The following is a 67,010-nucleotide window of genomic DNA, read 5'->3' on the forward strand; positions in this document are numbered from 1 at the left end:
ACACACACACACACACACACACACACACACACACACACACATACCCTGTGCCGTGGTCCAGCATGCAGGAACAGTCCAGGACTGCCCTGCAACCTTGCTGTGGGAGGACAGAGGGACAAGACAAGCTAAAATGAACCCTGGAGGTCTCTGATGGTCCACAGGGCACAGGGATGGAGGGTGGGAGTAGGCAAATGCTCCTGCACACCCAGGGCCATCAGGGAGGTTGAGTTGGGCTAATGTCTACTCAGAGCGATGGGAAAGGGACAGAGACCTGGAGCTGCGGCCACAGCAGGACGGGTGGGGGAGGGAAGCACCAGTCAGGGCCACCACCCCCTCCTCCACTTCCCCCCCTCCCCTCCCCTCCCCTCCCCTTCAATTGCCCAGACCTAGCACCCTGCCTACACAGGAAGACGCTGAGGTCTGGCTGTCCCTGTTAGGCCCTGGAGAGCTCAGAGGAGAAGGCCTCAGTGCTGCCTGGTGAGACTTCAGTTCCTAGCATTTTGCGTGTGTGTGTGCAGGTGTGTTTGAATGTGTGTGACGGGGTGTGAAAGGGTTGTGTGAGTGCGTCTTTGGAGACGGGGGCGTGTTGTCTTTGTCAAGGCTGTGGAATTTGCTGCAAAGAGAGAATGTAGCAGGAAGGGAACTGTTCAGGTTATATTTTTGATATAAAATTGCAAGTTTCTTTGCTTTATTTTGTTCTTGGCTCTATGTAGCTCATTGAATACCAGACGTTCAGAACTGGGGAAGGCAAATTTCAGGTTGCTTTTAGCTCAGGTCAAAGGAGCAAAGGAAGCTCTTCTGGAAGAAAAAGAGGAAAAGGGGTTTGTGTGTTAAGGGATAAAAGGGGTGTTGGCAGGACCTGAGGGAAGAGGTTTGTGAATGGGGGAGGGGCAGAGACCCTAAGTCCTGGCCCCCTGGGCGGGAACCTGGAGCCTGTTCTAAGGCCCAGGCACTTGCTGCCGGCTCGGCCCAGCCCTCCGTGCGTCCAGAACCGTCGGCCTCAGAACAGTGCCTGTCCTTGCCTGTACCGCCTTTGCCTGCACCAGTCCCAGAAGGTGCAGTCAGGAAATGATCGTTTCATTATCCACTTAGAAAGTTATCAATTGACGGTGTTTTTCAAGCTTTGCATCGCCCCTGAAGAATCACTGCTGGGTTGGGAAGGGCTGGGCGGTGTAAGAGATGTCAAAAGTGAAGAAAGGAGAAGGGCACTTGTCCTTGAGCTGGAGTGTGGATCTCCTGACTCCGCCGAACTCCTGCCTGGGTTTTCTTTCTGCCTCTGGACGCCCCCTCCTCCCTGCCAATCCCACAGACACCTGGACTCACTAGGTCCAACACGGGACATATGATGTCCTCCCAGTGACTGCCTCTCCTGCCGGGTCCCCATCTCGGTCTCCCTGGAGGCTTCCTTCCCCACACAGTCACCAAGTCCAGAAGCTTCCACCTGGATGTGTTTGGAGAACTTGCCCAGGGTCCAGCCCAGGCGCCACCTGGGGCCTGGCTCCCCTGCAGTCTCAGCCGGCTCAGTCAGCATTGGGGGAGGGAGAGGGGTCTTTATGAAATACCGCCTGGACACCCTCACTGAAGCTTTCTCCATCACTGCCATGGGGAGACCCAGAGTAGGGCCTGAACCCCCAGAAAGGGGTTGCCCGGTGGACAGATGGGGTTCAACAGCGTTGGTGCTCGTCCTGGAATCCTTTAAAATTGCCCTCAATCCTGATGGAACTGAAGGACAAGTGATCAACTTAGTGTTATCGTGCCAGAAATGTGTAACCTTGCCAGTGATACTTTTGAAAAGGGAGGGTCCAGTGTCCCATTGTCTAGATAGATTTCAAAAACCATATCGTTCTCCTGTCGTGATTTTTACCATACCTACTTATCACAAGTGGTGCCCGCTTCCACGTAGGGGAGTGAAACAGGTTTCCTGTGAAGGTAAGCGTTTCTGAGTTGAAGAAATGAGGTAATTTAGAGAAAAAAAGTAAGAAGGGAGCAGCGGAGTACGTGACTCATACAAGAACCCGAAGGTGGCCTCCAAACGGCGGATGGGTCTGAAAACCCAACTTGGGGTGTGAGTTGAGTGTTTGCGCGTACATGCACAGGGGGTGTGTCCGTCTTTGTACAGCACCTGGGAACAAGTGTCTACATGCAAGGGTTTATGTCTCTGGGGTCTGTGACCCCAGCAGGGGAAGGGGCTGGACTGCGCTCCCTGTCAGGCCTCTGGAAGGTTCTGGAACCCAGCCCTAGCTGTGAGCCCATCAGCCCAGGCTGGACGTTCGGCAATCGGAGGCAACCGTCTGGGACTGGCTGCGCGGCGTGGTTGAGGGGCGGGGCGGGGGGCGGAGGAGCGGCTCGCGGCCAGCGCGGTGACTCAGCACGGTGGGGTGGGCCAGGGCGGGGCGCGCCCACCCATATAAGGCTCGGGGCCGCCACCGCGGGCGCGGAGTTCTGTCGCCGCTGCCGCTGCAGAGGTCCGAGCTGCCATCAGTGAGTCCCCGCCGCCTGCGACTCCCTGGGGGATTCCGAGGGAGCTCCCAGGGTTTTGGGGAGCAGTTGGGGCTCTCGGGGGGGCCTACAGCACCCAGAACAGGGGATGCAACCCCAGGGAGGACGAGCGGGCGCCCTCTCCCCCGTAATACGCCTCTCCCAGACGCTAACAGACTTCTCTCTGCATCCTGCAGTGCCGCCCTACACCATCGTCTACTTCCCTGTTCGAGGTAGGGACCTGTGACCGGGAGGGAGGGGAGGCAGAGGTTGGGGGCTGCAGCAGCCCACGCCCCTCACCCACCTGAGGGAGTCTCCAGCCTCCCTTTTCCCTCCATCACGTGGCTACTAGCTCCGCCTTCCCTGTGCCCCGGAGCTGCCCGTTGCTAGAGTACGCAACTTCCCGGGCCTGGCCCGCCCCTCCGCAGTGTGCTGGGTGATCATCGGAGGAGTCCTCACCTCCTTGGCTCTTTCCCAGGGCGCTGCGAGGCTGGGGTCTCTGCCCATCCCCACACCCCGTCCTCCCCTCCCCCAGGGCGCTGCGAGGCCATGCGCATGCTGCTGGCCGACCAGGACCAGAGCTGGAAGGAAGAGGTGGTGACCATGGAGACCTGGCCTTCACTCAAGGCCTCCTGTGTCAGTACTTCTGTCGTATCCCGGGTCAGGGGCTGGGCACTGGGGGGCAAAACTAGGGTGGGAGGCAGCCACGCTCAGCACCTCTGACAGAGCTGTGCATTCCCCCAGCTGTACGGGCAGCTCCCCAAGTTCCAGGATGGAGACCTGACCCTGTACCAGTCCAATGCCATCTTGCGTCACCTGGGCCGCTCCCTTGGTGAGTCATGAGGCTGCAGGTGGCCCAGTCCAGGGCAGGGGTGTGCGGGCATCAGTCAGCGCTCCTGAGCATTTGCTCGGTGTTGGCCCCTTGAGCCTCTACCACTTAAATCAAATGGTCCTGCAACCCTGTGGAGTGGAGGCAAGTGGAGGTTACCTAACTTGCCTAAGGTCAGGCCCGGGTCTGTCTAGCAATCCTTGACCTGTAGCAGGCCACCTCCCACTGAATTCTGAGCATGGACTCAGACGGTCCTTTTCCACATCCTCCTCCCTCCTCCCTGGCCGAGGCTCACAGGCAGCCACGTGGCCTGTCTGGTGGGTCAGGTTGTAGTGGCTAGTCAGGCTCCCCGTCATGCTGTCTGCTCTCCCGCCACCCCAGGGCTGTATGGGAAGGACCAGCGGGAGGCGGCCCTGGTGGACGTGGTGAATGACGGCGTGGAGGACCTTCGCTGCAAATACGTCACCCTCATCTACACAAACTACGTAAGCAGGGACACGGGGATGGTCACTGAAGACAAAGAAAGAAGGGGGCTGGCTTCCTTCTCACCCTGCACGACACCCCTCACGCAGCTCTGACTGGCCCTTCCCTTGGGCTGCATCTGGCTCTGCGGTGGGCGGGGTCAAGAGCCATTGTGGGCTGGACACAAGACAGCCCCTTGCCTGGGGGAGGGACCCAGTCAAGTAGCAGGCAATGGCAGAACAGCGTGAGGACAGGAGACATCCAGCCAGAGGCGGTCCCTGATCCGCAGCTGGGGGAGGTCCGGAGCACTTCCTGGAACCAGGTGCAGAGGACGAGGGTCTATAGTCCGCTTCTAGAAGGGGTGCTGGCACTGTCAGGTGCGCGAGGTATCAGGCACGGAGCACATTCAGGGACTAGGGACCAGTTTAGCAGAGGCAAGGCGTGTGTGCCTACGTGTGTGAGAGGGAGGGAGGGAGGGAGGGAGAGCGGCAGGAGATAGAGCTGGAGGGGCAGCGGGCCCAGGTCCTGGAGGCCTTGAACCAGCTAGCTTGGATGCTCTCTTTGGGGAGTCTAAGCAGGGTGGTGTCTGTGAGATCCGGAAAGATCCTACAAGGCTTTTGCAACAGTCTGGAGAGCGATCGTGGCAAGAGTGGCCTAGCGAAGGATCAGCAGCTGAAATGGACAGGATGTGGCAATAGCCTGGGGTGGGGAGTGAGGGGAGGAGGGGCGGGGGCCGGGTGAGTGGCGATTCGCTGAGACGGGGCAGACAGTAGGCGACGTCTCAGGGCAGGGGCAGAGGCAGGGCGTGCAGCATTGTGAGGGTCAGGAGGATGATGTGCGGTGGCATCTCTCTGGCAGGAGTCGGGCAAGGAGGACTATGTGAAGGCACTGCCCCAGCACCTGAAGCCCTTTGAGACCCTGCTGTCCCAGAGCCAGGGCGGCCAGGCCTTCATCGTGGGCAACCAGGTGAGCTGGCCCTGTCCCGCCCCTTTTGCACCACCCTCTTCTTACAGATGGCAAACCGGTGCAGAGCGAGCACGCGAGCCATTGGTTCAGCAAAGCTGGGCAGACCAGGGGACCGGCTCGGGCTCCCTGTCTCGCACCTCCCACACCCACTGAGCCCCTGCCCCGTTCTGCCCTGCAGATCTCCTTCGCCGACTACAACCTGCTGGACCTGCTTCGGATTCACCAGGTCCTGGCCCCTGGCTGCCTGGACTCCTTCCCCCTGCTCTCGGCCTACGTGGCCCGCCTCAGCGCCCGGCCCAAGCTGCAGGCCTTCCTGGCCTCCCCGGAGCACGTGAACCGCCCCATCAATGGCAACAGGAAACAGTGAGGGCTTGTGGCACTCTCAACAAGAGGCAGGGAGCTGCCTGCTTCCCTTTCCCTAGGACCAATAAAGTTTCCAAGAGAGAAGCAGTGCTGTGAGTATTGAGTTTTCTGGGGAGGGGGCTCCCTGATCCTCTCACGCTTGGGGGAGGGACAGGCAGCTGGACAGGATACTTGAATCCTAAAACACAGAGTGTCTTCCTGGAGCCCTCAACCAGCTCTGTGTTTACTGAATTCCAGAAACAAAGAGAAAAAAAAAGAAACAAAGAGAAATCAACCATGGTCCCTGCTCTGGAGATCCCCACAGTCTACAGAGAACAGGCTCACTTAAATAAACGTGCTTTCTGCTCTCAGCAGGCCACCTGCCAGAGGGCCTCCATCCAGGACTGCAGGAGCTGAGGGGCCCTTGGCCGAGGAGGGGAGTGGGGAGGAGCTGAACCGCTCAGAGCAGCCCCGGCTGGGTCGGTGGGAGGGTCAGTCACTTCTGCTCAGATGGGGCTCTCCTTTCTTCCTTGTGCGTCGTGGGCACGGGAACAACACTGGGCAATCCGGGTGGCTCGCCTCCTGCCTTCTCTCACCACCTTTGTTAGCTGGGCAAAGAGAATGACCCAGCCTAGGTGAGCTGGCTGTGGCGTGTCCACAGTGGGGAGGCATTGGGGTGCAAACAGGTTGTGGCTCTCGGGGCTCCCACGGATGGCTGGAGGGGAGGGCCTGTGGGAGGCCCCCTTGGTGCAGCCTGGAGGAGCAGACCCTTCTCTGGGGAGCCTTGCCCAGCATCAGAACCTCCTGCCCAAAGCGGGGAACCTCTCAGTAAGTCAGCCTCTCTCATTGCTGAGAGAACTCAAAGTAGGTGAGACTTCCAGGAAATGTTATTTGAGGGCCCAGAGGGAAGCAGCTCTGCAGTGACTGAGGTGTCCTGCCTGCATGCTGCAGGGCTGGTGGGTTGGCAGAGGGGTACCTGCACCCATCCCACATAGAGAGCCCCAGTTTAGGGGCCGTTCATGGTGTCAGAGCAATCATGGCTCCAGCATCAGGGCAGCCATGATTCAGTTCATGCCTGAACACCCTCGGAGCACCCCAGGAGCACAGAACAGAACTTCAGCAGTGCCATGGGGCAGGTGGCTGGGGAAATGGGTTAGAGGCTGGAACAGACATTGCCCGTGGGGGACATTGGCTTCAGGAAGTGTGGATCAAAACTAAGAGGCGGGGCTTCCCTGTTGGCGCAGTAGTTGAGAGTCCGCCTGCCGATGCAGGGGAAACAGGTTCATGCCCCGGTCCGGGAAGATCCCACATGACGCGGAGCGGCTGGGCCCGTGAGCCACGGCCACTGAGGCTGCGCGTCCGGAGCCTGTGCTCCGCAACGGGAGAGGCCACAACAGTGAGAGGCCCGCGTACCGCAAAAAAAACCCCAAAAACCCAAAACTAAGAGGCATGTATCCCTGAACCATCTATAGCTGCCCTTGCAAATAAGGATAATAATTGCTAAAGCTAATGGAGTACCTTCGATGCCAGGCATTATACTAAATGCTTTAGTATATTACCTTCCTTAGTCCTCACCACCCTTGAGTAGGTACTCTCATCCCTGTTTCTGAATGAGGTAACTGAGTCACAGAACGTTTAACTTGCCGAAGAGTGAATAGAGGCACCAGCAAGGTTATCATCATATTATTGCTTGTGATCACAGCAGGTTGAGAACAGAACAGGTGTCCATCAACAGGAGACTGCCTCCGTACACTAGGTGCACACACACAATGGATTTTGCACTGTGAAAAAGAGCAAGGAGGCCTGGATCCGGCCTTTTGGGAGCACAGGGCTGAGCCAACAGAGTGCAGCCCCCTTTGCAAGAGACTTTTTTCTGTTGCTCACCGATGATATTTGGGAAAATGACACTTTCCTGACCCCTCTGCAGTTGGGAGGGGCCATATAACATGTTCTGGTCATGCTGGACTGTGGGCAGAGTGGGTGAATCACTTCCAAGGACAACATGGAGCGGGACACGTGGTGTGGTTGAGTGGTGGCCTTGTGGTTTTACACTGCCGGCATTTTACGGCTGTTTGTTATTGCAGCATAACCTGACCCATCCTGTCTGATCTATCCTTTATTCTCAGCTCAGGCTAAGGGAATCCAGTCACCTCCCAATTTTGTCCTGCCTCTGAAGGTGATCAGGCAAGGGGAGGGGGCTATGACTCTGGGGTATTCTCCCCACGCCAACAGTAGGCCCCTCTGGCTCTCCCAGACCAGCCCCTGAGAGCTGTCAGTGATGGGGAACTGAGAAAATGTCTTCATCTGGGAGTGGAGGAAGACACCCAAGCTGGGGGAGGTGATCAGAGAGAGACTAAAGGGCCCAGCCCCCTCCTTGGCCTGGACATTTGGCTGCAGGGCCAAAGTGGGACAGATTCTCCTGGAGACAGCGCCTGGACCTGGAGACGATGGCTAGGTGACTTTGGCCACTGGGGAGAGTGAAGGATGGTTTCAGAGCCGGGCCGGGCCTGCTCCTTCTACCTGGGAGCACACCACTTGCACACCTAGTCCACTGCATCCCGAAGGCCCGCCCCCACGGACTGATAGAGACCTTCTGCGCTCCACCATCTCCTGACCTCAGCACCGCCCTCACCTCTCCTTTGGAAACTCCACTTCCCTCCTAGCTGGTTCTAGCTGCCCTCTGTGAAAATAAAGACCAGCAAATGACAGCAAGCTGTATACTCAGAGATGGCTCCAGCAAGGGAATCGGCCACTGCCAAAGGCTGGCTCAAAGGCAGGCAGAGGAGTGAGGAAGCTTTATGGGGGAAAAGGGAGACTTCAGCTGTGCCCTGAATGGAGGCTGTCGGCCCGGGGAGCTGTAGGCGGGCTGACTGGAAGTGGGGGCATCGTGTGTCACTGCTTAGGGGAGCAGATTTGGCTTCCTCTGGGTGGTCCTAAGTTAGAAAAGGGGATAAAAATTAAGGAAGCTGTCACTTATTAATCAAGTCCTGGACATTTGGGGTGATTATTTACAAGGGATATCGTTGGCTTCCCGGATTGTTCCTAGAGATAGCAGTCTGACTTCCTACAAGTCTGACCTATAATGGGCTGGCTTCCTATCCGGTTACTGTAGGTAAGAGATTGGTTTCCAGGCAGGTTGCTGCAGGTCGTGGGTCAGATCTTTATCCATACACGGTCTGGCCATTGTCCGTTATGTGTTCAGTCTCCTCTTGCAGAGAGGCGACCCCAGCTACAGCAACTGGAAGCCTTTTCCTCAGGCATTTACCTTGAGTGGAGAAATCCTGTAGGGGGAAAGCAGGAGCCCACACATTCTCCTTTGAGGAACGGTCCCTGGCTCATTTCTGGGCCCTGGAGGAGGCTGAACACTCGGGGGGCACCAGAGGATCAGTCTGAGTTGCCCGTGAGAACAGCGAGTCAGAGGTGGTGTGCCAAACAGCACTGCTTCCAGGACACGTGAGGGACTTGGGAAACTGCAGGAGTTCGTGGTTCACGTTGCCAATGTGCATGCACCTGCCACACCTGGCCTGGAGGGCCCTGGGGGCTAACCAGGAGTTGGGCTTCCCCAGGGCTCTGTGCAGCGGGGCTACTGCCTCCGGCCGAGGTGGGCAGCCCTGAAAGGCCCTGGAGAAGGAAGTTCTCCCCAGGGAAGAACTTTGAGTGGCACCTCTCACTGCCCACTTTGCCAGGAAAGAGAGAAGGCCAAGGTCAGCGTCCAAAGTCCTGGGCAGAGGCCGGTGCTCAGGAACTTGGAAGGGGCAAGATGCGGGGGGGGGGGGGGGGGGGGGGGGGGAGCGGGGGAGGTAGGAGCTGGCATTGAGGTTGTTGGCATAAAGGATTAAAGGAGGGCCTTAGGGTGGCCAGTGGGATGACCCTGCTGCAGAACAAGGAAGGCTCCAAACAATCAGGGGTGCTGACCTCTAGAAGGCTCGCTGCTTCCTCCTACCCCAGCCGACCCTGTGCCTACTCGGTGGGTTTCCAGGCACATATTGCTGCAGAACAAACCTGGTGGCATCACTCTCTATCAGGAATCCAGGCCGCCGGGGGTAGGCCTGACGCTGCACAGGCCTGGCCTGGCCTCCCGCCCTTGGCCACATGCAGTGGGCGGGGCTCGCAGCGTGCCCTCCCGCCCAGCTTCCGGAGCATGCGCAGAGAGGTCCGTACCCGGCTGGGAGAGCATCGGAGGCCTCCGCGAGCAGTGGAAACTGATCCAATGACAGGGTCTGTAGCCAGCAAACCTGCCACGAAGTTTACAGTCCCCTCAGTCACCCAGAACTTCCGTCAAACTTCCTGCTCGCTCCTAACACGACAAATATCAACGGACAACAAACGATTGCCAGATATTTGAGGGAAATCTCTAACGTAAAAGAGAGAAACAACAATAAACAGGAGGGGGCAAAGGAACTCAGAGAAGATAGACACTGTGCAGGCTGTGCATGAGAAAACTTCAAATAAACTTTAATCAGTATCTTCAGGGAGATAAGAAAAGTTATTACATCTGGAGGATAAAAGGAGGCTATTAAAAAGAGCGTTTCCCGGAAAGATTAAAAATGTGAGAGCAGCAAAAAAAAAAAAAAAAAAAAAAAAAAAAAAAATGTGAGAGCAGAAATGAAAAATCTCAGGGGCTTCCCTGGTGATGCAGTGGTTAAGAATCCGCCTGCCATTGCAGAGGACACGGGTTCGAGCCCTGGTCCGGGAAGATCCCACTTGCCGACGAGCAACTAAGCCCGTGTGCCACAACTACTGAGCCTGCACGCTAGAGCCCACGAGCTAGAGCCCACGAGCCACCACTACTGAAGCCCGCCCACCTAGAGCCTGGGCTCCGCAACAAAGAGTAGCCCCTGCTCGCCTCAACTAGAGAAAGCCCGCGCGCGCAGCAACGAAGACCCAACACAGCCAAAAATAAAGAAATAAAATAAATTTATCAGAAAAGAAAAAAGAAAAATCTCAGAAGGTGAAGTTGAAAAATACATATGAAAATAGAACAAAAAGATAAAAGCATGGAAAGATGAGAAAAACAGAGTATTATTCAAGGAAGTCTAGAGAGAGGGAGAGAAGAGGGTAGAAAAAAATCGTAGGGAGGGCTTCCCCGGTGGCGCAGTGGTTGAGAATCCGCCTGCCGATGCAGGGGACATGGTTCGTGCCCCGGTCCGGGAGAATCCCACATGCCGTGGAGCGGCTGGGACCGTTAGCCATGGCCGCTGAGCCCGTGCGTCCGGAGTCTGTGCTCCGCAATGGGAGAGGCCACAGCGGTGAGAGGCCCGCATACCGAAAAAAAAATCGTAGGGAGCAGATTGTCAAATGAATAATACATTTTCTCAGGACTGAAGAAGATGAGCTTTCACGTTGAAAGGCACGAGTGCCCAGCACATTGAATGAAGAAGGACCAAAGACTGATACAAAAGCAGATCGTGAAATTCCAGAGCCCCCAGAAGGCAAATGAAGACCCTGCAACCTTCCGGAGAGAGAAAAACACCATACACGAGGGATTAAAGAATTTGAAATCGCGTCAGATATCTTGTTGTGGTGATGAAACATGTCCACAAATACTTTGACGCTCCGGCATCCCTATGCCCTCCTGTGGAAGCTGGGCAGGACTTTGCTGTTGCCTCAGTGAAGAGAAAACAGTGGAAGCCACACGATGGGGCTTCCCAGGCTAAGTTTGAGAAGGTCACACAGCTTTGCAGTTTCTCTCGAGACACTTGCTTCAGTCATTGTGCAAAAGGTCCAGCCACCCTGAGGCTGCCACAGAGAGAGCCCATGTGGAGAGACCAGAGATGGGGAGAAAAAGGGAGGGAGGGAGGGAGGGAAGGAGCAATGATGAAGACACACCTGCTCCCAGCTGCCCAGCCCTGGAAATGACACTCTTCACTTCTGCCCCATCCAGATACAAGGGGGCTCTCTGCCCAGGAGGAGGAAATAAGTTTGTCATATCTAGTCAGTCCCTACCACGTACAACATCAGATCTATACATATACAGGAACTTGATGTGTGATAGCAGTGACATCACAAATACTGAATAAGTTTGAAGAGTTATTTAGTATTAGTAAAACTGATTCACCGTATTGAGAAAAATGACTGGATTCTCATCTCACGCCATTTACAACAATAAACTCCAGATAGATCAGTTGTTCTCAGCTGGGGGTGATTTTGTCCCCCAGATTATGCTTGGCCGCATCTGGAGATATTTCAGTTGTCACAACTTATGGGGTGCTGCTGGCACTTAGGGATGCTGCTAAGCATCTCACAATGCACAGGACAGCCACTCACAGCAAAGAACTGAAGAGGCCCAAATGTCCATAGTGTCAAGATTTAGAAACCCTGCCATAGGGTTCACCTATATGTGAACGAGAAAAATAAAATAATAACCGGAAAAAAGTAAGAGATTTCTTTATGACCTTGGACTGGGGATGAATTCCTTAAACAAGGCCCCCAAATGAATGAACTTGACTACATCAAAACTGAGGATTTCTCTTGTACAATGATGGTTACTATTTATCAGATTATCAGATAGATGATAAACTCAAAGGAAATATATTTGCAACATCTGACGGGGGAGGGAGGACCAGTGGTTTATAATGTTGGAGATGGTGTTCCCACTAATCTTTCAGAATCCCCCCAAAGGGGGCCTTCCTGGTGGCACAGTGGTTAAGAATCCGCCTGCCAGTGCAGGGGACAGGGGTTCAATCCCTGGTCCGGGAACATCCCACATGCCGCGGAGCAACTAAGCCTGTGCGCCTCAACTACTGAGCCTGCGTGCGGCAACCACCAAAGCCTGCGCGCCTAGAGCCCGTGCTCCGCAACGAGAGAAGCCACCGCGATGAGAAGCTTGCGCGCTGCAACATAGAGTAGCCCCCACTCGCCGCAACTAGAGAAAGCCCGCGCAGCAACGAAGACCCAACACAGCCAAAAAAAAAAAAAAAAAAACCAAAGCCACAAAGACCATAAAAAACCAAATACACACTCCATCTCTCATGTATGTAGGAGACATCTGGAGTGATTACAGTTATGAGCTTCTATGCACCAAATAACATACCCTGACGTTCACAAAGCAAAAGCTGATGGGAAGACAGGGACTTAGGCAACTGGAAACAACAAATGTCCAACTCTGAAATAAGAAAACAGAGAAGGCACTGTCCTTTCAATTGCTCATGGGACATTTACTATAGTAACCATATGTCATGGCACAGAGAAAGTTTTAGAACATTCCAGAGGGAGAGAGAGGAACAGTACAGAAAACAGTCTCTCATTATAAGGCAATAAAATGAAAAATAGCAAAACCCAGGAAACAAAGAGACTGTAATGTTTACAGTTATAATATTTATATTTATAAATGTATTTATACATCTCTCTTAAAATGGCATGGGACTTCCCTGGCAGTCCAATGGTTAGGACTCCACGCTTCCACTTCCGGGGACATGGGTTCGATCCCTGGTTGGGGAATTAAGATCCCACATGCCGCGGTGTGTGAGGCCAAAAAAAAAAAAAAGAAAAAAAAATGGCATGTCAAAAAAGAAATCAAAACCAGAATTGCAGAACTTCTAGCAAATTATGATAAAGAAGCACCATAAATCGGAAGTGTTGGTCCTCTTGTCTCGATTACTCTAGCTTTATAATTAATCTTGCTGTCTGGCAGGGCAGATTTCCCCCCAAGCCTCTCGTTCATCTTCAAAATTGGTTTGGCCCTTCTTGGCCCTTTGTTCTTCTATATCCATTTTAGAATCAGTTTTCCCAGTTCCATGAAAGGCCTTGATGGGATTTTGATTGGAGTTTGTAAATTAACTTGGAAAGATGTGACATCTTTATGGCATTAATTCACCCACCTGGTAAAGTCCCCTTAGCAGCTGCGGTACTGGCTAGAGGCAAAGGGAATGTGGGATTCTGGAAGGACGGAGGCAGCCGTAAATACTGGCTATGGCGTCATGACCCGTTGCAGAAGCGGCGCCCCTCCACGTGTCCTTTGTGGCTCTGAGTTTTGTGTATTGGGAGGAAATTGTCTTTGGAAGGTGCAAAGTGGTCACGGTAAGAAGAACATGTACCAGAAGATGAATAGCTCAACCTGTCTCTAATAAACACTCAGCTGGTTTTTCTTTTTGCTGATTTATAAGGTAGGGCCTGGCATTTCTAAAAACTGAACCTTGAGTCTCACATTTCTAGCAGCTTGGGATTAGCCAAGCGGTGTGTAAGCTCTTCTTGGTATCTGTCCTCCCAAATAGCCGTCAAGGGCTACACGGGGCAAAGAAGAGACTAGAGCTTTTGTGTTAAGGGACAAAGGGGGTGTAGGCAGAACGCCAAGGGACAACTTGGGGATGGGCAAAGGACGAACATGGAGACACTCCATATACCTAGACCTGATCTACTGGGTGTCTGAGTGTGGATCTGCTACCAGGGAGGTGCCAGGGTGGGTGGGCTGAGCGGACTGCACCGGTCCCTGGGACCTGTGCCCAACTGAGACTTCACAGGTCCTCCGTGTTGGAGACTGCAGATGCTGCCCAGTGCTTCAGGACCAGTATGAGCCACAGAAGGACCCCGAGACACTGGCAGCCTGACAGGGAGTGGTTCTCACACCAGTACGAGAGTCTGCAGAGCATGTGAGGGCACCCTGCCCTGGAGAGCAGGGAAGGAGGCTGGGTCACATGCATCGTTAAGTGTGTTGCTTGATCCAAAGGCAGTCACATTGTCCTGTGTGTACCTCACCAGCCATGACTGATCGACTTTACTTTCTCGAATTTAAATTAATGGAAAAAAAAAAGAGAGAGATTTCCAGTTCAAGATATTAGAGTAGAACCTGAAACGCACCCTGTCCTTCTCAAACACATCAAAATCAGAGAAGGATAAAAAGCGTTAATAATGACATTCCAACCACATAGAAATGAAAAGGGGAATTCTGTGTAGACTTGAAATAAGGCTCTCTTTGAAGGAAAGAAATAGGAAGAAACCCACAGCCTGGGGCGGGAGCTGAAGCCTTGTGACTTAGCCAGGAAGCAGGAACACAGCCAAGCCAAATGCACAGGCTTGGGGCCAGGGCTGGAGAGCAAGGCTGAGAGCCTTCCGTGACTGAGGCCAGGTCTCCACCAGGAGCGTGAGGCAGGGGGCCAGAAATGCCCTCCCTGCCGGGTCACAAACAGGACCAACCCAGAAATCAGGAGTGCAGAATTGGGGATGGAAGTAAGTACAGAGGGAAGCAGTATACCTGGTTTTGTTTCATATCCAGCAGGAGGATAGACATATGAACTAGCTTTTCCTGGAAAAAGAAATTTTGGCATGACTGTTAAAAATGTAAGGGAGGGGACTTCCCTGGTGGCACAGTGGTTAAGAATCCGCCTGCCACTGCAGGAGACACAGGTTCAAGCCCTGGTCCGGGAAGATCTCACATGCCGCGGAGCAACTAAGCCTGTACACCACAACTAGTGAAGCCCGCACACCCAGAGCCTGTGCTCCACAACAAGAGAAGCCACCACAATGAGAAGCCCGTGCACCGCAATGAAGAGTAGCCCCTGCTCGCCGCAACTAGAGAAAGCCCGCACGCAGCAAGGAAGACCCAACGCAGCCAAAAATAAATAAATAAATAATTTTTTTTTAAAAAAGGAAGGAAAAAATGTAAGGGAAACCACTAAAAATAGAAATAAAATGTATAACTTTCAAACCAATACTGGGGAAGAAGGGAATAGCACAAAGAAAACTCAGTTAATTCAGTAGAAGTCCGGAAAATAGAGTAAAAAGAAATAAAGAGAAAGAATGGAAAATAGAAAACACAATATAATATGGCAGATATATGTTCCAATGGCAATACCAATAAATGTAAACAGGACAGACTCTCCTTTTATTTATTTATTTTGCATTACGCGGGCCTCTCACTGTTGCGGCTTCTCCCGCTGCGGAGCACAGGCTCCGGATGCGCAGGCTCAGTGTCCATGGCTCACGGGCCCAGCCGCTCCGCGGCATGTGGGATCCTCCCAGACCGCGGCACGAACCCGTGTCCCCTGCATTGGCAGGCGGACTCTCAACCACTGCGCCACCAGGGAAGCCCCAGATTCTTTTCTTAAAAGACAGAGATTGATTGAGTTAAAATAAAACAAAATGAAATTTAATTAGATGTTGTTTTAAAAGCCATCCCTAAAACAAGAGAAAGATTGAAAATAAAAAGAAAAAAAAACCCAAATACTAATAAAAAGAAAGCTGGTGTAGCAATAGTAATATCAGAGATCATAGACCTCAAGGCAAAATTGTTAAAAGAGATGCAGAGAAATATTTTATATTAGAAAAAGGAACAATCCATCAAGAAAACATTCTTTAAAATATAGGTGTTCAGGGACTTCCCTGGCGGTCCAGTGGTTAAAAATCCGTCTTCTAATGCAGGGGATGTGGGTTCAATCCCTGGTTGGGGAACTAAGATCCCACATGCCTTGGAGCAACTAAGCCCGCACGCTGCAACTACTGAGCCCGCGCACCACAGCTAGAGAGAAGCCCACGTGCTGCAACGAAAGATCCCGCATTCCACAACAAAGATCCCGCGTGCCGCAACTAAGACCCGACGCAGCCAAATAAATAAATAATATTTAATAAACTAAAATATAGGTGTCCAAAATGGGCTCACGGAAATAAACAAATCGCCCTAAAAGAAATGGAAATGGTGATCAGATCACTCCTAAGCAGAGCCCCCAGTTTCAGACGGCCTTACAGTGAGTTCTAGCGACACTTCTGGAGATGACAACTTTTACCCTCAGAAAACTCTTGCAAAAAAAAAAAAAGAAAAAAAGAAAACTCCTGCAATGTATAGGAAAAGATGGGAAGGGGCACACCTCACTTTAACAAAACTGGAAGAGATCCCCTGGAGAAAATCTGAGCTGGAGCTGGAGAGGTCAGCACGGGCCTTGAGTGCCAGGCCCGGGGACTTGGGCTTTGTCCTGAGGACACGGGGGAACCACGAAGGGCCTCAGGCAGGAGAGGGGCAAAATGGATCCAAAGTTTACAACAATCCTGCTCGTTCCATGGTGCAAAGAAGTGATTGCGGGGGCCGAGACTTGAGGTTGGGGGACCTCAAGGAGGCTTTGCAAAATTCCAGGTGAAAGCTGATGGGTCACTGCCATGGGGCGGGGCCTAAAGGCACAGGAACAGGGTGTGCTCAGAAGGCAGAGTTGGCAGGATGCAGTGGATATGGGGACAGGGAGGCATCCTGGATGCCTCCCAGCTTCTGGCCTGGAGGCTGGTAGGGGAGACAGACATGGACAGTGGCATAGGATGAGACAGGGGAGAGCCAGGGTCTGGGATGCCTTGGAAGAGGGCTTCCTAGAGGAGGTGATACTGAGTGGAGCCTGGCAAGTGGGTGCTCTAGATGGGTGGGGACTGAGTCGGGGACTGAGGGTCCGGAGACCTCAGGCCGAGTTCTGGCAGCTGTGCCGTCTTGGGCAGGCAACTCAGCGTGGCTAATATACTCTGTCCTCTTCTGAAAATGGGGGGTCATCATTCCCATGCCCTGGGTTGTGGGAGGATTAAGAAGATAACACATGGCAAGTGCTTGGCACAGAGCCTGGCGCTGGACAAACTGGAGCTCCTGCCCCTCACTCTTAGTTTCCCACGGGCCCATGCCCAGCATCTCCCATAAACAGCATCACCCGGCTGCCTTCTCCCCAGGGCCTTGTGTTCCCTTTTGACCCCGTTAGATAGGGATGAGGAGAGAATCCACCGTCTGGCTCCATCTTGCCCCCCTTCTGCCACCCCAAAGGGAGGGATCCATGGACTCGGGTCTGAGCTCCGGATTAGCTGTGTAATCCCCAGCTCTGTCTGGGCAATCTCTTTCCCTGCCCAGGAGAGGGGGCCTGGGGCTGGGAGTCAGGACTGCTGGGCCCTGGACCTGGTACTGCCCTACCCATCTGTGAGCCCTCAGACAAGGTGCCCAGGCTCTTGCCGCCTCTTTTGGAAACACCACTGACATCCTGCAATGACTGTCATATGTGTGCTGTGTCTGGGGCACTTTGGGAAGGAAGAAAGGCCTGGGTTTGATTCTAGCTCTACCACTCAGCAGCTTCATACCCATGGACAAGAGATGAAACCTCCACGGGCCTCAATTTTTTTCATGTAGAAAATGGAGTTAACACTATCCAGGGCTACTGTGGGGAATATATGAGAAAATAAGGGCATATTACTTTGTAAATGGCATATCTCTCGAGAGATAGGGAAGGAAGATTACAGGACAAGAGAATAGAGGAGCTGGGGAGGGCAGACCAAAACGGACATGCTTATCATGGGACTCAGAGCCAAAGGGTTCCAGAGAACTGACAAACTGATTAACAAGAGTTAATCAGGCTTCCAAGACTTCAAGAGAAGGCAAAGAACAGAGGCCCTCCTCAGGTCACGGGAGCATTGCGGGGTGGGGAGGGAGTGGGCAGAAATGCCCTAAAGCCCCAAGAGGAAGAGGTCCTGTGGAGAGTGGGCATGATGTGGCCTGGGCCTGACGACCTGCACGATAGTGGCTGAGTCCTTAAATGCCAGGTTGCCGAGGCAGTAGGAGCCGCTCCAGGATTTTGTGCAGGAGCATCAAGTGCCAACCTCTCCTGACAGGGGCTGAGGAAGGAATGGCTGGGAGAGTTTAGCAGCACTACAGCAAGAGGATGTGCCACCCACTGGCTATCTCCACCCTCTTGGCCTCACCCCAACCTAGGACTCTAGACACACCTCCTCTGGGGAGACCTCCGCCAACAACCCCCAGTCTGCCCCGGCTCCCTGCGGCTAATGAGCAATCCTTTTCTGAGCCCAGGGGTGCCCGTAGTGGGGGAGGGGAAAATCAGTCTGGGAGGGCTTGGACGGGGACAGAATAATTACAAGGCGGTCATGAGGGTCGGGCTGTCACCGATCTGATTTCTCCTTCCCCTTATACGCTTGTGCATACAACAAGAGCACGCGAAATGCGGAACTTGCAGAAAACACCAGAACCAGCAGAAGGTGACATGCGAGGTTTGTTTACTTGGGGATTGAAAGGCTGAGGGTCCACGGGCTAATGTGATGGAGCAGCGCGGGCGAGCAAGAGAGTAAATGCCAATCCCGCGAAGGGAGAACGGAGGTCCGAAAGCCCGCGGGACTGCATCTCCCAGCAGCCTCAGCGCCAGACAGGGCACTTCCGGCCTCTCCGCCCTCCTACGAGGAGGCGGGGCCAAGGGCGGGGCGGGAGCGGCGCAGGGAAGTTTGGGCGCGCCGCCGGCGCCAGGGCGCGTGACGTTCTTCCTGTGCGCCGCCTAGCGTCCAGGTCGCGCCGGTTCCTCAGCCTCAGAGCCGTGAAGGTGACAGCTGGAGCTGACCGGCTTGGCGCCCGCGATGCTGGCGGCACGGCGGCTGCTCGGCGGGTCGCTCCCCGCACGGGTGTCTGTGCGATTCAGCGGCGATACGGTGAGGCGTGATCTGGCTCGGGCCAGGGGTGCTCGCGGGCCGGCTCTCGCTGCCGCGCCCGTGCGCGCTCCATCCCTTGGGTCTGTAGTGCCTTCTGGAGAACATTCTCATCTCCCCAGCCCTGCCGGAAGGTTGCCGATCCGGCTTCGGTGTAGAAGGGGAACGGGTCCAAACGGGAGGCTGACTCACCCCGCCCCCAGCCCTCCGGCCCCTTGGCTTCCCTTATTTAACAGCCGCGCGACTTAACGGAACATTTTGCAGGTGGCAAAGCGTCCTTATCTCATTCCTTTCCCGCCACAGCTTTGTAGGGCGTGAAGGGGCCACTGACCCATTTTACAGATGCAGACAATAGCTTTGGAGAGGGCCGTGCGCCTCCTCATTCTTCGTTCAGCGCTCGGATCCCCATATTGGCTTTTAAGGGGTTGGGTGACTGGAAGCCAGGTCCCCTTAGCCCTCAGCTGGGGTGCTCCTCACTGGGTCACGTGGAATTCCAGATCCTTATCTCCTCAACAGTTTTATCCCGAGCGGGTCTCCCTCCGTCATCTTGTGTCCCAGCCGCAGTGAGGCATTTCTTTTCCTTCCGAAAGTGCATTTTGTCGCCAGCAGAGTTTAGTAACACAAGGCTTTGGCCTAACCAAGTTTTGGTCCAGCAGCACAGCCAGACAAGTAAATGGACATAGCATCACACTGGGCTCGGGGGGGTAGTATGTGCTGTGCACAGTTCAGGTGTGGGCTTTGGCCACGGACACACATGAGCTTAGATTCCATCTGCTCCTTTGGGCTGTGTGCCTTTCAAAAACTCAGTTTGCTCTGAGCCTCAGTTTCCTCTTCTGTAAAATGGAGGAAATCGTTCCTGTCTCAAGGTTATGAGGATGAAATGGAGTCTTGGATATAGAAAACTTAGTTTCGTGCCTGCTAACAGGAAGTGCTTACTAAGTGGTGATGGCAGCTATGATGCTATGAAGGGTTCTGAGGCTTAGGCCCCTGCCCTCCTCCCAGCCCAGCTCTCTCTAATCAGGGGGACTCAAAACTCTGTACCTTCTGGCCTGGCCCCTCATGCCCTCAGAGCTCTGCTGGGCCTGCTGACCCTCTGTGTCCCCAGACAGCACCCAAGAAAACTTCATTTGGCTCGCTGAAGGATGAAGACCGGATCTTCACCAACCTGTATGGCCGCCATGACTGGAGGTGAGATGGTGCCCTTAGGCTGGTGGTTCCTGAGGCAGGGTCTCCCCCTTACTGCCTTCCCCACTCTGTCCAGGCTGAAAGGTGCCCAGAGTCGAGGTGACTGGTACAAGACAAAGGAGATTCTGCTGAAGGGGCCTGACTGGATCCTGGGTGAGGTCAAGACGTCGGGCTTGCGGGGCCGTGGAGGTGCTGGCTTCCCAACTGGCCTTAAATGGAGCTTCATGAATAAGCCCTCAGATGGCAGGTGTGTGTAGGCAGGCAGAAATGGGGTGGCAGGAGAGACCTTGGGGGTGGCTGTGTCTTACCTGGGCCTTTGGGCTGTTTCCTTGGAAACTAAGAGTGAATGAAATGGGAAAACATAACCAGAGCTCAGGTAGGTGGGATCCAGTTCTCTCTGGTCTTCCTCAGGGGAGACTGGGGGGGAAGCAGAATCGACACAAAACTTTGACTCAGTCAGACTTAACTGGTCAATGCCTAGCTCTGCCTTTTAGTCATATATCTTTGGGCAGTCTTCTGGCCTTTCCGAACCTCAGGTTTCTGTTCTGTAAGTGGATATTATATCGTGCAGGGATGAAAGAGAATGTTCGTACAGCTTTTGGCCTGCACTGTGGTTGGCACCTAGAAAGCAAAGGCTGAATGTCAGCTATTTTGCCTCCTTTTGGCTCCAGAGATACGGTGGAGGTTCACGGAATGCTCTTTGTGACCAAAAGCAGATTGGGGCTCTTGGGAAAGCAAAGATTTTTCCTGTGGTCATACCCACCCAAATACGGAATAGGCAGTGAGCTCCCTGTCATCGGTGGTGAGCAAGCAGAGCCCCTGGGAACATGTCAGGAGGACAAAGAGGGATTGGCTGTCAGAGGAGGCTTCCCTGGGTGGAGTGGGGTGGCATGTGGTTGAGGGCCCAACCCTGGTGGCCCTGTAGCCTGACTGACCTGCTGGCCCCCACAGGCCCAAGTATCTGGTGGTGAACGCGGACGAGGGGGAGCCGGGCACCTGCAAGGACCGGGAGATCATGCGCCATGATCCCCACAAGCTGGTGGAAGGCTGCCTAGTGGGGGGCCGGGCCATGGGTGCCCGTGCCGCCTACATCTACATCCGTGGGGAATTCTACAATGAGGCGTCCAATCTACAGGTGGGCAGAGGTGGGGCGTCAACAGAGGAGAAGGTGCTCAGTGTGCACTTACATGCCCCAATCCTAGGCAGAGTTGTTCTTAGATTTTAGCTGCTGATCTGTCTGGGGTCGCACTAGGAGAGTGGTGATCACTCCTGCATGCCTTGTGTCCTGAATGGGACGTGGCCCCCAATGCTTCTGTCTCTTTCTGTATGTTCCAGAGCTTCTGCTTGGGCTCCATGACTCTTTCCAGGGCTCCATGACTCCTGGGGCAGGGGTAGGCTGGAGAACTCCCATATGGGCATTTTTCCTGGAGGGTCAAGGGGTCATTTCAGTAATTCTCAGCTCAGTGATGCCTGTAGTAATTGGTCCAGGGCCAAAGCCTCACCTTTCTATTAGGCTGCTACACAACAGTGATGAAGGATGTGGGAGTAATAACCTGGCACATGGTAGCATTATGTGTAAGTGTTATTATTATTACATATTTAAAAATAAGCCTCCAGGGTCTTTTCTTCTACTCAGAAGCAGTACTCGTTCATTATGAAGATAGGAAACCACACACACACAAAAGGAAACTCTCCCACAGATCCACCACCTGGAGAAACTACTTGCTGAATTTTTCATTATTGTCTTAAAGTCTTTAAAAATACATATAGTTGGAGAATTTGTTAAATGTTATTACAGAAGTAGCACATGCATCGTAAAAATCCCCACCCCCTCCCAGAGCGTCCTCTGCTTGTGTCCAAAGGGAGCTTTTGCTCTGGACTTTGGTGATGGGCTCACTGGGCCAGTGCCCCTCCCTCCCACACACAGTGTTCCTGGGCCCTTGGGGACCGTGTCCTCACACCCCTGTCCCACAGGTAGCCATCCGAGAGGCCTACGAGGCTGGTCTGATTGGCAAGAATGCCTGCGGCTCCGGCTATGATTTCGACGTGTTTGTGGTGCGTGGGGCTGGGGCCTACATTTGCGGGGAGGAGACAGCGCTCATCGAGTCCATCGAGGGCAAGCAGGGCAAGCCCCGCCTAAAGCCTCCCTTCCCTGCAGACGTGGGTAAGACCTGGCACCTGGCCCGATCCTGGGCCTTGTCCTGTGTCCTGTGGAGTCCGGGATCTGGTTTCAGGTCCCCACTGGTCATTCTTAGGGAATTTCTGAGTCCCTTCTGCACTGGGTGCCTGACACAGAGAGCAGGGTGGGAACAACATAGAGGCTCCACCAGTGCCACCTGCAGTCCCTCATCCTGCCTCAGCTCCCATGTCAGATACCCAAGTCCTCTCCAACCTTCCGGGAACTCGGGGCAGGATGGTGAAAAGGCAGCGCAGCTCCTGCTGGAATCTGGGGTCCGGTGGGGGACGAGAATAACAAAGGGGTGAAAGCAGGACTCTCTGCCACCGGAGCAGGACCCTGGACATACCCCATTGCCAGGAAACCTGCCGCAACCTGTCCCCACCCACTGGAAGCCACCGATTTCTCATCCCATTTCCCCCACAGGAGTGTTCGGCTGCCCTACAACCGTGGCCAACGTGGAGACAGTGGCCGTGTCCCCTACCATCTGCCGTCGAGGGGGTGCGTGGTTTGCCAGCTTTGGCCGCGAACGCAACTCAGGCACCAAGCTGTTCAACATCTCTGGCCACGTCAACCACCCTTGCACCGTGGAGGAGGAGATGTCTATACCGCTGAAGGAACTGATTGAAAAGCATGCCGGTGAGGCCTGGGGCCAGCCATCAGGGTGGGAGAGCCTCAGGAGCTGAGGCTGGGGCTAGCAGAGGTCCTGGGCTCAGGGCTAGGCAGGTGTGCCGGCCCCAGCCCTGACCATCCATCCTTTTGGGGACTGACTGGGGCCCCAGGGGGTGTCACGGGTGGCTGGGACAACCTCCTTGCTGTGATTCCTGGCGGCTCGTCCACCCCACTGATCCCCAAGTCCGTGTGTGAGACGGTGCTGATGGACTTCGACGCGCTGGTGCAGGCGCAGACGGGCCTGGGCACGGCTGCCGTGATCGTCATGGACCGCTCGGTAAGGGTTGGCCCATGCTCCCCACCCAGTCCCTGCCTTATGCCAGCCTGGTTAGTAACCCTTCCGGGGCCTCTCGGAGAACTCCTGCCAGCTCTTGGGTCCTGGTTCGTATCACCTGAGATACAGTGAGGTGGGAGAGGTGGGGAGCAAGGCTTCTCGGGGGGACACGCCCGTGGAGCCTGGGCAGGGCGGGATGCCCACGGCAGGGGGAGGAGACAGCCAGAGTGCCGCTGGAATCAGGAGGGTGTGCCACCGGGGGGCGCTGAGGCTCAGGCCTTGGGTGCCTCCTCACTGTCCCTCGTCTCTCCAGACGGATATCGTGAAAGCCATCGCCCGCCTCACCGAGTTCTACAAGCACGAGAGTTGTGGCCAGTGTACCCCGTGCCGCGAGGGTAAGCGCGCTGGGCAGGCTGGGGCTTTCTGTGGCTCGTGCCAGGCCTGGGCCGGGCACTGGACCCTGAATAAACAGCTACTGCTTCCCAGCCGCTGTGGCTGCTCTGAGCCCCGCCCCCCTGTGGCCCGCACCCCGGCTTAGGGTGATCACCAGGCCCTCTCTTGCTGCCGCGGCCCAGGTGTGGACTGGATGAACAAGGTGATGGCCCGCTTTGTGAAGGGGGACGCCCGGCCGGCTGAGATCGACTCCCTGTGGGAGATCAGCAAGCAGATAGAGGGCCACACCATTTGTGCCCTGGGCGACGGAGCTGCCTGGCCCGTGCAGGTACTCGCTGCCCTGCTGCATGGTGCTGGGGGCGGTGCTGAGAGCCCGGGCGTTGGGGGATTTTCAGGCCCTGCTGCACCCAGCACCCTGACCCTCACCCCCAGGGCCTGATCCGACACTTCCGGCCGGAGCTCGAGGAGCGGATGCAGCGGTTCGCCCAGCAGCACCAGGCCAGGCAAGCCGCTTCCTGAGCCCGCCGTGCTGGGCCGGCGTCCATCTGCCTGGACGGCTGGACAATAAAGCAAGTGCTGCCCAATCGGTGCGTCTTCTCTGTGGCCTTGCTCTTCACTCTGCCTCTGCGGCCCATTATTCCTGGAGGCTTATTTCCCAGATGGAGGTGGAGGTTTGGGAGGGATAGGTCAGCACAAGGTCTTGTGAATTTACACTTGGCCTCCTGTGCGTCAGTCTGTCGTAGACCATCCTGAGCATTGACCCCTCAGTGCAAGAAGCGGGTGGGGAGGGGGAAACTGTGGCCTGGGGTGCAGACCTGGGCCTGGCCCAGTGAAGCCCTCTGGAGGATGGGAGCAAGGAGGACAGGGCCCAGTCTGCCCTGTGAGGCGATGGGCAGGGAAAGAACCGGCTGTTCGGTCTGGTTTGGAGGAGAGGTTTATTCTTCATGATTTGGCAGTGGGGTGAATTTGAAAGGGGGGAAGGAAGGAAGCAATTGACTAGGGGTGGACATGGTGGGTGAGGCAGCCCCAGGTCCTCGCAGCTCCATGGAGGCGGCCGCGGGTCAGTCTCGGGGACGGGCGGTGAGCAGGGCCAGGCCGGGTGCCCCTGCTACTCGCTGAGCTGGAGGCGCGTGCCGTCCAGCGGGTGCCACAGCTCCAGCTGGTGGTCAGTGCGGCCCAGCCATTTGCGCCAGTGCTGCTGGTGCTCCCCGCTGGCCTGGCTACTCAGCTGCACCCCACCTGGGTTGGGGGACAGGTCAGGAGCCGTGTGGGAGTCCATTGGGCCCACGCCCCAGCTCCCCGACATTCCCACTCACCAGTGAAGTCGTCAGCTGTGCCCAGGTCATAATCCCACACAGACACCAGCAGTGTCTTCTGCGCCAGCTCCTCCTGTGGGCCTGTGCAGAAGAATTCCTGCAGGGAAGGGGGCAGAAAGGCAGGAGGGAGGCAGCCTTGGGTCCTTCACAGCCTCAGAAACAGACTCAGACAGGTGAATGGCTCAGGGTAGCTGGGGCCTGTGCTCTCGGAAGCAGGATGTTGAGCCCCCTCCTCCCACCCCCAGCAGCCAGGACTGCCTCCCCCCAGCCCTGGCCTACCTCGTTGAACTCAGGGTTCAGGGTCTTCTTCTGAACACTGGTCTTACGTTTCGATTTCTTCCCTCCATTCGGATGCAGGTAACTGATGGGGAAGAACGGGGTCAGCTTAGGTGTGGCCCTGGAGAGCTGAGCCCCGAGCGGCTCAGAGGAACCCTCACTGTCCACCTGTCCACCCCTTTTCACACTCACAGGCGGACGAAGGGGTCCGAGTAGCCGTTGGCATCCATGGGGGCGAGGTGGGCACAGTGCAGCACACCCATCAGCAGGCTGCCCCGCTGAGAGCTGTAGCACAGCGACAGCAGGATGCGCCCACGCTCCTCCCCGGCTACCTCAGCCTCCACCTCCTCGGGCAGGGGGTAGGCTTGGGGTCAGCTCCCGTGTGGCCCGTAGCCCACCACCCACCAGTGCTGGCCTGGACGTGAGAATGCAAACTGGCTGCAGAGAAGTCAGGGGCCAGTGGTTTGATTTCATGATTCAATTTACAAAAACAGTCACTGGCTTAGTGCCCTGGAAGGAAACTTCCAGCTGAGCTCTATCCTCCAGGGCCTGAGAAGGGGATGCCAGGCCACGTGACTGGCCAGTTCGGGGCATCTTTGTCATGGAGGGGAAGGGAACTGATGTCCCTAAGGACCACAAACATGCTAGGAGCTTCCTAGGTGGCCTGCCATTAGGTACCCATCACCACCCTCCCGCAGGGTAAGCCTGGTGCCACAGAAGCAGCTCCAAGAGGCTGTTCTCTACCCAAGGACATACAGGTCTGTTCAGCTACAAAGCCCACCCTCCTCACACCCCGCAGCCCAAGCGGCCAGATTCTGAACATCCTTTGCCACACTTGGCCCCTGGTGCTTCCAAAGGACTTGAGAGGATGCCTTGGAGAGAATGTGCTTCTCCCACACTTAACGAAGGATTTGATTTGCCGAAAGCCCAGCCACCTTGCTGGCGTTCAGCTCTCAGTAACGGAGTGCTCCGTGAGCCAAGGGGCTGCTGTGTGGGGTCTGGGCCAGGAAGTGCTTGTGGCGGGTCCCTGCCCCACCCAGTAGGGCTCAGCAGCTTCGCCTTGACTGACAGTCGCAGCAACATGCGGCTCCACTACGGGGCGGGGCAGCAGCACCTGGCCCTCTGGCCCGGAGGAGCTGCGGAGGGCCCTGCCTCAGCCTTACGGGTGCCGGGGGCCTGCTGGGCTGCAGGGGTTCTGCCCAGGTCTTTGGTTTCCTATTGCAAATCCCCTGCGGTCACCATCACTGCCTTCTGCCAAGGCCCTGTGTCTATGACTACCAGCCCCAGAAGTGTGGTACCCACACTGCCTCGGGCAGACCTAGCAGCTGTGCAGCCCCACCATATCCATTCTCTCCCGGACCTTGACCTGCCCTCCCAGCTCAGGCCAGGGACAAATCCCATTGGCTTCAGCCTCTGCCTCAAGCTGGCCTGTGTCTCTGCCCCCTGAGGGCTTGTGCCAGTGCCCCACAGCTCCCCTGGGCTGCCCTGGCAGGGGAAGTCACCCTCTGCCCAGCCCCTGGGGCCTGGCTGTTCCCTGAGACTATGAGCACTCACAGGGCCAGTGAGCGAGATGGCCTCAGTTTCTCCAAGCCTGCCTGGGCCTGGACCCCTGTCCAGCCCACATCAATCCCTGCCTGACACACTTCAGCCTGGGCCAGCCCAGACCTGCCCCCCCAGTCCTCGCTGGAATCTGCCGTCCCACCCACCTCCTCATACAGAGACATGCCACGTGCTGTGTCCAGGCTCTTGGGCCTCTTGGTCTGGAAGAGCAGAGAGCCTGGTCCCCTTGGCTGCACACTGCCCAGGTCTCCCTCCCTGCATGCCCCACCCTGTGCACCAGCCCACTCACCAGCCTTCGCCTCTCCAGACACACATCGAAGCTCCTGGCTTGGTTGGGCACCAGCTTCCCCAGGGGCACCCGCAGCTCCCGCAGCGGAGGCGCCCGCCGCCGTTGCTGCAGCTGTGGGTCCTCCCAGACGCACAGCCTGGTGGCCACGCAGGTCAGACCTGGCCAGGCAAGCCCTCACCCCCCACCTCGGCCCTGCCCCCTTGTGGCCCAGGCCCTATCCTCACCACAGGGTGTTGCGCCGGGTGTCCTGGAGGGTGAAGCCATGAGTGCCTCCTCCCAGACAGGCCCCCTTGTGCCCCGAACCATGCGTGTCTGCAGCTGGCTGGCCTGGGGGCTGAGCAGGGAGGGTCAGAGCCTTGTCGGGCCCCAGGGCCCCAGCCTGGTCCCCCTCCCTCATATAGCCTCTAGTTGCACATCCCAGCAACGGGGGCTCCCTGTCTGAGGTCGAGGCCTTGGGGAAGAGGGGCATGGCAGGCCAGGTGGGTGCTCCAGGCTGGGTGTGCGGCCAAGGGACAGCAGTAGGGGCCTGTGTCTCACCCTCACCTTGCTGGCCCCAGGCAGCAGGTTGGCTTTGACATAGGTGTCCACGGAGCCCGAGGCCGGTGGCTTGAGGCCCTGGGAAGAGACAGTGGATGTGGGACAGGCCCGGGGCCCACACCTGGGACCCAGGGATGCCGCCCCGTCCTCACCTTGGCACGGTGAGCTGTGCAGTGCAGTGTGCTATTGTCTGTGTCAAAAAGAAGCGTGGGGCTTCCCTGGTGGCGCAGTGGTTGAGAGTCCACCTGCCGATGCAGGGGACACGGGTTCGTGCCCCGGTCCGGGAAGATCCCACATGCTGCGGAGCGGCTGGGCCCGTGAGCCATGGCCGCTGAGCCTGCGCGTCCGGAGCCTGTGCTCCGCAACGTGGCTAAGGGCAGGTGGCTGGCAGGTCAGCTTCTACATCAACCTCCGCCCCGGCGCAATGCCTCCTGCCCCGCCCCTCCCCAGGTCGGAAGCCTGGGGATGCCCCAGACCCCATCCTGGCTGGGCTGGGCCCAGAGGGTCCCCCTTGTCCCCTGCACCCACTCACTGCTGTTGTCTGAGTCTCCCTCTGGCTCTGGGTCCGGCTGGGACTGGGATGCAGAGTGGATGGTGGGGGTCACTGGAGGGTATAGGTCTCAGGTGTGCAGGGTGGGCTCAGCGAAGGGGTGGAAGTGCGGGAAGTAGTCGGAAATGAGGTGGATGGGCCGGATGGGGCCCAGGCTCACGTCAATAGCCACGTGTTCCTGCACGCTCACCCGCCCCCGGCCCGCCATGCCCGCCATGGGGGCCTGGACATGGAGGCGGCACTCAGAGGAGTCCCTGAGCACCGGAGATGAGGGCACCGCATCAGGCCAACCAGACAGGGCGAGGAGGCATCACTGAGGGTGTTGGCGGGGGGCGGGGGGGTCCTGGGCAGCAGCTGGGACCTGAGGACAGAGCGCAAGGTCAAGGTCGGCAGGGTGGGGGCCTCCAGCCGGGAGGGGGACCCCGTGGGCTGGCAGGTAGGCCGGCTGGGCTACTTACGGCTCTGAGAGCTCCTCCATCTGGTTTGGGTCGCTGCGGTGCTGGGTGTGCGCCTGACGGAGGTGACCCAGAGAGCCAGAGTGTGGCCCTGGGGACGGGGGAAGGGGTGGGACTCAGAACGCTTCTCTGGGGCCCAGGAGACCAGCAGCCCCCTGCCCTCCACCCCAAGGGCCCCTTCCCTAGTGCTGGGGCCCAGCCTCCCTCCTTCTCCCCCAACCCCTCCCCAATTCACACACAGCCGGAGAGTTATTTTTATTGCCATCACGTGGCCCTGCTCCCAGGTGAGGCTGGAGGGCCAAGGTGAGACAGAGGGGTTGGGGGACAGCGTGTGGGGAGGCGTGTGGGAAGGGGGAGGGGTGTGGAGGGCAGGCTGGGGGGAGGGGAGATGGGCGGGCGGGGAGGGCTCTGCAGAGATGGGGTGGGGGTGCCACCGCAACCTGGTCCCCTTGGAGCTCAAGCTTCTTAACACCTGAATCCGATCACTTCGGCACCTCCCTCCCCCTCTGCCAGCCTGGAATAAAATCCTACCCCATCACTGAGGCTGGTCCCCTTGGCCGCTCACTGGGGCCCCGAGTGCTGGGCCCCTCCCCCCATGTCCCCACGGCCCCTCTTGGTTTCCTAGAACACCCCAAGCTGTGTGCACATGCTGCTCCTTGTGCCCCGACTTTCCTCCCTTGCCCTTTGACCTGGCCTGCTCCCGCTTACCTATGGTCTCAAGGTCACTCTCTGCAGGGGAACGTGGCTGCCTTTACCTGCTCAACCTTCCCTGTCTGTCCCCAGGGGTCCTTTGGGGGCCACACCTTCGCTACTCTCGCTCTAAGAGGTTCACCCTGCTCCCCAGGCCGGTGCCCCAGACCCTGCCAGTCAATGAATTCCAGATCCAACGGCCACGAGACAGGTTCAGGGAAGGGCATGTGACCCGAAGCAGGCCAATCGAGTACAATTCTGGGATAGACTGGCCCAGAAAGAGAAGCTGTTTTCTGTTGATGGGATGCTGGTACCGTGCCATCCGAGAGCTGTTGCCCTCTCACCTCTCACCCCTGTGGACTAGAGAATGCTCCTGAGAGTGAGGCCAATGCAGTGGGAAGAAGAGTCCCTGAGCTCCTGGATCCAGCTATACCTGAAGCTGGTCTATCTCTGGAGTTTGTAATCACCATTCTTCCTTTGGCAAAGTGGGGTTTTCTATCACTTGTCCTGCCTAATACTGCCCAGTCCACCGTGTCAAGGTTAGACTGCCCACCCCTTCAACTGTCTCACAGAGATTTACATGATTGATACATAATTCCATTACATATCTGTGAGTAATTAATGTACAATCACATGATTATCTGTGTGACCTGGTCTCAGATCTCCCACAGACTGAGCACCCCCAGAGGGCAGAGTAGCATCTGGCCGGTGCACAGATGGGACCCCAGCATAGCACCTGGCACATGGTGGGAGCTTGGCATGGTAGAGGTTTGCAGTAGCAGGCAGGGCTCCTTTCTGGATGCCTACTGCCCAGCACATGGTCAGCCAGGCACAGAAGATGGAACAGGAGCTCGTACAGGGTAGTGGCTAGGAGTTTGGTCTCTGGAGTCAGAGAGGGCCTGGTTCAAATCCCAAACTGGGGTGACCTTGGGCAAGGTGTCTACCCTCCCTGAGCCTCAGTCTCACCAGCCAGGGAGAGCGTTGGCCCCATCTCACAGGGTTGTGGTGAGAGTGAAATGAGAAAAAAGACTCCAGGCACCTGGCACACAGTGAGTGGGCACAGCAAGTAACAGAGGCACCCTAGCCAGGAGGCCAGCTGTCCCATGGGGTCTGCCCAAGGTCAGGGCTCCAGTGCAGAAGGTGCAGTCGCCACGGAATTGGCAAAGGCTCTTTATTCAGTCCTGGAGTGGAGCTGGCGTGGCTGGGCAAAGGCAGGGGCTGCTCAGGGCCAGGCCATCAGCCCCTGGGCAGCTCAGGGCTGGCCAGGCAGGGATGGTAGACGCCAGGTGCCAGCAGCTGCAGGGTGAACTCAGTGATGATGGCCGTGAGCCCCCAGATCCGGTGTGGCCCGTGCAGGAAGACAGGCAGTGTGTAGCGGAAGTGGCCACCATGGCAGAAGTGGGTATAGCCCTGGTTCTGTTCCTGCAGCAGATGGGCCAGGGGCAGTGCAAACACTTCATCCACCTGTGGGCAGGAGGCAGCGAGAGGGTAGACAGAGCACTGGCCACTGCAGCCTCCGCCCATCCGGACGGCCCAGACTCCACCCCTAGCATCTCCCCACTCACCTCATCGGGGTTGGGCCTGAGGCTCTGGGGATCCAGTGGGCCCACGCCGGCCAGCACTGGCACCACAGTGGTCTTTTGCTGAGGCAGGAGGAGGGCAGGCAGTCAGGGGAGGCACGCCCTCGACAGGGCTTTGGGGCTGGGGCAGGGAGCCTGAGAGAAAGACTCCAGGGGCCTTTAGCAGTGCAGGCCAGGTCCACCCGGCCCTTGCCCTTGGACTCGCTCCAGCCACGCTGACTGACTCAGGCCCCCCAAACACACTGGACCCATTCAGGCCTCTGGGCCTTCGCTTTTCCTTATTTTTACTACCCTAAAATCTCCCAGTGGTCATTCAGTCCCTGCCTACCCTGCAAAGCCCTCCCCAACCTTTGTCCACGGAGCAGAGCAGAGCTGATTCACCCCGGAGCCACCTCCACCCCAGGACCTGAGCCTCAGTATCCCTCGTGAAAGGGGATAAAATACCCCTGGCCCCTTCCTGACGGGCTGTGTGAGGATGGAACACAACTGCCAGGCAGGTGTCCCCACCGTACTCCGTGACTGCCACAGTCCATGACCACCCTCCTTGTCCCTGGGGTCCCTGCTCCTAGCCCAGGGCAAGCAGAGGGGCTGAATGGGGCAAGGGCCGGTGGTGGTTTCAGGGCCTGGCGGGCTTACCTGGTCGTGCACGGGCCTCAGGACTCCCCACACGTGCTCCTCAGGCACAACCAGGCCCACCTCCTCGCGGGTCTCCCTCAGGGCCGTGTGCACCACGTCGCGGTCAGCGGGGTCACACTTGCCACCTGGGAAACTGAACAGGCACAGGGAGCCTGGTTCTCGGGCTGCTGGGGCCGTGGAGGGGTGGGGGTGGAGGCTGTGGCAGTGACCCACCTAAATAACGTCTCCGCCCCTAGTTTGCAGAGAGGGCTAGGCAAGCCACACGACCGCTCCAGGCCCAGTTTACTTCCCTGAACAACGGGAGTAAGGGAGAGAGGCCCTGGGGCTCAGACAGGCAAACTCTGTTTATGGTGGCCCCAGAGGCGCTGACATTGACTCTAGGGTGTCCCCAATTCCCGCCGGGGGCGGGGCCAGGGCGGGAAGCCAGGTAACCCCGCCCCGCGCGCTTCCTCGGCTCGGGGACACGAATCTCCCAGTAGTCGCTGGAAGGGGGCGGAGTCCTGCCTTTCTGGAGGGGGGACACAGATCTGAACGAGGTGTCGAGCGATCCGCGCGGCGCCCGGGCAGGACCACCTGTGGCGCCAGATTCGGGGCGGAGGGACGTGGGTTGCTGACTCCCGCCATAGCCCTCTGCCTGACGGGCTCTCAGACCCAGACCCATTCTACAGAGGCGGAAACCGAGGCTCGGAAAGGCTAAGTGCCTTGCCCACGACCCTGTGGTCTCCGGGTTCAGCGGCCTCTTCCTAGAAGGGAGAGGAGTTTCCGGCCGGTGTACCTGACGTCACCCTTGTGCCTCCCGGGCAGGCGGCTGGACCGCAGCGTGTAGAGCAGCGCCGGGACCCCACGCAACGAGCACAGCGGCACGAGAACCGCGGCCGCCGCAGGTCGCGCGCGGAGCCGGGCCGTGGCCCCCGCCAGCAACCGCCGGCAGCGCCGCTCGCCCTCCGCCGACAGGCAGTCGGGCAGCATGTCCGGCCCAGCGCGGCCGGGAAACCGAGATCACCGGGCAGAGCGCACACTCCAGGGTGTCTCGGGAATCTGGGGGGCGGGCCGTGGGAGGAGTCTGCCCGCAGGGTGGGGCTCCGTAGCGGCAGCGGCCTTGCCCACGGGGCGGGGCCCGATTAAGGGGCGGGCCCAGGCCGGGAAGGGGCCTCTCCGCGAATTGTGGGGCGTGGCCAAGGGGCGTCACCAGATAGCCTGGACTTCCGGTAGAGGGGCGGGCCTGGGGCGGGGCGGAGCTGGCGTGGATGGTCTGCGGAGTGTCCCCTTACGAACGCCTAGAGCAGGTGGCGTCGCGCCTGGCCCGGCGACCGGGCACGGCCGCGCTGACCGCGGGGTTCGCGAGTCGGGGTGTCTGGCTGTTAAGGCCCCGCTGGGACCCGCGTTTCTCCGCGCCCGCGGCGGTCCGGGACCTCAGAGGAAGTGCTCCAGGATGTTCGGGGTCGGCGTTTAGGGAGTCTACGGGGCAGAGACGCCTGGGGCCGCGGGAGGAGTGCCCGGCCCTCCCCACCCTCCGGGCCCTCTCTCCTGGTTCCACTGGGTGGCACGCGCCGCGCCCTCTCGCTCCAAGGGTCCCACTCCAGTCCCCGGCCTTCTCCCTGCTTTTCCCGCCGCCGCCGGTAGCTCGTCTCTCCTCCCAACCCCCGTCCTCCGCAATTTCTACTCTTATAGGTGTTGGTTTAAATGTCACTTTCTCTAGAAGCTCTCCTACCTGGAGTGTTGATCGGATTCTCAAACTCCTCCCGCCACCCTCACCTTGATCCCTGTGGTCACTGCCTGTGGTGTTGTGCACCCCTCGGCCAGACTCTGGCCCCTCGAGGACCACACACCCCAGCCACGCACTTAGCACCTAAACGTGGAATGGCAGGTGTCCCATGTTTTGCTTCGACCTTGAACGGGTGCTTCCCTGAGCTGCAATTTCAGTCCTCATCTGGGCACACGAGGCAGAGGGCAGGAACGCAGCCTCCTTCACAGCCCTGCCACTCAGCATGTGTCGCCACCTTTACCATCACTCTGTGCTCCCAGGGATGCCAGCAGCACTGGGCAGAGCTTTGCGATGTCTGCAGCCCAGACTCTGGGGTGTGGGCATTCCTGAGGCCCTCCGCCTTGGCCTCCAAGGACAGAAGTGCAGCTGATCACCCATTCCAAACAGTTTAATGTTGCAGGGAAGAGAGAGGTAAAGCAGGGTTTGGAGGAGTCACTTCCAAGGCAGAAGGGGCAGGTTGGGAGGTAGGGGCTCTGGTTCCAAGCCTGACACCATCCCAGCTTTGCTGGAACTCTGGGCAGGTAGCTTTCCTCTCTGGCTTCCACCTGCCCTGCTTTCCTTGTGAGGGGAGGATGTCTCTGCAGAGGTGAGGCTGAAGAGGGGGGCCTCCAGGGTAAGAGGACTCTGTCCACAGGACCCTACCATCACTGTGGGTCCTGGCCAGACCCCAGGCGCACTGCAGTGTGGGAGAGGAGCCCCAGCCCAGCTGGGAAGGGGAGGCCCCCCGACCCCTGTCAGCCTGGATATTGGGTAGGGGGTATGGTGTCGGTCGGGCCCTTGGGATTCGGGGGGGGCTTGAGGCTCCAGGGTACAGGCCCTGGTAGGTGAGGGGCCGGTAGGTGGCTGAGGCCAGCAGAGCCTTGGGAGCCAGCAGCTGATGGTGGAGCCTGGCAGGGGTCCTGGAGGTGAAGGCTGGAGCTTTGTTGGGGTCTGAGGGAGGAAATGGTGTGAGTGGGCCCCAGACCTCCCCTCACACCTTCAGCCTTCCCGTCCTGTTCCCTGCCCCTCCCACCCCAAGTTGCCCGCCACTTAGCCTTTGTGCTTGCTCTTCCCTCTGCCTGGAATTTCTCCCCCACCTTCTCCCTCTGTCCAAACCCTTCCCAGTCCTCCAAGGCCCAGCTCAGGAACCACCTCCTCCAGGAAGTCCCCCCGACGCCCCTGCCCCTGCTCTCAGCACCTCGTCCCGGCACCGTTCTCTCTGCCTCCCCCTCTCTGTACACACAGATGACCAGGGAGCTTGCTGAGCATGCGGAAGCCCCTTCCTGGGGGCCCCGTGGCCCCGTCCACTACGCAGGCTCTGGTCCCACTGTGTCTGTGGGCTGGGGCCTGACCTTTCTCCTGCTCTGTGGAGCCCTTTGGCAGGCAGGGGCGGAGGCTGCTGCGACTCTGGGTCCGGACGCTGAGCAGGGGCCGTGGAGATATAGGCCTGAAGGTGGGGCAAGCAGGAATGAGGCAGGGGGTCAAGATGGAGAACCCAGGCCAAGGGTCATGGTCAGAGTCAGACAGTGGGACCCCGGGACAAGCCAGTGGGCGTGACCCTGAAGGAAGGGTCAGAGGCCTTAGGAGATGCCTGGGGATAGGGATGGGGTGAGGGGGTGGATTAGGGCAGCTGGGCGGAGCTGTCAGGGGCCAGACGGTACCAGGAGTCCGGGTCACTCTCCCTAAAGCCCTTGGCAAAAGGGTTGCTGGTGAGTTTCAGCTGGGTGCTCTGCAGAGGAGAAAGGGTAGTTATGGGCCAGCCCTGAGCTGGAGAAAGGCTGTGGGCCCCGGGCTCAGCCACCCTCTCCTCCCTGGACCACCCCGTCCCCAATCTGGAGGCCCTGGGACCTGGGCCCCTCAGCCCAGGAGCCACAGAGCCAGTGGGCATGAAGGCAGGGGAAGGACTGTGGGTAGATGCCCACTGAGTCCGGGAAGGAGAGAAGGGCAGGGGACTGTGTGCCTGTGGGGCCTAAGAGCCTGGCGCCTCAGTTTCCCCCCTGTGAGGTGGGCTGGCAGCTGCCTCACGAGCTGTGGCCTGACCCACCCGGTGGTTCTGATATGCCGTCACAGCCGTGAACTGGGTCTCCGTGAAGATGAAGGACTTGAAGTTCTCCTGCGTGTAGCGCTCACTGTCTTTGCGTGGGTCCACGAAGACCACGTGGAAGCGCGGCTGGTAGCGGTGCACGGGGCTGAGAATGATCTGCGGGGGGGTGCGGAAGGGATGGGGCAGCCGCAAACCCTCTCTGGGGCCGAAGCCCTTCTTCCAGGGCCCGCTGCCCCCATCTGATAGCGGCGGTGCCGGGTCTGAACTTGAGAGTCTGCAGTTCTGTATCAAAGGCCCCTTTGTTGGAGGTTCCAGGCTGCTTGGTGTCTCTCACTCCCACACCCCAGCTGTCTCGGAACTATCCGGGATCTGACCACCTTCCCCACCCCACTGGCTCCACCCCACCGGGCCACCGTCATCTTTCTCCTGGATTTCCACAGCTGCTTCCTGGCTGCACTCCCTTCACACAGCAGCCCCAGTGAGTCAGCTCAGAGCCCTCGTGAGCTACACAGAGTAAAGACCAGAATCCTCTCCACAGCCAAATGTCCCTGCAGAGCAGTGCTGGATGCCCCTAGGATCCCTTCCCCTCCCACTGCCCCTCTGAGCTCCACCCCAGCCAAACGGGAGTCTCCTCACAGCTTCCTCAACTCCCCAGCATTCTCCAGCCTCAGGGCCTTTGCACTTGCTGTTCCCTCTGCCTGCAAAGGCTCCCCCTTCTGTACGCACAGGCTCCCTCCTCCACTTCCATCAGACCCCTCTTCAAATAGCGCCTCAGCTGCTTCCTGAGCCCCCTGAACTCAACGGCCCCCTCCGTCTCAGCCCCGCTCCCTGTTTCCTTTCTCTCCCGGCATTTATCACCCTTCTGCCGTCTGGATTCCTTTCTCTCCTGGCATTTATCACCCTTCTGCCGTCTGGATTCTTTGCTTACCATCTGCCTGGCACCCCAGGAGGTGAGCCCCCGTGAGGGCAGGGATCTTTGTCTGTTTGACACAGTGTCAGTGGTGCCGGGTTCCTGCACCTACGTGGGCCTGGCCCACCCGCCTGGCAGTCTCTGCTGTCCGACCCCCGGCCAGGTGAACTCGGGCACCAAAGGCCCAGCCAGCCCTGGCTCGGGCTTCGTCACAATCAGGCCCCAGCGTCCCCTGCCCTGGCCCAACCCCTCCCCGCTGTGGCCCGGGCCTCACGTGGCCGTTGTCGCCCAGCAGGTTGTTGGTCAACACGAGCTTGTTGAAGGACACAATCTGGCGCATGCACTGTGCGCCCTTGGCCGGCGAGTCGGGGTGGAAGTGCACGCGGCCAGGCGTGGTCGGGTCCGCCTTGCCCGCCACCAGCCAGGCCGAGCTATGGAAGGCATACCTGGGGACAGAGCGAGGTGGCGAGGGCACCCCAACTGCAGCCCACGGCACCTCATCTGCTGCCCCCACCCAGAGCCAAGACTGACGGGGCATCTCTGCTACTGCCCATGCACTGGCCCCGTCGGCACATGAAGAACCGGAGGCTCCAGAGTGCTGTCTGCCCTGGGCTAGCCCACCCTACCTGCCCAGGTGCGCCCACTGCTGCCCAGGATGGGCCCCCCCCCCAGCACTGCTCCGACTGGCCCCTGCCTCCCTCAGGGTGCTGGTGGGGGTCTACTTCCCCGACCAAGTGCCTGAGGTCTGAGCTGTGACCCCCAGCCAGGCCCGGACCTGTATCTCTTGTCATCCAAAGGCATGAAGTCCATGAGCAGGGCGTAGTCAGCCAGCATGTCCATGCCCAGGATCTTCACCTGGAAGGTGGGGAACATCCTCCTGCAGGAGGGGGTGCTCAGCAGTTCGACTGTGGTTCCGGCCTGCCCCCCACTCCCGCCACCGCCCTGCCTCCCCCGCCACTGCTCATAGCTGCCCGCCTTGGTGACAATCATCTCTGTGCCCAGCTGGTTGGATTCCTCCCACGGAGCCTTCATCTCTAGCTGAACCGTCACACCAGACACACGTGGGTTCTTGGGGCCCTGCTCTGTGGGCTCAGCCATGGCTTGGGCCCCTGTGGAGCTGGTGGAAGGGCCTGATGGTAACAGGGAGTCCAGCTGGGGCTCCCAGCTGGAGCTCGTCATGGGCAAAGGGTAGGTCTCCGAGGGGGCAAATACCCCGAGGCCGGCAGAGAGGAAGGTTGGAGAGGGAGGATGGAGTGTGGGCCCCTGTTCACCTCACCCACCCCCACTCCACCCAGCCAGCCTTCATCTTTCAGGCTGCACCTAGATGCCTCTTCTTCCAGGAAGCTCCCCCTGACTGCCAGGCCTGTTTTCCCACAGGATCCCCAACTCGGCATCACTTCATGAGGTAAATGCTCACTTAAAGCTCCTGGAGACCAGAGACAGGACCTGTCAGGCTCCCCAGGGAATCTTTGAGCCATCAAGAGGCCGAGTGGCCTTGAGCAAATTGTTTCACCTCCCGGAGCCTCAGTTTCCACATCTGTCACAAACGGTTCTTAATATCTGCCTTATAGGGCTGATGTGAGGATTTGTGAGGACACGCACGAGCCTGGCACACAGTAGGCCCTTCATAAAGGACATCTGTTATGGATGACGTGACACGTGGGGTCATGGGGGTGGGGGGTCTTTCTCAGCTCTGGGAAGACCTGGCTGCCTCATGCTGCTTAAGGAATACTGAGCTGAAGGAGATCCCCGAATTACCACGAACAACTCTTACCCATCTCTGACCCCCCAAACTGGCCCAAATCCTGCCTCCAGAAGCTGGTTCTAGCATCTTTCTGCTCTGGCCTCCTCACGTTTTTCTAAGGAGCCCACCTTTTGATATGCAGCCCTGGCACAAGTCTTGGCCAAAAACTCAAAAGCTTTGCCACAGCTCCACCCTTCTGATTAAAAAAAAAAACCTAACTATCAATACAACGAGATACGACTTTACACCCACAGGGATGGCTATTACCAAAGTCCAAAACAATCACAAAAACAAGAAATGAAACATTACACGCGTTGGCGGGGATGTGGAGAAATTGGAACTCTTGTGCGTTGCTGGTGGAATCTCAAATGGTGTAAACCCTGTGGAAAACTGCTGACAGTCCTTCAAATTATTAAAGGTAGAATTACCGTATGATCCGGCAGTTTCACTCCTAGGTATAAACCCAAAAGAATCCAGAGCAGGGACCCGAACAGATGTGTGTACATCGGTGTTCATAGCAGCATTGTTCACAATAGCTAAAATGTGGAAGAAACCCTGGTGTCCGTCGATGGATGAGTGGATAAGCAGAATGTGTCTATACAGACAATGGAATATTATTCAGCCTTTAAAAGGAAGGAAATCGTGCCACAGGCTACAACGTGGATGAGCCTTGAGGATGCTATGCTAAGTGAAACAAGTCAGTCACAAAAATACTGTGTGATTCCGCTCATGAGAGGTGCCTAAAGGAGTCAAATTCATAGACGGAAAGTAGGAAGGTGGTTGCTAGGGACAGGGGGAGGGGAAGGGGAGTTAATGTTTAATGGGGACAGAGTTTCAGTTTTGCAAGATGCAAAAAGTTCTGGAGATGGATGGTGGTGATGGTTGCACAGCAGTATGAATGTACTTAATGCCACTGAACACTTAAAGATGGTTAAAATGATAATCTTTATGTTTTGTATATTTTAACACAATTACAATTTTAAAACTAGGAAAAGTATCCTGAAAAACAAACTGTTAGTTTCTAGCAGCCCCATAAGGGGCTGAGGACCTGGTAAAACCATGAGATCCTCTGGGCAGAGGTGGAATTTTGGTGTTGGATGGATGGATGCATAGATGGATAGATAGATGGGTAGACGGAGGTTCCTGGGATGGTATAGCGTGTGATGTGCTGGCCAGAGTCAGTGCACAGTAGGTGCCTCGTGAGAGTGTGGGGCTCCGGGCCCATGGCCCCAACCTTAGCAGCCCTGAGGGCCACGTGTGAGAAGTGGCACCTCACTAAAGCCCCTGGGAGTTCTGTAGTCTGGAGGTGGGTGGGTCTCACTGAGAGGGGCATGAAGGGTGGATGGGCTAATGCCCCCCACCACCTAGACCAGGCCGTCACATGGGCAGCTGCCCATCACCCAGCCGTCCTGCTGGAGCATGTGCGTCATCCCGGTAACCGATGCCAGCCCCCAGGGTCCATGGTGATGTATCCCAAGTCGGGGAGGCTCATGGCTTTGCTGGTCCTGGGGGCTTCACAGGCCGGTTACTGGCTTCCAAGTCTTCTACAAGCCTACACCCTGCCCATCCCAGTCAATGTGCCACCCCTGAGCACCCTCAATAACTCTGGGCAGGACCCTGTCCTCTGCCCAGCTCCTCTAAAAGCCAGCACCTCTTCGGGTCAGGAGTTGACAGCTTCCCACCGGCATGAAGTCAGGTTTGGAGGGGAAGTTAGAGGTTCCTTGTCCAGCCCCCCCGAACCTTGATCCTCAAGGGGTGAGGCCCAGAGAGGGGCAGAGCTAGGCCCATGCTCACCAACGTCTGATAAGGCTTTCACCTCCCAGAAATGGCTGTGTCTCCCTGCCTGTCAGCACCCCTATATTTGCACTTGGGTGGATGTGAGCCCATCGACCCCGCCCTGGGGGATCTGAGGCCTCAGCCTGGGGTGCCCCTGCCCCATGCTCTTGCCCAGGCCCTGGGTCCAGTGGCGTTTCCTTGGTCCCCACGCCCAGTCCCTGCCCCCCACCCCACTCACCCCAGAGCCTGAGCCCACCCATGGGGCTCCCTTGGCCGCCTGCCCCTTACCTGCCATGGGGACAGCCCGGACTTCCGGCTCCTGGAGAAGGGCGGCTCAGCTGGGGTCCCTGCGTGTCCCGCCTCTGGTCAGTGCCTCCCGGTCTCCTGGTCCATTCGGCAGCACGGCTCAGCTCTTGGGCCCTCACTCAGTCCCCAGTCTCCTGGCAGGACTGGCCTTCCCTCCTCGATCGCCCAGGTCTTGGCTCTCCACCCAAGCCGGGCACCTGGTCTCTGTAGGCAGGACCCTGGCTCTGGGGTGTGCAGAGCCCCTTCTCCAAGCCACCCTCGTACTGGACTGTGCAAGGCCCCCGGCTGGGCTGGTGCAGCTCCAGGCGCGATGCCGTGGGGGAGGAGGGCAGGTGGGAAGGCTCTGACGTGGCAAAGTCTCCTCTCCCTCTCCCGGTCCCCCCTCCTGGCTTCCTCCCTTCCCCAGCTAGGAGCCCCCCAGCCATTCCTGATCAATGGGCCAGACACAGGGTAGGGGCCCATCTCGAGGACAGGCTGGGTGATCTGCAGGGGCCCACGCCTGGTTGACTGGAGGGGCCGGGGCTGACAGGGCCTCAGGGAGGTCAGGGGGCTGCGGTGGTGGCAGGAGCATGGAGGGCTGAATGGCAGAGGCGAAGCTCTCTCCCCAGGACCCAGACACCTGACCTGGGGCTGCTGGTGTGGAATCCCCAGGGAGCTTGAGCAGGAAAGGCTAGCGGGCAGCAGCCACAAGTACCAGCAGAGGCAGAGCCCCAGGACTCGATGGCAGGAAGCCAGGTCCTCCTGACCGCTCGGCCCGATGAGCTATGCAACGCTGGCAGGACCCTGACATCTCTTTGCCTCAGTTTCCCCAACTGAACTAAGTGCATAATCGCCTCTGCCTGGGATGGGCTGGCCCAGCCTGGGGGGCGTAAACTGTCCCCATCCTGGTTGATGGTGCCTACACAGTCCCCACAGGGGGGGACGCTGGCCCAGGTCAGAGGCCTCTGGGGCATGTCCTGACCAGACACCTTCCCCAGGCGGCCCCTGCCTGTCTGGGGCTGGGCATTCAGGGAACACACAGATCTCCAGTCAGGAAGGCAGAGGATGGGGGTTCCCCGAAGCTGGTGTCTGCCATGTGGTGCAAGGAGGGTCATCGGACTAGAGCCCGGTTAGCCCACTCCAGGAGGGAGCATCGCAGGCTAGCCCCCAGGCCGGAGCACTAGGTGAGAGCACACCAAACTGGGCATGCTCGACTGGGGTCCCCAAAGGCAGCTGGACCCCCGCACCTCCTCCAGAGTCTGGCACTGGGAACAAGGGGTTGGCAGAAGCCATATCTAACAAGGGGCAGAGAGGGGCTGCTCCTCTCAAGTGTGACACCCTGACCCCTCCCAGAGCCACATGTCGCATGTCGGGGGCAGACCTCTCCTCCCTTCAGCTCAGGGAGGCCTGCTGCTTCCACCCGCTGCGCCCCCGGTCCCTGCCTGCCAGGCTGGGAGGAATCCCTCGGGGAGAGCGTGGGCCGACCCCTGGCATAGACCTACTGCCAGCTTTGGGAGGAAGGCTGCACCTGCACTGGGGTCTGCTGCTGGGCAAGATGGGGGAGAGTTCTCTGCGCCTGTGATGGAGGGTCCCAGCAGCCCCCAGGTGCCACCCTGTCCCAAGATGCACAGTGGGGCAGGTGAGAAATAGGCAGGTGGTGGAGGGGTTTGGGGGATCTGCACCAGTCCTAGTGGCTCCCCCTCAGCCCGGACTCCCAGGGGTCCGGGGTTCTGCTGGCTCCTGATGTGTGTGTGTGCTTGCACACGCCTTTGGTCCGTGTGCTGGGACACCCCCCCATACACACACATGCTCATGCATATGTGGGCACACTCACGTGTCAGCCCAAATGCATAAACGAACTCAAGACCTGGTGACCTGCCACCACTCCTGTGCACATGTGCACAAGCTCCTCTTACACACACACACACAAACACATACACACCATGCACACAGGCACGCTTCCCTTTACAGCCTCCTCCCTGGCCAGTCTGCCCTTCCTGCCAGGGGTGCCTGCTGGCCCCCTGCCCCCTCATCCATCTTGCCTGCCAGCCTGTCCCTGGTGCCCCCATATCCTTCCCACCTTCTCATCTCGCTGCTCAATAGCAGAGGTCAGCGTGGCAGCTGTGCCCGCGGGGAGATGGCTGAGCCAGGCGGTGGGGGTGTAGAGGGGCCAGAGAGTGATGCCTGGAGAGGACGGAGCTCTGGACTCCACCAGCCCCACTGTCAGGCAGGAGCGATGCTCTCAACACGGGGGCGGGGTGGGGTGTGGGCCCCGGGGGTGGAGCATGGAAAGTGTGAGGCTGTGTCCAGGCGTCATCCCACCCCATCCAGTTCAGCCCTGCTGTGGACACCGTGCAGAGAATGCCTGGGGCAGGACTGAGGGGACCCCAGATGCAGACCCTGTGCCCGCTCCCTCCCCGACACTGACTTCTGTCCTGGGTGGTGCAGGAGACTTCCGCCTGCCCTACCTGCCCTACCTGCACCTCCTCCCTGCATCCCTGTGCCTGGACGGCTGTCCTGGGTGGGGAGAGCCTTGTAGAGCTGCACCCCTTCCCCAGCCTTGATGCCCCCTGAAACCCCATGAGCCCTGAGCTCATTACACACCTGGAAATGCACATCTGGGCTGTGCCACCAGCCACATATGGATCCCCCTGGAAGAATGCCCAAGGTACTGAGGCTCTCAGAAACACATGTGTGTGCAGACACCCCCCCCCCACACACACACACACAACCACGGAGCACCTGGGGCAGGCACACGCCTGGACACCCACACACACGGGCACACAGAGATCGACTTTCTGGCCCTGGGAATGCAGAGGGGTTGGAGCCCTGCTCTGGGTCACAGCCTCCTCTGGAAGCCCCTCTGCTGGCCCCAGGACAGTACTTCTCCAAGTCCCCCCCAACACACACACACACTATGGGATCTTCCCCCTGGGCACTGATGAAAAAGCGTGGGCACAGAGACAGCCACCCCCGGCCCCAGTACACACAGAATGTCCAAGACTACCCTGAGCCAGACCTGCCCCAGATCCTAAGGTCACAGAGAGGGGCCATGCAGGTGAGAGGACATGAACAATGGACCCCTGGACATCTTCCATTTTATAGAATGGGAAACTGAGGCAGGGAGGTGTGGGGCTATGGCAAGAAACATGGTACACAGTGGGTGGCAAAGGGAGGGCCTGGGCTCGAGACTGTGCCTCACGACCCACTGTTCAGAAGGGAGGGCTGATGCCGGGCAGGTGTGGCCTGGATCAGGGACCCTGGCGGGGTGGAGGCCAGTGCGGGCAGGGCAGGCACGGAGAACGTGAGCTTCTCAGTCTGGAGGAAGGCAATGCCCTCCTTGTAGTAGGCAAGCTCGTTAATGAACACAGGGTCCATGGTGGACTCCCCCCCATAGAGCACGTCCTCACCGCTGAACATCTGGAAGATGGGTGCGCCAGGCCGCAGCGGCTCGAACTCTCAGTCCCGGGAGAAGAGCCAAGGACAAGGTTGCTGGGGCTGACCTCTGCCCTGGCCTCAGTGCGGGCCACCCCAGCAGGGACTGCCTCAGAGATGCCGCTCACTTATGGCCCTGCCCACTTGCTCCTTCACTTCCTCGATCAAAGCAACAGGGTGTCTGCTGAGATGCCAACTGGCTCTGTGTCTAGAAATGGAGACACCAGTCGCCTTAGAAAGGCACTTGTCATTGTGGAAGTGTACCCTAGTGGTTACGGGCACAGATAGTGAAGCCTGCGTTCAAAGCCCTGCTAGCTGTGTGACCTTGAGCAAGTCACTTAACCTCTCTGTTCCTCAGCTTCCCCATCTGTAAAATAGGGATTATTCTATCTCCTCCTATTATCCTGAAGTCTAAATTAAACAGCGAATAGTGCTTAAAACAGTGCCTGACACATAGTGAATATAATATAAAAGTTTATTAAATAAATTTTTTAATTGTGGGAGAAATCACTCAAAATGTCTCTTATTCAGCATCCACAAGGAAGATGGGTGGTGGCGCAGGTGCGTGGCATAAACGTTGTAGGTGCCTTCCAGGTGAGGCCATGGTGTTGTGAAGGTCTGGGATAAGTAGAAGGCCGGCCCGAGGCCTTGGGCCCCAGCAGCTGGTTCAGGTCTCTGGCCCTTGACACCTCGTGTGGGTCATCCGCGTTGGCCCTGGCATTTCAGGGGCGAAGATGTAGTGTCAGCCCCTGACAGTCTCCGTCAGTGATCAGAGGGTCAGAGTGTGTGAGTGGTGCGGGGGAGGGCAGCCTTGTGCCGCCGACGGGAGTGAAGCCCCCGAGACCCTGCAGGAGGGACAGAGCAGCTCAGGGGCTCATGTGGATGCCTGCCCCCTCGCACGGCCCCAAACCCTCGGCCTGGCCCTGCCCACCCGCCGCAGACCCTCCTCACGCCGGCCACACCTCCAAGCATTGTGCTGGTCTCGCCTTCAGGCCGCGTACCTGCTGGGCCCTTCCCTGGAACTCCTCTCCTCTCCACCTGGTTAACTTATACTCACCCTTTGGGGCTTGGCTGAGATCCCGCCTCCTTCCGGAAGCCTTCCCTGACTGCCCTTGACCAAGTTAGATGCTTCGTGTAGCCCCCAGCCCTGCATTTAGCCTCCTGGTTTGTGGTCACTGAGTCCTTTCTCTGTCCTTAGTAAGCTGAGGACAGCGCCTCAGTCCTGTACCCCATTCTCTCACCCGAGCTGGCCTGAGATGGGGCTCAGAGGTGGGGCTCGGCCAGTATCCACTGAAGGAAGGTATAAACAGTGGTTGCGTAAACACAGCCTGTGGGGGGATGATCTGAGGCAAGCCCCAGGTCTGGGGAACCCAGAAGAGGCCCCGTCTCAGCCTGGGATCCGGAAGGGCTTCCTGGAGGAGGTGACATCAATCTGAATTTCTCTAAACTGAAAAGGGAGGAATGGGCATCACAGGCAGAAGGGTGCCTCCTGCAGGGTGGAGGGACTGGACCAGCTTAGCAGGTGGGGGCCCTTGGCAGCCCTGCCCTTGGCAGCCCTCCAGGGCTCCCTCTGGGGGAGTAGTCTTCATCCCAGGCTTTAAAGAGTCCCTACAAGCAATTTCCCAAAGCCTTGTGCAGCTCCCCAGTGGGAGCTGTAGCAGCAGGGCAGGATGTTCACCTGAGGAAGGACCCGGTGAAGGCATGACTGAGGTCATGGCCCACGTAGCGGCAGCAGGCGGCTGAGGCCACCGGGTTGGCCAGCAGCACAGGCATGGTGGAGAAGCTGAGTTTCTGCACCTCCCCTGGGACCCGCAGCCAGTGCCAGGCCAGGTAGGTGCTAGCTGTCTCATTGCCGTGAGTGGCCCTGGTGCAGGGCCTCTCAGGGCACCAGCAGCCAGCACATCGCCGTGTGGGGTGGCGCACCTGGTGGGTGGACATGCTTAGGAAACCCTGGCACCAGCACAACGCCCAGTGCTTAGAGCTGGGCTGGTGGTGGTGAGCTCCCTGAGGCCTGAGGGGCCCAAGCCAGGTGGGGCGGTTGTTTGTCCAAAGCCGTGGCTGGATATTTGCTCAGCGGTGTCCCACCTGTACCTCCAGTGGCCCAGGTTGGTCCCTCCTGGTGCCTGCAGTCCCTCCATTGGCACCCTTCCCTTGAGGGTAAGCATTGTCCTCCCCTGCCTTTCTCTGAGGAGATCATTTCTCTGCTCCCTTTGGAGAGAAGGAGTTTCTTTCTCCCAAGTTGAGAAAAGGGGCCCAGACTTGGGAAGATGGATTCACCTAGGCACACTCCCTATAGCAAGAGGGCTGTGCTCCCATTTTATAGATGGGGAAACCGGGCACAGCAGGGGAAGTGGACGGTGTCACAGGAGCTGGCTGTGGAGTGTCGGGTTCCAGGCGACTCCTGTTCCTTCCTGCCCCTCCCCCATGCTCCTCTGAGCTGGTGCAGGGGCCTTAGGGAAGAAGGGGTGGTTACCTGTCAATGCAGGTCTCAGCTGCCTGGGCCACCAGGGCTGGGATGTGCACCTCCTGGAACGATGGGTATTTATGGGCCAGGAGATCCCTGGGCAGGAAGTGTCTGTGCTGAGTTGGTAGAGAGCAGGGGGCAGGAGTGGGTGATGGGCTGAGGTCCACCCAGAGGTCAGTAGTGCTGGGGTCTCCCTGCCTGCCTCTACCTCACACTGTTGCTTGCTGCTGCCGTGGTCCACTGAGTCCAGGTCCTGCGGCCACACCCCTGCTCTTGCCCTTGGTCCCTCCTCTGGGAATCTCAGCATTCCCGCCTCCTGGGGCCAGCTGGGGCTCCCGCTGGGGAGCTGCACCAGGCTTTGGGAAATTGCTTGTAGGGACTCTCTAAAGCCTGAGATGAAGACTACTCCCCCAGAGAGAGCCCTGGAGGGCTGCCAAGTGCAGGCCGTTCATTGCCCAGGTGTCCAGCCAAGGGAGGGCAGGCCTGGAATCCACCACTGGCTGAGCCATGGGCCACCACCAGACCAGGCCACCACAAGTTGCCTGTTGAGATGGTGCCTTGGCGGCCACCCAGATGAGGAATATCCCCCTCCCTCCATCCCTTCAGCAACATGCTTCTGTCCCTGCGGCCCTCAGAGGACCAGGGTCACTCCTGGGTCACCCTTTACCCTAAAGGACTATGAGCTGTGGGGTCCCAGCTTTACAGCTCTTTGGTGATTTAAACAATTTCTAAATATTTCATTGTTTTTGATCGTTTTCAGGGACAGGTATGACTCAAATGATTCAACTTGCTTTGTTTTGGAAATGACCCTCAGATCCATTTTATAGATGTGGAAACTGTGGCTCAGACAGGATGCCCAAGGGTACCCAGGGCACTAGAGGCAGAACTGGAATTGGAACCTGGGGGGTGTCCAATCTGAGCCCACTCTCCTCTTGCTGCTCTCAAGGGACAAGGGGGAAAGGATGAAAACTAAGCCCCCCGCACGTGGCCCCAAGTCCTGTCCTTTCCCCAGGAGCCGAGGGCGGTCCAGTGGTCCCTGAGTAGAGAGGTACTGCTGGGCAGTGACCATCAGGTCACCAGTGCCTCCTGTGTGCCAGCACTGGGGCCCTGAAGCTGGGCCTCCCCCAGGCGTCTGGTCCCAGGCCTTCTTCACGACCAGGCTGAGTCCTCCCAGGAGGTGTCAGCCCAGCTCCAGAACCAGGCCCAGCAGCTGGGGCTCCCTCCAGGCCAGCCCTCTTTGCAGCTGCTCAGATCACAGGCAACTCCTCGTGAGGGCTGGGCTCACCTGCACTTTCCTGCTCTCCTGCTCACCCCCATAGGTGGAGCTGTGGGACCTGTCAGGCCTGCTGGTACCTCAGTAGGGTAGCTGGGGGGGGTGGGGTCACTGAATCTTCACGGGCAACGGCCCTGGCGCCGCAAACGGAGGGCAGCTACCATTCGCTCTGTTCGTGGGGCTGGACCTGGGCTCTGGGAGGTTGAGCGACTCGGCCGACCCCCTGGCCAGGGGTGGTGGAGCGAGTCAGTGGGGTGTCTGCCTCCCTCCGGGTCCCTGCTCCCCGCTTCGCTCAGGGTAGGGGCCTCGAGGCCCTGCTTTCTAAGGCAGAAGCCGCAGTCTTTGAGAGGCCCCCGCAGGCTGCCGGGATTCTGCTGATTCTCTGGGTGCTGGGCCTCTTGGGAAGGAAGGAAGGGTCTGAGCACCAGCCCTGGCTATCTGGGGGGTTGCTGGAGACCAGAATGCTTCCTGCCAGGAGGTGGTGGGCCCCCAGCTCTGGGGAGGACAGCCTTAGGGGGTCCTGGAAAGTTTCACTTCCCCTGGCTGGGGTCCAGCGTCCCCGTCTTAGAAGGTATATATATATATATATATTTTAATTTATTTATTTTTTAAATTGAAGTATAGTTGATTTACAATATTGTTTTATATATATATTCTTTTTAAAATTATTTTAATTTTTTAAATTAATTCTTCATTACAGGTTATTACAAGGTATCGAATATAGTTCCCTGTGCTATACAATAGGACCTTGTTTTTATTTTATATATGGTAGTATGTATATGTTAATCCCATACTCCTAATTTATCCCTCCCCCACTTCCTCTCTGGTGACCATAAATTTGTGTGTTTTTTTAGTTTTTGTTTTAAATTTATTTATTTATTTAGGCTGTGCCGGGTCTTAGTTGCGGCATACATGCAGGATTTAGTTCCCCAACCAGGGATCGAACCTGGGCCCTCTGCGTTGGGAGCACAGAGTCTTAAACACTGGACCACCAGGGAAGTCCCCATAAATTTGTTTTCTATGTCTGTGAATCTGCTTCTGTTTTGTAAATAAGTTCATTTGTACTAATTTTTAGATTCCACATATAAGTGATATCATATAATATTCGTCTTTCTCTGACTTACTTCACTTCGTGTGATCATCTCTAGGTCCATCCATGTTGCTGCAAATGGCATTATTTCATTCTTTTTATGGCTGAGTAATATTCCATTGTACATTTGTACATTACATTGTACATTCCTTATCCATTCATCGGTCGTTGGACATTTAGGTTGCTTCCATGTCTTGGCTATTGTAAATAATACCACTACAAACATTGGGGTGCATATATTTGTTTGAATTAAAGTTTTCTCCAGATATATGCCCAGGAGTGGGATTGCTACATCATATGGTAACTCTATTTTTAGTTTCTTTAAGTAATCTCCATACTGTTCTCCATAGTGGCTGCACTGACTTATATTCCCACAAAAAGTATAGGAGGCTCCCCTTTTCTCCACACCCTCAGAAAGTGTTTATAGAATGGAAGGGCATCTGGGAGCCAGGGCAAGAGCTCCCAGGAACAGCAGCCCCCAATCCCAACTGAGTGTGCAAGCTCGTGCGTGTGTGCGCTGGTGTCTGAGGATTTGTGTATTCACGTCTGTGCTGCGTGTACCAACGTGTGTGTGAGCCACAGCAGTGAGAACAGTCTGGAGGTGGGCCTGCTGAGTCACACCTCTGAGCCCCAGGAAGTAGAGGGGGCCCCCAGCCCCCACTGGCTCTGACACCCCTCCCTGACAAGCTGTGTGACTTGGGGAGTCAGTGCCCTCTCTGGGCCTTGGCTCCTGCCTGTGAAATGGGAATGAGGCTCCCTCCTGGGTCCGGGCAGCTGTGAGGAGTGAGGGAGCAAAGGGGCAGGTGCAAGCTTGGAGAACGGACACATGCACAGCAGACCCTGGCCTGATGGAGGGCAGAGGCATCGTGAGTATCCAAAGGTCCAACTTCTTCACTGCAGTTGAGGAAACTGAGGCCCAGAGCGGGGTCAGAACCTGAACCATCCCACAAAATTGTAAGTCTTGGCTCAGGAGAGCCACGTGACCTGGGAGCCACACCCAAGGGCCACTTTGTTTTTTGTTGTTGCCGCTACTGTTGGTTTTGGCCACACCGTGACATGCGGAATCTTAGTTCCCCAACCAGGGATCAAACCCGCGCCCCTTGCAGTGGAAGCATGGAGTCTTAACCACTGGACTGCCAGGGAAATCCCTGTCCAGGGGCTTTGGAGCCCCTGCCTGTCCCTCTACCATCCTGACCGGGTTCTGAGTCCCACTTTGGCCTCTGCTCACCCCCTCCTGTCAGCCTTTCACAGCGCCCTCATATCAGGTGTTCCTTTATGCCCCGCGGGACCACCCTTCCCACTCCTTCTTGCCGGCCTAGTGTCCTGGGGTGGGGGTGGGAGGAGGAATCACCCCATATTGTTGTTTTTCTTAATGACCCACTCTGGACTGTGGCCTGTTCCCAGGGTGGAACCAGCATCTAAGGGACCCTGGGACCACCCCCAAGCCTTGGGACAGCAGCATGCCCTGATTGCTGGACAAGCAGAGGCTGCTGTCACAAAAACTGTGACTGTGACAGAGCCCTGGGAAGCTCTGGGAGGTGTGTGGCCAGGGGCACCTCGGCAGCCAGTACCTCTGCCCAATGCTGGCTTAACTTACATGAGAGTCTGGACTCTACTATGTCTGGGGTGGGGGCCCCTGGGCCCCAGACACATATGATTCCATTTAACACTCACACCAACTGTAGGAGGGAGGTGGGAACCCCATTCTACAAGGTAAGGCTCAGAGAAGTTAAGGGACATGCCCAAAGGCACCCAGTAACAATATGGCCATGGACTGACGCAAACCCAAGCTTTCCAGGTGATGGAGCTACTGCAGGGACGGGTAGGGTTCTGTGTGAGCCAGATGAGGGCCACGAGACCATAAATCCCACTGTCACTCAGCTCTGCCCTGCTTTACCGTATAAACTCAGTTCAGCCCTATCCTGGCTCTAAATCTGTTTTCCCATGTGTCAGACGAAGAGACCAGATTTAGATTCTGCCCGCCCTGACCTCTCCTCTCTGGGAGATTAGAGCAGGGATGACGATGTGGCCAGCATGAGCACAACCCCCTCCTGTGCCCATAGCAGACATCACTAATCAACCATTGCACTCCTTCCTATCGATTCCACACACACCATCAGAGTCCTTGTAAATAACGCACTTCAGGCCAACACCAGCGACTGGCCAGACCTGAGTTCAAGATCAGATCACTTCAGGTCAGACAAACCCAGTTCCCCAAACCAGGTGTGACTGGAGCTGTTAGAAATCACTCTGTATTTTGGGAGCTTATTTATAGATCTGACGTGAGGGAGTCTTTTCTAACCACCAGAGCTGCCCAACCTTGGGGGTAAGTTCTCTGTCATCAGATATGTTCAAGCAGAGGGTCAACAAATCTGTCAGGAGGCTGCAGAGAGGACTTTGGCCCTGAAAGGGGCTGGACTAATGTCCCAGAGGTCCTGCCCAGCCAGGGGTCTGTTCAGACAAAGCCCCAGGAGCAGGATCTTTGTGTTCCTGGACAGGACACCAGCCTTTGGGGGGCCACTGAGCACCTGGGCAACAGCAGGACAGGGGGGTCGTGGGGATGGGGCACTGGAGATGGACAGGGTGCTCACAGAAGGATGCAGCGCTGGTTGCCCAAGGCCCAGCTGAGCAGCTGCTGTTTGCAGGCAGAAAAGGGCGAGTAGCGGATGTCCTTGAGCTTCTCCAGGCCCGAGGGGGAGAGCAGGCAGGCGCGGTGGTGGGAGAAGGCGTCGAAGGAGAACTTGCTGTGGTAGCTGCCCATTCTGCTGTTGTCTGCATGGGCACGGAAGTGAGGGCCCGTTCAGCGGCAGCCCACCGCCCAGCAGGGAGCTCAGGGAAAGCCAGGCCATTCTAAGAGCCATTTTGCAGATAAGGAAACTGAGGCCTTGAGAGGCCTGGGGCCTGGATCAACAGTGAGGGAAGGCAAAACTGGGCCTTCCTGGGTCTGGGGTGCCAACCTGAGCTTCCCTGGGAGTTGGGGGCTGGAGGGTGAAGGAGGGCAGGGCTCAACGACTCCCCCTAGTGGCAGGGACGGCAGAGTCCGGTAGATGAAGCCCTCCTTGCCTCCAAAGGGGCCGCTGCTGATCCAGTGAGTGTCGCCCCTCTGAGCTCACAGAGGGGAGTCCGTGGCCCTGAGAAGCGGCACCGAGAGTCACAGCAGCAGCAGTGCACAGGCTCCATGGCGGCCAGCCTGGCTCTGCCTGCCGGGTCCCACCTTTGCTCTGCCCCCTCCCCCTTCATGGGCTCTGCTCACCCACACAGAACTTTTGCATGACTGAGGACAAGAGGGCCGCCCCGGGGCAGGACAGATAGAGAGAGCACCTCCTCGTCCGGGCGGGAGCTGCCCTGGCCAGGGCAGACGACAGTTGGCCAGCCACGTGTTGCCAGCTTCTTGACGCTGCCCCCCCCCCCCCCCCCCCCGTCTCTGCCAGGCACCTGTGTGCAGGGAGCCGTTGTCCAGTGGCCTGGATTATAGTCACACTGGAGGCACCTGCTGCGCTAACCCTCACAAGTGGGCCAGGAAAGGGGAGGTGACCGGTCTCACCCTTTTGGGCCCCTCTGTTGCTCCCACCTCTGTCCAGCCCCACCTGGCTGCTGTTGGAGAAGGCGTACAGGACCAGGGGCTTCTCCCGACGGCGGATGAACTCGATGGCCTCGTCCAGGCTCCTCACGTTCATGATGGACAGGATGGACCCGAAGAATTCCTCCCGCATCACCGGCTCCGTCTCCTGCACGCCCACCAGCACCGTGGGAGCTGCCCGGGCACAGGGCACGGCTCAGCCCCACGGGTGGGGCCTCGGGCAGGCAGGGCCCCGGGACCCAGGGCTCCAGGCTCAGGGACGTTCTGGGGAAGGTGATCTCCCCACAGCCCCCGGGAAGTGACCTTGAGGGGCTCCCCAGCCTGACCGGGGCCCGTGGGGCCCAGAGAGCCCCTCAGCCTTGGTCTTACAGTCAGAGGGTGACCGGACCTGAGGTCCCGGGTCCCAGCCTGCTGGGGAGCAGCGTCACCCTCTGAGCCGTTCGGCCCGGGAGACTGGGGCTGCTTTGTTCACAGCGTAGCGGGTGCTCAGGACGGGCTGTTGAAATTCAGAACCAGGAATCGTGGGCTCATAGGACCTGGGGTCATGGCCCCGTGGAGCAGCAGATCTTGGGGCTGAAGTTTGGAACCTGAGCCCTAGAACTCTGGGGTCTGAGCTTGGAGAATCCAGAGCCTGGGCCAGAGGGCAACGCGGAACACTGGTGTCACAGAATCGTGGCACCAGAGCCGTGGACCAGGCTGGGCTCTAGCAGTGGGGTCGGGGAGCCTCAGGGCCCGAGGTTACAGGCTGGGCCCAGACTCGGGGCCCAGCTGTGGCCCCCAGCGTGGAGGGGCCTTAGCTGGGGTGGGCTGGGAGTCGGGCACAGTGGCAGGGAGGGCGGGACTCACCGATGTAGCGATCGCTTTCATCACTCTGGCCCCCGATGGCCACGCGGCCACAGCTCAGCAGGCGCCGGAGCCGCAGGAAATTCTTCTCACTGATGACGCGGCCCAGGTCTGGGGAGCTCTGGGGGTCTTCGCCGTAGAAGCGGGTGGTGGCGCTCTGCAGGGCGGGCAGCAGTCGAGCCTGCATTTCGGGGCTGCACAGGATATAGTCGGGGGCCACGCAGGTCTGGCCGGAGTTGAAATAGCGGAAGAAGGCCACGCGGTTGGCCACGGTCTGGGGGTCGCAGTTGTCATCCACGTAGCAGGGGTTCTTGCCCCCCAGCTCCAGCGTGACGGGCGTCAGGTGCTTGGCGGCAGCAGCCATGACGACCTTGCCTACTCGGGGGCCCCCTGGGGACATGAGAGTTGACCCCAAGCCTCAACTGCCCTTGGCCAGATGGTTCAGGCACCACCTTCCCAGCCCATCCTGGCTCACCCACTGGGTTATGCCCCCTGCCCTGCTGCCCCCGGATCCCACCGTGCCAGGCCCGCCTGCCTGGGTTGATTGCCACCTGGGATGCTTCACCCCACTGGCCACCACTTCCTCCTTCCACGGCCTTCTCCATCCCGTTCTCAATGTCCCTCTCCCCCAGGACACTGGCCGGGGCCACCCTCACTTGTGAAGAGGATGTAGTCAAACTTGTGCTCCAGCAGCTGCCCCGTCTCCTCGGGCCCGCCCAGCACCACGGCAAAGCAGCTCTGCAAGGGGGGCCAGACGGCTCAGGGGACACTGCAGGACCTCCTGCCGGCAGGGGTGCGGGTGTGGGACGCAGATACTGAAGGAGCAGGCCCACCCTCACCTGGGCCAGGTATCGGGGCAGCACCTCCGCCAGGACCTTCTCAGTGCTCTCACTGACCTCCAGCGCGCAGTTCCCTGAGGGGCAGGGCGGGGCAGGGAGAGGAGAGGGGGGTGGGGCAGGGCGGGGTGGGGCGGGGAGAGGGGGCGGCCAGTTGTAGCCACTCCCCGTCTCCATTCAGTCCTCACACCAGCAGGGCAGGTGCCGGCCTTACTCCACCTTCAGGGGAAGAATATGGTACAGAGAGGTGCCCTGCCGGCCCCAAGGTCACACAGCCTGGGGATGGTGGGCCAGATGGGAACCAGGCCTTCTTAGCCACCTGGTGCCCCTCTTTCCTGTCTCTGTGGGCGGCTGTGAGGCCACGAGGCTGGGGGGACTGGCAGGGGGCAGGAAGGAGGAGGCTCTCTATCACCTGCCGCGACGGCGCCCACCAGGGGCACCAGGGATAGGTACGGGGGTAGTTCCAGGGGGCGATGATGTGCCCCGGGCCCAAGGGCTCCTTCCGGATGAAGGCCGAGTCCAGCAGCATGAGCTGGAGTTTGGGACAGTGAGGCCCCACCGAGGATCACCCCAAAGCCCACTCCCCCAGAGTCCTCGAGCTGCCTGTGCAGTGGAGTCCCCACAAGGAGACAGAGGTCCCGAGAAAGTCAGCGACTCTCCCTGGGCCTGAGCTGCCCTGGAATTGCCCCCGCCTGGCCCGCGGGCTCACCCTGGCGGGGCGTCCATGGTAAGGCCTGCGGCACGGCTGACTGCGGCCTGGAGCCCATCTGGGCTTTGGCCTGACGCCCAAGGGAGCCCCAGTGGGGCTGAGAGTGGAGAGGGATGGGGTGGGGGTGGGAAGAAGGAGCCCAGCAGGGCCTCTGGGGGGGACTGCCTGGACCTTGAGCAAGGAAGCGCTCTGAGCACCCCAGCTGGGGCCACGAAACCGTACCATTGCCTGTGCCTCTGCGTCTCTGTCTGTCTGTTTGTCTCTCTGCGTCTCTGTCCCTCTGTCTCTCTTTCTCTGTGTGTGGACGTGAGTCGTCCTCAGAGTCCAGCAGCATCCCACAGGCCTGAGCCCAGGACCTCTGCCTCAGAGCGTTGGCCATGGAGTGAGATGGGTCTCAACGTCCCCCGTGGGCACCTTGTGGGCCGGGGGCCCCATCGGCACCTCCCCCTCCTCCCGTCTGAACCTCAGTCTCCTCATCTGGGAAGTGGGGACAACACTCCTCCATGGGCGTGTACAGCACAGGCCTGGCCGCTGAGGTTATTATTCTTAGGAACCATAAGACGGGGAAAGCACTGGTGCCCGGCTCAGGGGGCCACCCAAGCTGAGGAGTATGGGGAGATAGGAACAGAGACTGGGCACGTTCCTGGGCAACACCTGCAGAACGACCTCCCTCCGCCTGGCAGTGAGGCCCTCATTCCCGGCACTGTCCATCCCTCCCCCCATCCCACGGCCTGGGGGAGGACGTGGCCCACAGTAGGTGTTCAGTAAGAACTTGTCCACCATGTCTTGGGCTGGAACGGGCCCCAAGCTGTGCCCACCCACAGCCGGGCCCAGGGGTGGCCCCACCTAGACCCCTGCCCCAGATTGCAGAGGGGCAGAGGGAAGTCAGTCCTAGGCCCAGGCTCCGGGCCAAGAGGGGCAGGGGGCCGTTTCCTCCCGAGTGCGTCCTGGAGGAGCTGTGCCTGGCTGGGGCTGCTTTGGGCCCAACTCTGACCACTGGCAGTGCCCACCCTCAGTCCAGGGTTGCCTGGAGCCCCTTCAGGCCTCCAAGTTGCAAGGCTGAACCAGAGCTCTGCCTGCAGTGCCAGCATCACCTTTCTCACCTGGCTTTCCCTGCTGGGTTCAAGTGGCTCGTGGTCCGATCAGCCCTGCTCTAACTTTGTCCATGGCTCCCTAGAGCCTCTCTAGGGCTGAATCAAGGCCCAGAGTGGAGGAGTCTGGGGTGAGCTATGGCACCCAGCTGTCCTGAGGTCTGTTGAGGGACCCTGGCCCCAGCTCAATCATACGTTTCCCAGGTGAGGCAAGCAGGGCAGGGGTTCCCTGACTTTCTCCACTGTCACTGTCTGTGTCCTCACTGTGCACACCTGGAGTGCCTGGGGACAGCCTCAGGCTTAGCTTGTGCATGGCCAAATCCCAGCCCCACCATTGCCCAGTCAAATGAGGAGGCAGGCGGCTGAATGGGGCTGAGGTCGGCCGCATCCCCAGGGGCCCTGGAGCGGGACGGCTGGCCCTTGCTCCTTATCCCAGGTGCTCGTTGAGGTGGGGCTGGCTAGGGACCCTGGCTGCTGACCAGGCAGGGCCTGGCTGGACCTGGGCCACAGAGGTGACCACGGCAGACCTAGCCAGCCTGTGCAGAGCTCACGGTCTAGACATGGAACAATAATGACACTGAAAACAAGATAATTATAAACATGAGCTGGTGGGGTTTCCTTGGTGGTCCAGTGGTTAAGACTCTGTGCTACCAATGCAGGGGGCCGGGTTCACTCCTTGGTCAGGGAATTAGATCCCTCATGCTGCCACTAAAAGATTCTGTGTGCAGCAACTAAGACCTGGCGCAGCCAAATAAATAAATACTAAAAACAAAACAAAACAAAAACAAATAAATGAATTGGTGCCGCAGGCCCTGGGAGAGGCCGGCTGGAGACCCAGCAGAGGCCCCGACTGCAGTGGGAAAGGGGCAGGGCAGGGCCCTCGGAGGGCAGGCGTCGGGACAGAGGGGCCGGCACAAGCAAAGGCCCTGTGGGGGCAGATTTAGAGAAACAAGGTGCAACTGGGCAGGTCAGCAGCCTGACAGGACCTTCACATAGGGATGTGGGATCTATTCTGTGGGCACAAGAACACAGGCAGGAGGGGAAGCAGAGCTGGCGCCTGGGGCCCTGCGCTCAGCGTGCATCGTCTCATTTAAGCCTCAAAGGTCTTTTTGTTACCTCGTTGTAAGGAAGAGCAACCCGAGGCTCTGAGAGGTGATCCGATTTGCCCTCCTCACAGCTGCTACGTGGTGGCTTCAGTCCCAGGTCTGGTGGCCCTGCAGCCCCTTCCTCACCAGCATCAATGAGTGCCCTGCACTTTTTTTGACTTCTCAGCATCTTTCTGCAGCTTCCAAGTTTTCTACAGTGAGCATCCAATGCTTCCAGAATCAGAAATGAACAGTGAGTGTTGCTTCTACAACCTCCGAAGAAGCTTCCCTCGTCCCAACTCCCCGGCACATCCCAATCACAGCCCGGGCCACGCCTGGCTGGCCCCAGTCTGTCCACACGTCACCTCCTCCCCCAGCCTGGGGAGCCTCTCAAGGGAGGACAGGGTCTGCCTCTACCCCCGCGGCCAGGCCAGCAGAGGCCAGGGATGGACGGTTCCTCCGAGGGTACTCCTGGGTGTCACAGGGGTTGCGGGGGGGCGGGGGGAGTGAGGCTTAGACAGCATGACGGGCCGGAGGTCACGTGCACAGCTGGGGCAGGGCAGCACCCACCTCCCTGCGCTGAGCCAGGACCCAGGACCATGGCCTCCCACCCTGTGGCTTCACATCCCATTCCTCTCCCCACAGCTCGTGCTGCCGGCCCTCACCCCGGGACCCCAGGTACCCCGCAGGTGTGGGCTCCGACCCTGGATCCTTTCGCCTGACATGCTGCCTTCACATGTGCTGACTCTGCTCCTGGCCCATCTCACCCCTGCCTCTGCTGACGGCCGATCCTCCCAGGAGCCTGCGCAGCCCCCCACCAGATGCCGCGGGCCCACGTCTGGCAGTGGAGTGGCACCCGGGCTGACCTAACCGAAGCTCCAGCTAGTCTGGCCTCCTCCTGGTTTACACATCGGCACCTCCGGCAGCTGCCTCACCCGACCTGGCACAGCTGGCCTGGGAACAGGTCTGGCAACTCCGGGCTGCTCTGTGATCGCTGGGAGGGCCTGGCAGAAAGTTACCTGATAAGGAGAAAGGTTACAGGATGAAAATATCAGTGGGACCCTGACAGCCTCCTCCAGGACGCCCTCAGCCTGCAGGGCTCTTCGGCCCACCGAGGCCCCCGCACCAGGTCCTCATGTCTATGCCCCCATCCCCACCCTGCAGGGCTCCTTCATTTGCACTCTCCTAATGTGCCCGACTGGCATCCTTGGGGCACAGGGAGGGGCCCTGGCAGCTGCAGAGAGAGCCTGGACGGGCTGGGGAACCTGTGGCTGCAGGGCGGCACACCTCGTTCCTTTTTTCCCTTATTCTCCTGTTTACTGTGTGACCCTAGGCAAGTTACTTAACCTCCCTGAGCCTCCCTGGGGTAACATTTACACTTAATTGTCGTGGTTCTTGAGAGGATCACATGAGAAGATGAATGAATAGACAAGACATTTCATAGCTCCTGGCGCAAAATCGGGCGCTCTTAAGTGCTGGCTACTAATGTTTCCACGAGCCTTTCTTGAGCACCTGCTAGGTTCTGGGAAGCAGCAGAATGCGCTCAGGCCCCACCGCTATCCCTCATGTATGGTCTGACCCTGTCCCCCCAGCAACCCCCAGCCTGTCCCAAGGGACCAAAACACCCACGGCCAAGGGCTGTGGAGAGCCATTCCAGGCACAGCGTGAGAACCCCCTGGCATCGTGGGCATCATCCCTGGCTGTGACTGGAACCAGGCCAGCGGGAGCCACACAAGACACCAGAAGGGAAGCCAGGGCTGGCAAGTCCAGTCTAAGAGCAGGGTGCAGGGGCTAGTGACCAACAAGGCCCACCTCCCTGGAACCATCGGATTATGCACTTCAAAGGGGTGAATTGTATCTCAGTAAACCTGTTAAAACTAAACAAACTAGGGAATCCCCTGGCGGTCCAGCGGTTAGGACTCTGCGCTTTCACTGCCGAGGGCGTGGGTTCAGTCCCTGGTCGGGGAGATCCCGAAAGCCTCACCTCGCGGCCAAACAACAAACAAACAAAAAAACAAAACAAACTAAACTGAATGGAACCGGTAAGCAGCCTGAATAACCCGCAAGCAAATGAAAATATGTCCAAAAACCTCCAGAGCAATTGCGAAACGCAGAATAAAACGATTGTAAGATGCTTTGCAAACCCGTCGGATGAGTTTCCTGTGGCTGCCCTAACAAACGGCGCAACCGTGGTGGCTGGAAACGGCGGGGTTACTGTCTCCCAGTCCCGGAGGACAGAAGTCCGAAATCCAGGTGCTGCCAGGGCTGCACCCCTTCTGCAGGCTCCAGGGCAGGGTCCTCCCTGGCCCCTTTGGCTTCTGTGGCTGCTGGCACTCCTCGGCTCCTAGCACAGCCCTCCCAGCTCCGCCTCTGTCCTCGCCGTGTGTGTCGAATCTCCTTCTGCCTCTCTCTTATTGGGACACACCTCCTCAAAAACCCAAAAGGTCTCCAGACACTGCCAAGTGTCCCCAGGGGAATGACATCGGCCCGGTTGAGAGCCACCACCCTAGATGATTCTTTCAAGAAATTCTGCTGCTCTAGGGAAGCAGAGAATGGGTGATGGCTGACGGGTGGGGTGGGGTAGAGAGGGGTGGTCCAGGGACACGCTGGGTGCTTACAGGATGATCCCCTTGATGGGGCTGTCACCGGGGGTGGCGCGTGTGGATGTGGGGTGGGGCGTTGCAGAGTTGGGGGTGGGAGAATGAGGGGAGATTTCCTCTGGGGGTTTCTGTGTTTTCCAGGAAGTAACCACCAGCCAGGGTAGGGGAGTGAGGGATTTGCTGTGACAAATCTGAGGGCAGAGCAGCAGACTCTGGTCTAGGCCATGACCTTCCAGTGAGATTTGACAGACTCCTGTGGTCTGAATGGTGTCTCCTCAAATTCATATGTTGAAGCCCTAACCCCCAGTGTGTGGTATTTAGTGCTGGGGTCTTTGGGAGGTGATTAAGGTTAGATGAGGTCAGGAGGTGGGGCCCCTGTGATGGGATCGGTGCCCTAATAAGAAGAGATGCTAGGGAGATTGCTGGCTTTCTCTGCCACATGAGGCTATAGGGAGAAGACAGCCACCTGCAAGCCAAGAAAAGAGCCCCCATGAGAAACCTAATGAGCTGGTACCTTGGTCTTGGACTTCCAGCCTCCAGAACTGCAAGAAAGAAATGTTTGTGGTATTTTGTTAGAACAGCCCAAGCTGCCTAAGATACGGACCTGGCATGATTCTCCACCTGGTGGGCGGGGCCTGGAGAAAGGGACCCTCTATTCCCTCAGGTAGGAACGGGGAGAGAGCCAAGTTGCTGGGTGCCCTGTGAGGGGGATCCTTCTTTGGGGGAAAAATAACAGCAGTGCCCAGGACTCCAGGACCCTGGCCTCCTCAGTGGGACTCAACAGATTAATTCAGGGGCCCTCAAACCTCCCTGGGGACCTGAAGATTCCAGGGGCTCACTCTGTGTTTCTGCCCCAGCAGGTGTGGGATGGGCCCTGGCATCAGTGTTTTTAACCAGCTCCCAAATGATCTCAAGGTTCAGATGAATTTAGAAACTGCCACTGGATTCCCTGGGCAGAGCAGGTGGTTGCTCCCTGATCATTCCTGGGAAAAGCTACCCAATAGGTTTGTGACAAATCTGGGGGCCCCTGGCAACATCCCTCCAGGCCTCTTCCACGTGGAAGCTCTTCAGACAGGAACCAACCCTGTCCAGAAAGCCCAGAGCCTCAGTCTCCCCATCCATAGAATGGGGAAAAAGAAGCAAAAATGTGACACCCATCCAACAAGGTTGCTGGGAGGTAGTTATCGGACCAGGTGGGATGCTTCCAGAAACTTCAAAGCACTGCAGGCAGTGAGAAGCCTAAGGGGTGGTGGGAGGGACAAGGGTTGTTGTGTCCTTTCCAGCCCCAAGGACCCAGCCAGGTGAGGGTGTGGCAAGGAGCAGAGGCAGGGCCAGAGGAGCCTGCATGCCCCTCACACCACGGGGCAGAGGGGCAGCTGGGGACCTGTGGTCCCAGGACGGGCTTGAATTGCAGTGTGCGAAAACCCCAGAACCACTCTGTTTTAGCACCGTGGACCCAGGGAAATGTGTAGTCTTGAGAGTTCAAGCTCTTCTTAGCCGCTCTAAACTTCAGAATATGGAGAACACTAGGATTTGGGACACACAGAATCCTCTTTTTTTCTTTATGCCTTATGCAATGTTTCAAGCATACAAAAATACACAGGATAACATATAATCATCCATGTACACACCACCCAGCTTTGTCAGATCTTTGCCTTACGTTTATCACCCTGTGAGTGTCGTCATGCTCTTGGTGTATATCTGCTATCGTTGAACATTACATAGGATTGCTTTGCATAGCTTAAACTTTAGACCACTGGTGTCATATTCTTATCTTTCTGCAATGTGCTTTGTTCCTCAACATTCTGTTTCTGAGGTTTTCCCACCATGATCCGTACTTACTCATACTGTGGTTGAATAAACACACCACAGTTTACTTACCCATTCCGCTGCTGGTGGACATTTAGGAAGTGCTCCCTTTTTGAGGATTACAAACATTGCTGCCAGTAACATTGGGTCACGTCTCTTGGTGTGTATCTGGGAGTGAAACAGGTGATACGGTTCATACATCTTCAACTTTCCCAGGATTGTGGATGCCGCCTCCAAAGAGACTAATTAAAAGTCCTCTTGACAATTGTATGACAGTCCCCTTGTTCCATATGGTCTCCAGCACTTGGTATGGTTGGACTTTTTACTTTTTGCCAATGGGTGTAGCAGGTTGAATGGTGCCATCCTTCCCCACGAAGGTATGTGCATGTCCTGGAACCTGGGAATATGATCTTATTTGGAAAAGTGGTCTTTCAAGATGTAATCAAGGGAGTTCCCTGATGGTCTAGTGATTAAGATCTGGTGCTTTCACTGCCGTGGCCGGGTTCAATCCCTGGTTGGGGAACTGAGATCCTGCAAGCTATGCAGCGTGGCCAAAAAAAAAGAAAGATGTGATCAAGTTAAGGATCTTGAGATGAGATCATCCTGGATTGTTCAGGGAAGTCCCAGCCCTGCTTCTGATAACACCCAATCCAGAGAAAAGTCCAGCTTCCTCAAATCCTCCAAGTCACCTGACATAAACATGAGTCTTATAAGTCCTTTCTAACACCCTTCTACTGAAATGCCTCACAGTTGTCCACGGTCTCACAAGCAATAAATCCAACTTGTTCAAAGATAAATGTGTTCTCAGTGGTCTTTGGCTGTAGGACATCAACAATATAGTTCAATTAATTTTTTCTTTAAGATTTGTGTTTTTTATGCTTTGTTTAAGAAATCCTTTTCTACCCTAAGTTTCAAAAATATTTTTTTTGGTGTTTTCTTCCAAAAGTTGGCTTTTCATAATAAGTTCTGCTAGAATTTATGCACTTTGTAAGTGGTCTGAAGTAGAGTTCCAATTTAATGTTTTTCCCATCAAGATACGCAGTTGTAGACTTCCCTGGTGGTGCAGTGGTTAAGAATCCGCCTGCCAATGTAGGGGACACAGGTTTGAGCCCTAGTCCGGGAAGATCCCACATGCCGCGGAGCAACTAAGCCCATGCGCCACAGCTACTGAGCCTACGCTCTAGAGCCCACGAGCCACAACTACTGAAGCCCGCGGGCCTAGAGCCTGTGCTCTGCAACAAGAGAAGCCACCGCAATGAGAAGCCCGCGCACCGCAACAAAGAGTGGCTCCCACTCTCTGCAACTAGAGAAAGCCCGCGTGCAGCAACGAAGACCCAACGCAGCCAAAAATAAATAATAACAAATAAAAAAAAAAAAAAAGAAATGTCCCTGATGGCTGCAGCCTCTACTGTGTTTTGAATGATGAACTTCTTTTTTTTTAATTTTTATTTATTTATTTTTTGGCTGCATTGGGTCTTCGTTGCTGCGCGTGGGCCTTCTCTAGTGGTGGCGAGCAGGGGCTACTCTTCGTTGCGGTGCGTGGGCTTCTCATTGTGGCGGCTTCTCTTGTTGCAGAGCACAGGCTTTAGGCATGTGGGCTTCAGCAGTTGTGGCACTGGGGTTTAGTAGTTGTGGCATTGGGGCTCTAGAGCGCAGACTCAGTAGTTGTGGCACACGGGCTTAGTTGCTCCGTGACATGTGGGATCTTCCCGGACCAGGGCTCGAACCCATGTCCCCTGCATTGGCAGGCAGATTCTTAACACTGCGCCACCAGGAAGTCCCTGAATGATGAACTTCTTAATGGATTTGCCCTTGGGCACACACTGGGCACAGTTGGTGCAATGAGTAGGCTGCATGTTGCCACAGCCCTTTTAGGCACAACTATTGTTCCTTCTTTTCTTGGTCATCTTGGAAGCGGGACCCGAGAGCTGGAAAACTGAATAATTTTTAATATGGCAACACTCCCCAAAGCGATCTATGATACAATGTAATATCTATCAAAACTGCAATGTTTTGCAGAAATGGAAAAGTCAATCCTCATACATAATTGCAAGGGGCTCTAAATAGCCAAAAATATATTTATAAAGAAAAACAAAGTTAGAGGACTTACATTTCCTGATTTCTAAACTTACTTCAAGTTAGAGTAATCAAAACCAGTTTGGGGGCTTCCCTGGTGGCGCAGTGGTTGAGAATCCGCCTGCCGATGCAGGGGACATGGGTTCGTGCCCCGGTCCGGGAAGATCCCACATGCCGCGGAGCGGCTGGGCCCGTGAGCCATGGCCGCTGAGCCTGCGCGTCTGGAGCCTGTGCTCCGCAATGGGAGAGGCCACAACAGTGAGAGGCCCGCGTACCGCAAAAAACAACAACAACAACAAAAAAAACAACAACACAGTTTGGTTCTGGCTTAAGGACAGACACATAGACCAATAGAATAGCACCGAGAGACTAAAAATAAACCCAAACATCTATGAGCAATCGATTGCCAACAAGGTGCCAAGATCATTCAGTAGGGAAAGAATAGTCTCTTCAACAAATGGTGTTGGGATGCCAGGACAACCACATGCCAAAGAAGCTGAATACCTACCTCACTCCACGTATGAAAATTAACTCAAAATGTATCAACAACCTAGTATTGGAGCTAAAACAATAAAACTCTTAGAAAAAAACATAGGGGTGGGGGGACTTCCCTGGTGGTCCAGTGGTAAAGAATCTGCCTTCCAATGCAGGGGACGCAGGTTCCCTGGTCGGGGAACTAAGATCCCACTAAGCCTGCATGCCGCAACTACTGAGCCCACGTGCCTCAACTAGAGAAAGAAAACCCCACACACCACAACTAGAGAGAAGCCTGCACACTGCAGAGAAGATCCCGGGTGCTGCAACTAAGACCCAACGCAGCCAAAAATAAACATAATAAATACATAAATTAATTAATAAAATAATAAAAGAAAATAAAACTTCTAAAAAAGAGAGAGAATACAGAGGGAAATATATTGCATTCTACTTAAAAAAAGAAAACATAGGGGTGAATCTTCATGACCTTGGATTTGACAATGGATTCTTAAATTTGACACCAAAAGCACGAATAACAAAAGAGCAAATAGATAAATTGGGCTTTACAAAAATTTTAAACTTTTGTGCATCAAAGGACATTATTAAGAAAGGGAAAAGACAACCTACAGAATGGGAGAAAATATTTGCAATTCCTATATCTGGTAAGGGTTCTATATCTAGAATATATGAAGAACTCTCACAAGTCAGCAACAAAAAGGCAAACAACCCAAGTTAAATATGGACAAAGTACTTGAATAGACATTTCTCCAAAGAAGATGTACAAATGACCAAAAAGCATATGGAAAGACGTCTAACCTCATTGATCATTATGGAAATGCAAATCAAAACCACAGTAAGATACCACTTCACCCCCATTAGGATAGCTATAATGAAATGACAACAACAAAACCCCATAAAAACAGAAAATAACACGTCTTGGTTAGGCTGTGTAGACATTAGAATCTTCATACATCGCTGGTGAGAATATGAAACGGTGCATCTGCTTTGGAAAACAGTTTGCAAGTTTCTCAAAAAGTTTAACATAGATACCACACGACTAAGCGATTCCATTCCTAGGTGTATACCCCCCCAAACTGAAAACAGGTGCTCAAACAAATATTCGTTCATAAGTGTTCATGGAAGCATTATTCACGGCAGCCAAAATATGGAAACAACCCAAATGTCCATCAATGGGTGAATGGATAAACCATATGTGGTACAGCCATACAATAGAATATTATTCTGCCATAGAAAGGAATGAAGTTTTGCTGTGAACTTAAAACTGCAATAAAAAATAAAGTCTATTTTTTTTTAAATGAAGTAGTGATACATGTGCTACGATATGGGCGAAACTTGAAAACATTATGTTAAGTGGAAGAAAAACAGTATACCAAACATACTGCATGATTCCTTTTACATGAAATGTCTAGAATAGGCAAATCCATAGAGACAGAAAGCAGACTGTTGGCTGCCAAGGTCTGGGGACAGGAAAAATGGGGAGTGATTGCTGAATGGGTACAGGGTGTTCATCTAGTGGTGACGAAAATGCTTTGAAACTAGAGAGGGGTATGGATTGCATAATATCACAAATGCAGAAAATGCCACTGAGTTGCAACTTTAAAATGGTGAGTTGCGTGTTATTTGAATTATGTTTCCATGAAACTAAAAGACTACTGTTCCATCGGCTCATGCTCTTTCTGCTTCTTCTCTTGTTTACTCCCATCTGAGCCCTGAGATGAGTGGAATTCTGGCTGATGCCTTGATTGCAGTCTTATAACCTCAGTGCAGGATAACTGCCATAGACATTCCCGTTAAAAGAGGGAGAAAATGTGAGGCACAGTGGACCAGACTGGTCCAAAGCAATTCTTTTTTTTTTTTAATATTTATTTATTATTTATTTATTTTGGCTGTGCCGGGTCTTAGTTGTGGCATGCAGGATATTTAGTTGAGGCATGCAGACTTCTGAGTTGTGGCGTGCATGCAGAATCTAGTTCCCCCACCAGGGATCGAAACCGGGACCCCTGCATTGGGATCATGGAGTCTTACTCACTAGACCACCAGGAAGTCCCATGGTCCAAAGCAATTCTGCAATCCAGCCAGGAACATGCTGGAAGTTCTTTGATCAGCTTCCAAGGTTTGGGAAGAATTCTCCATGGCTCTTGGCTCTGCTCTCTGGGTCCTAGTCATCTGAGTCCTTCCTTTTTCATGAAAGGAAGCATGTGTTTGCAGCTGAGTGGTTTTCTCAGCCTACTTCCTGCTGCTAGAATTTGATGGATTGGGCAGGGTTCTGATGGCCTCTTTTTGTTTTGAATTGTCTGCATCCTTTCAGTCCAAGCTGGCGAAATTTCTCAAAAACTTTGTGGGAATTCTGTGACTCTCACTGAAGTTCAGTCCATGTGATGAAAGGTACATCCACAGTTCTTTCTGAGGTAAGTCCTTCTCTATGTTGAGCTCCAGCAGAGAGGGCTAAGGGATTACCCTGTTAACCTTCCTGGAGGCCCCACTGTTCAATCGGGGCTCTCCCGTGTGGCACACCGTCGCCCTCAGCAATTTGCACTCACCTTGGACCAGGCACCTGTTTTCCACTCCCCAGGATACCTGAAGAGCCCAGCTGTGGCATGAAATCCATGCAGACAGACCCTCGGTCACATGTAGTTGTCCGCAGAATCCAAGTGTGACATTTTATTGACTACACTTTCCACAGAAGTGTCCAAATGCTTTTTTTTTTTTTTTCTGGCTGCGCTGTGTGGCTTGCAGGATCTTAGTTCCCTGACCAGAGATTGAACCGAAGCCCTCAGCAGTGAAAGCGTGGAGTCTTAACCACTGGACCACCAGGGAGTTCCCCCAAATGCTTATTAAAGAGTTTTCTAATAATATTTCTTGGGCCTACTTGGATTTTTTTTTTCCTACTTGGATTTTTGAGGTGACATATTCCCATTTACAAATTTCATGAAAACTATTTATACAAGCAGGATACAAGATTCATGATACAGATTCAGAAATCTGTTGCTTTTCTATACACTAATAATGAAACATCAGAAAGAGAAAGTTTTAAAAAATCCCATGTAAAATCACATCAAAGAGAATAAAATACCCAGGAATAAACTTAACCAAGGAAGTGAAAGAACTATACACTGAAAACTATAAAGCACTGATGAAGGAAACTGAAGATGACTCAAAGAAATGGAAAGATGTCCCTTGCTCTTGGATTGGAAGAATCAATATTATTAAAATGGCCATACTACCCAAAGCAATCTACAGACTTAATGCAATCCCTATCAAAATACCCAAGACATTTTTCACAGAACTAGAACAAATAATCCTAACGTTTATATGGAACCACAAAACACCATGAGTTGCCAAAGCAATCCTGAGAAAAAAGAACACAGCTGAAGGTATAACCCGCCCAGGCTTCAGACTATACTACAAAGCAACAGAAATCAAAACAGCATGGTGGGACTTCCCTGGTGGCGCAGTGGTTAAGAATCCACCTGCCAATGCAGGAGACACAGGTTCGAGCCCTGGTCCGGGAAGATGCCGCGGAGCAACTAAGCCCATGTGCCACAACTACTGAAGCCTGTGCGCCTAGAGCCTGTGCTCCACAACAAGAGAAGCCACTGCAATGAGAAGCCCATGCACCGCGACAAAGACCAAATGCAGCCATAAATAAATAAATTTATAAAAAAACAAAACAAAACAGGGCTTCCCTGGTGGCACAGTGGTTAAGAATCCACCTGCCAGTGCAGGGGACACGGGTTCGAGCCCTGGTCGGGGAGAATCCCACATGCTGCGGAGCAACTAGGCCCGTGCACCACACTACTGAGCTTGCGCTCTAGAGCCCGTGAGCCACAACTACTGGGCCCATGTGCCACAACTACTGAAGCCCACATGCCTAGAGCCTGTGCTCCACAACAAGGGAAGCCACTGCAATGAGAAGCCCACGCACTGCAACCAAGAGTAGCCCCTGCTTGCCACAACTGGAGAAAGCCCGGGCAGCAACAAAGACCCAACACAGCCAAAAATAAATAAATTTAAAAAAAAGATGTGGTGTGTATATATATATATATATATATATATATATATATATATATATATATAT

The 67,010-nt window shown here is 56.6% G+C and overlaps 6 protein-coding genes across 7 annotated transcripts; 2 read left to right on the forward strand and 4 right to left on the reverse strand.

The window, feature by feature from the left end:
- Positions 1-2,419: 2,419 nt before the first annotated feature.
- On the forward strand, positions 2,420-5,185 carry LOC114887289 (glutathione S-transferase P). Its single transcript, XM_029208860.1, has 7 exons — positions 2,420-2,481; positions 2,676-2,711; positions 3,014-3,114; positions 3,223-3,310; positions 3,689-3,792; positions 4,628-4,735; positions 4,914-5,185. Coding segments are annotated over exons 1-7 (627 nt in total). The 5' UTR covers positions 2,420-2,480; the 3' UTR covers positions 5,103-5,185.
- Positions 5,186-18,304: 13,119 nt separating this feature from the next.
- Positions 18,305-23,740, forward strand: NDUFV1 (NADH:ubiquinone oxidoreductase core subunit V1). Of its 2 annotated transcripts, XM_029209219.1 has the most exons (10): positions 18,305-18,457; positions 19,560-19,642; positions 19,716-19,886; positions 20,591-20,774; positions 21,614-21,803; positions 22,242-22,454; positions 22,598-22,764; positions 23,075-23,156; positions 23,337-23,482; positions 23,587-23,740. In XM_029209219.1, the coding sequence occupies exons 1-10, from the start codon at positions 18,386-18,388 to the stop codon at positions 23,671-23,673; spliced, it is 1,395 nt and encodes a 464-aa protein (XP_029065052.1). In that variant the 5' UTR covers positions 18,305-18,385; the 3' UTR covers positions 23,674-23,740. The 2 variants fall into 2 exon arrangements, with proteins under 2 accessions (XP_029065052.1, XP_029065051.1); XM_029209218.1 differs by having other exon boundaries at positions 23,337-23,732.
- Positions 23,741-24,076: 336 nt separating this feature from the next.
- LOC114887821 (double C2-like domain-containing protein gamma) lies at positions 24,077-29,896 on the reverse strand. The gene is given in 13 exon segments (XM_029209719.1): positions 24,077-24,393; positions 24,471-24,567; positions 24,750-24,831; positions 24,939-25,093; positions 26,453-26,506; positions 26,596-26,731; positions 26,820-26,862; positions 26,865-26,922; positions 27,139-27,210; positions 27,285-27,350; positions 27,657-28,043; positions 28,141-28,228; positions 29,794-29,896. Coding segments are annotated over 11 exon segments (1,137 nt in total). The 5' UTR covers positions 27,900-28,043; positions 28,141-28,228; positions 29,794-29,896; the 3' UTR covers positions 24,077-24,262.
- An 88-nt stretch (positions 29,897-29,984) lies between these two features.
- Positions 29,985-32,054, reverse strand: NUDT8 (nudix hydrolase 8). The gene is made up of 4 exons (XM_029209718.1): positions 31,819-32,054; positions 31,044-31,176; positions 30,393-30,470; positions 29,985-30,291 (listed from the first exon to the last, which is right to left on the reverse strand). Exons 1-4 carry the CDS (start codon positions 32,010-32,012, stop codon positions 30,064-30,066), a joined length of 633 nt encoding a protein of 210 aa, XP_029065551.1. The 5' UTR covers positions 32,013-32,054; the 3' UTR covers positions 29,985-30,063.
- A 1,398-nt stretch (positions 32,055-33,452) lies between these two features.
- Positions 33,453-38,915, reverse strand: TBX10 (T-box 10). The gene is given in 9 exon segments (XM_029209420.1): positions 33,453-33,538; positions 33,541-33,738; positions 34,140-34,234; positions 34,449-34,516; positions 34,832-34,987; positions 36,016-36,187; positions 36,517-36,618; positions 36,700-37,004; positions 38,886-38,915. Coding segments are annotated over 9 exon segments (1,212 nt in total).
- An 11,480-nt stretch (positions 38,916-50,395) lies between these two features.
- On the reverse strand, positions 50,396-54,211 carry LOC114887638 (aldehyde dehydrogenase family 3 member B2-like). Its single transcript, XM_029209421.1, is given in 9 exon segments — positions 50,396-50,582; positions 50,820-50,911; positions 51,396-51,562; positions 52,235-52,621; positions 52,888-52,969; positions 53,071-53,144; positions 53,480-53,521; positions 53,524-53,599; positions 54,191-54,211. Coding segments are annotated over 9 exon segments (1,128 nt in total).
- Positions 54,212-67,010: the final 12,799 nt, after the last annotated feature.

Source organism: Monodon monoceros, unplaced genomic scaffold (genome assembly GCF_005190385.1).
Source record: "Monodon monoceros isolate NGI ecotype Baffin Bay Population unplaced genomic scaffold, NGI_Narwhal_1 Super_Scaffold_7, whole genome shotgun sequence".
NCBI lineage: Eukaryota > Metazoa > Chordata > Mammalia > Artiodactyla > Monodontidae > Monodon > Monodon monoceros.

Excerpts from the sequence above, each read along its gene's own strand:
- NDUFV1 (XM_029209218.1), top strand. The coding sequence starts at position 18,386 with ATGCTGGCGGCACGGCGGCTGCTCGGCGGGTCGCTCCCCGCACGGGTG. Across the intron at positions 18,458-19,559 it reads TGCGATTCAGCGGCGATACG|ACAGCACCCAAGAAAACTTC; the intron begins GTGAGGCGTGAT and ends CTGTGTCCCCAG. Across the intron at positions 23,157-23,336 it reads GTGTACCCCGTGCCGCGAGG|GTGTGGACTGGATGAACAAG; the intron begins GTAAGCGCGCTG and ends GCCGCGGCCCAG.
- LOC114887289 (XM_029208860.1), top strand. Across the intron at positions 2,712-3,013 it reads CGTCTACTTCCCTGTTCGAG|GGCGCTGCGAGGCCATGCGC; the intron begins GTAGGGACCTGT and ends CCCCTCCCCCAG. Across the intron at positions 4,736-4,913 it reads CCTTCATCGTGGGCAACCAG|ATCTCCTTCGCCGACTACAA; the intron begins GTGAGCTGGCCC and ends TCTGCCCTGCAG.
- NUDT8 (XM_029209718.1), bottom strand. The coding sequence starts at position 32,012 with ATGCTGCCCGACTGCCTGTCGGCGGAGGGCGAGCGGCGCTGCCGGCGG. Across the intron at positions 31,177-31,818 it reads AGGCACAAGGGTGACGTCAG|TTTCCCAGGTGGCAAGTGTG; the intron begins GTACACCGGCCG and ends GTGCCTGTTCAG. Across the intron at positions 30,292-30,392 it reads TCAGGCCCAACCCCGATGAG|GTGGATGAAGTGTTTGCACT; the intron begins GTGAGTGGGGAG and ends TCCTGCCCACAG.